At 47.3% G+C, this 72,089-nt stretch overlaps 1 long non-coding RNA gene across 3 annotated transcripts; it reads left to right on the top strand.

Annotated features, from left to right (window-relative positions):
• The first annotated feature begins 17,044 nt into the window (after positions 1-17,044).
• LOC131914263 (uncharacterized) lies at positions 17,045-54,396 on the top strand. Of its 3 annotated transcripts, XR_009380102.1 has the most exons (5): positions 17,045-17,226; positions 32,941-33,033; positions 35,318-35,379; positions 36,460-36,624; positions 54,190-54,396. It is a non-coding gene; the product is annotated as an uncharacterized LOC131914263 (long non-coding RNA). The 3 variants fall into 3 exon arrangements; XR_009380101.1 differs by lacking the exon at positions 36,460-36,624; XR_009380100.1 differs by lacking the exons at positions 35,318-35,379; positions 36,460-36,624.
• Positions 54,397-72,089: the final 17,693 nt, after the last annotated feature.

Here is a 72,089-nt window from a genome sequence, read left to right as displayed (position 1 = left end):
CCTGAGCACCTGCTCGAGTGGGACAGCTAAAGAACACAGAAGAACCAAAAGTCACAAACAGGCCTTGTTATTGCCAATGCTCAGAGAAAATAGTAAACATTAAACATGCTTGTCCTTGACACAAGGTGGCACACGCCTTTACTCTCAGGACCAGAGGGATAGAGGCAGGTGGATCTCTGCAAGTTTGAGGCCAGCCTAGACTGCACCATGACATCGGTCTCAAAAAAAAAAAAAAAAAAAAAACACAGAACAGGATGAACAAAAAGAAAAGTTTGCCCTTGGGCTGGGGTAGATGGCTTGTCTAGCATGCAAAAGATCCTGGGTTTTGCTCCTTCGGCATAGCAATTGCAAACAAATATAAACAAACAACCAAACAAGCAAATAAATAAATGTCAGCAATCAAAATAGTGCAAATTTAAGTTTAAACAATGAAAAAAGTTGCCATCAGATCGGCAAACAATCTTTTAAAAAAGTGCCGACAGCCAGTGCTTGCCTGGCTGACAAGATAGCTCCAGTTGTCTTGTGTTCCTGCTGGGAATGGAAGGAGGGAGCTGTGAAAGCCCTGCATGAGTAAAGTCCTGAGTGGGTGTGCGCTGTTGACAGGGGCACGGCCATGTTAAGGACCTCAGAGCCTTGGGCCCCTGGATGCCCCTGGGGTGAGGTTCAGAGGCATGACAAAACCTTCCTCAGGGGACTGCCAGTGTGTGCAGACTACATCCAGCATAGCTTTCTCCCACTGAATATTTACAGACTGAAGACTGCGCCCCGACATCTACAGAGACTATCTAAACCTGTCTCCTTGATTCAGCTCTAAACCATAAACCCTGTCTCCTTGTTCAGCTGTATGTAACAACCCCGCCTCCTCCTTCAGCTGTATGCAATAACCCTGCCTCTCTGTTGAACTTGCTATAATAAACACACTGAGCTTCTGTAGTTTCTCCAGCAGAGAACCCAGACACCTGATCCCAGCTTGCTCCACCCTCCTGCCCCCCTCCAGCATGCCTGTGCAAGTGTGCCTGTGTGCCTGTGTGCATGCGTATGCGTGTGCGTGTGCGTGTGTGTGTGTGTGTGTGTGTGTGTTCGTGTGTTCCCTGGAGCCATGTATGGATACCGAAGAGGACAATCCTTTCTTTTTGAAATATTTACTTTTTAAAAAATTTAAATTCATTTAAAAATTGGAACAGAGTCATGTGAGGGAATGATGGAACACAGGATGCTTCTGAATTTACATTTTTCAGAAGACAAGGTGATGGTACTTCCTGCCAAGCCCTGGACTGGGACCTGGGTAGAGAGTATGGAGCAAAAGTCAGTCCTGGCCCTTGAATAACATACCATTTAGAAAAAGAAATTGAAAATACAGCAAAATATTCATGAAATGTGAAGAGCTTGAAAAGAGAGAAAATGGGAATTGGATGGGAAACAGTGGTCAGAGAAAGCTTTTCCCAGGCGGTAGCACTGAACAGAGTCAGGAGGAAGTACAAAGGACCCAGCCACAGGAAGAGGGGGATGTGGTTCTGGAATATGAAACAGCATGTGCCAAGGTCCTGTGGCAAGAGATCTGTAGGTGAACTGAGCAGAAGCCAGGGCGGACACAGAAGAGGAGGGGAACATATGGGCAGCAGCTGGAGGACTGGAAGGGTGGGTGGGCTGTCAGGGGATGCTGTTCCATGGGTGCTGGCTAGTCATGGGCCAGGGGAGCCCCACGGGGTCACTATTGTCTTCTGCTGACTTCGTGAATTCATGGCAAGCATTTTATATATACTATGGCCACTACTGTTCAGAGGTCACTGAGGCTGCTATGATAGTGTTCAGGGGCAAGCACGGAGAAATCAGGAAGAACAATTAGGGACTTAGAGAAGCAATGACTATGAGAAATGACAGTGGCAGAGGCCAGGGCTTTAGCAAGGGGCTGTGTACACAGACCTTACACAGGTGTGAGCCACTTGGACTAGCTACACGGCTCTGGGAGGTGACGGGACACACACAGAGAAGCTTGTGTACACATATGCTCTTGAGGGCTCTGTCACAGAGACAAAAAGCTCCAAACAACATCAATATTGACAATGAGAAGGCAAGCCATGTTCACGGCCACACAGCTCAGAGAAGTACTGCTTTAGAAAACAGATATTTAAGGATGTGGGGGCAAGTTTATATTGTATCTAGAGTGATAAAATCAGATAGAAAACCGAAATGGTGTTGATGTGTGTGCCCATGTGTGTGTGTGTGTGTGTGTGTGTGTGTGTGTGTGTGTGTGTGTATTCATGTGCATGTGTGTGGAAGCCAGGGGTCAACCTCAGGTCTGGCTCCTCAGGAACCATCAGCTCTGCTTTTGTTTGTTTATTTTTTTGAGACAGGGTCTCAGGTAACTCAGGCTGACCTCGAACTCACTACCTAGCCAAGGATGACTTTAAACTTGTGGCCCTCCTGCTCTTGCCCCACTAGGGGTTACAGGTGTACACCACCACATCCCCCTTACTGTTCCTAGGAATCAATGCCAGCCCTAAGCAAGCACTCTACTGAGTTGTATCCCTAGCCCCACCTATTATTTCGAGAGAGTCTCTAATTGGGACCTGAGGCTCACCCATTAGGCTAGCTGGCCAGCCAGCTGGCTCCAGGGATCTGACTGTCTTTGCTTCTCCAGTTGCTGGGATTATAACCACAAGGCACCATGCCTCTGTGCATATGTGGAGTGTGTGTGTGTGTGTGTGTGTGTGTGTGTGTGTGTGTGTGTATGTGTGTGCATGTGTCTGTGTGTGCACGTACTAGGGTTGTCAGACCTCCATGCTTGGGTGGCAAGCACTTTACTGACAGAGCTAACTTCTTAGCCTCACCATGCTATTTGAAGAAAAAGCTAATGTTTTTTCTTTCTATCTAAAATAAACACCGAAATGTCACTGGTAACTCTTGGGGTGACCTACGTGCCATTTAATTTTTCTCTGCATTTCAGCATTTTCCAAATGTCTTATAATAGGCACCATTTTACAATGGAGAAAAAACAAAACAACAAAAAAAAAAGAACCATTTAAAAACAGTAAGTAAATCATTCTTAAGATGGGAGAGGTAGGAGTGCAAGTGGAAAAGAGACACGGGTGGCGGAGAGGGAAGAGTGGGGCGCAGCAAGCTCCACACGAGCCTCTCCAGCCAAGGGACCTGAGCGCTGACCCCTCTTAGCCCAGACCCTTCTGCCCTGCAAGGTGCATCCCGAGGCTCGCTCGGTTCTCTCACGCCTGTCAATCTTCTCTTTGCGTGCGTTCCCTGGGCCTCGATAATAAGGCATGCATTAGGGTTGGGATGTGGCTCAAGCGTTTCTCTGGGTGGTGATGCTGCAGTTGGAGGTTGTGGAACCATCAGACATTGAGCCTCCCTGGAGGAACTGGTGGCTGTGGGTATAGGCCCTAAGATTTACATCCTGGTCCTGGGGATGTTTCCTACCCACTCTGCTTCCTGATCTGCCCAGATGTGGAGACGCTTCCATAGCCATAGCTGCGAGACCGCCATCACCATGCTTTCCTGTCAGAGTGGACTGTGTCCTCTTGAACCTCAAGCCACAATAAACTTCTTCCATTTTATTTGCATTGGTCAGTGATTTTTATCACAACGAGAAAAAATACCTAACCCTGTGTGTTGGAGTTTGAATGTGAAGCGTCCTTCTGAAAGACTCATGTGTGGAGGCTTAGCCACCAACTTTAGAGGTAACCAGATCATGTGTGCCGCCATGAGCTCATCCACCGATGACTTCAGAGCTGAAGGGCTTGGCTGGAGGAAGGTAACTGGGAACATGTCTTTGAAGATGGTGTCTTGTTGTTGGATTCTTCCTGTGTCTCCCTCTACGTCATGTCCTCTGTGCTGTGAGCAGCTTCCCCCCATCATTACGCTTCTGCCTTCCGTAGCCTCAAAGCAATGGTGCCAGCTGACTGTTGAAAAACCTCTGAGAGTGTGAGCCAAAGTCAGTCTTCTCTAAGTCACTTCCTTCAGGCTCAACACAGTGACAGACATTAGTGACAACAAGGTGTTGTAGCCTATTTTACACTGCCACAACAGAATACTACAGACTGGACAATTTTAAGGGCGAAAAAATCATCTTTTTAAACCATGCTGGAAGTTGAGAAGTTCAAGGTTGAGGAACCTGCCTCTGGCAAGGGCCTCTGTGCAGCTCCATCCCATGACAGAAAGCAGAAGTTCTAGAGGGCATGATGTGAAAGAGTAAGAGATCAAACTCATAGCTATAGCCTTTGTACGAGCAGTGTTAATCTGTTTATGAGAGCAGAGCCCTCGTGGCATGGTCAATTCTTAAAGGTCTTAACACTGTTGCAGTAAGGATTCCGCTCCTGGCACACGGCTTTGGGGAACCCTGGCCTCTGGGTTAGGCACAGGCCTGTGGCAATCTCCTGGGGACTGAGATATGTGGATACCCAGGCTCTGTGGCATCTCTTCCCACCCCAGGGTTCTCTCTGATCCTTCTCCTGTCTTTGAATGCTCATCCTTCTTCAGCAGAGGGCCTGAGTGTGGCTCCTAGAAGCAGAGGGTCTGTCTAGACTATGTGGGTTGGACTCTGGGCTCCAGCACATCTCTCCTTGATTCAGTGATCTCAGCTGTGAAATGGGCCACTCTCAGTACCTGCCTGTAGTTGGGGAGACCCCAGAGTGCCAGCCATGTATTATTGGTGTGGCTACCATGGTCTCAACTTTTGTTTCCTGTCAGCATAGCTTCTCTCCCCAGCCAGAGGACATGAGCATTAGACTACGTCACTCCTAAGGCAACTCTGTACCATGGTGTAGGCGAATTTTTAAATGGTCTTAGTAAATAAAAAACACAGAGCCAAATATAGGGGTGAAAGCCTTAGAGACCAGGGAACTAGTGAGAGCCACCAACCAAACTTACCTCACCAGCTCTGCAGCTCCCAAAAGTAAGCTACTTCCTGTCTTACCCACGCCTTTATTGCCTTGCTGTTCTGCCCTTTCATTGGCTTTTAACCCAGCTACCTCACTTCCTTGTCAATGCATGTCTGTACAGACATCCAGGTCTCTATGGTTGGTACTGGGATTAAAGGCGTATGTCATCACGTTTGGCTCTGTTCCCTAGTATGGCCTTGAACACACAAGGAGACCCTGCCTTGTAAGTGATCAGATTAAGGGCGTGTGCTATCACTGCCTGACTTTTGTGTTAATGGCTTGCTATTTCCTCTGATCTCCAGGCAAACTTTATTAACAACATACAAATAAAATATCACCACATTTTAGCAAAAATAAAATACCACCACACCATGGCCTCCAAGGAAATCTTCCAGTGGATCATGAGTCTAGGAACTTCTTGCTGCTCCAGTATGCTAAGGCCCAGAACAGATGTATGACCAGGAGTCTGATAAAGGGTCTTTAGAGAGAGGAATGTAATATAAGGTTGGAAAATAGAACATAGCTTTGGCCACAGGTTCCAGAGAGCGATAGAAAAGTAGCCAGACTGGCTAGGGAGACCAGAGAGTCCATGAATGGGGATGGCACAGCACTGTGTGCATGAGTGTACATGCAGGGGTGTGTGTGTGTGTGTGTGTGTGTGTGTGTGTGTGTGTGCAGTTCCAGTTTTAGCGGGGCAGACAAAGGAACCCAGGACCTCTCCTCTGAGATGGTTCATTTAGATAAGGTAGTACGGTAAGGATAAGGTCAGGACTATTATTTGGGGCTTAAAGACAATAAAATGCTTTCATTTTTCATACATGAGGTCACAGCACAAAAGAAAAACCTCTCTTCCTCCCAGTGTGTGTGGAACTTTTTCTGCCAGACCCCATTTGAAGTCTGCTGTTCCCCCAGAAGCCCTCTCTCTCACCCTTCCTGTGGGCTGTCATCAGGCCATGCTCCAAGCCCAAGCTGGCTGGGGTGGTCCTCTTTGAGACTTGGTTTCCTCGCCTACAGATCAAAAAGGCTGAGGGTAACTGTGGTTCTTGGAGTGCAGAGGGACTTGTGGGAGCTGGCAGGCCAGTGAGGGCAGCAGTCAACCCTGCCAGTGTGGCAAGAAGCTGCAGTCTGCAGGGTGTTCTGATACACCCTTTCTGTATGAACACTGTCACAATTCCAGGAACTATCACCGGCCCCCTTGACAAATGGAGAAATGGAGGCTTATTGGGCAGTGAATGAGTCACGTGAAGATGTCTTGTGGGCACCTGGGAGTTGTTGACAGCTACCTTACTTGGGTGTGGGAGTAGGGAACCCAGCCGCACATCCTCACAGGAACCTCTGGAAGGTGCCCTGGCCTCTCTGATCTCTGGCTCTAGCTCTTTTGGCTCTGGGAAATCTCAGGGTTCAGAACTGCACACTGTGTTTTCTCTAGGTCAAGGACCGAAGCATTAAATCCCCACAGGGCTGGGGGGTCATTAAGTGGAGTGGGAAGTGACCAGGCCAGTGCAAACACATCCGCTGCCAGAGCGACAGCAGCGGCTGCTCCTGTAGAGCCCAGACTGCTCTGGAAGCAGCTGCTTCTTGGCTCCGGCCAGTCGGCGGCGGCGGCGGCCCTGGAGTTGGGGCTCAGTGTGGTCAGGGGCTCTGGTCTTTTAAGAGAAGCTAAAAATTTCTTGATTTCTAAGACATCAGTCCAAACCTATTTGTTCTCAGCAGCACTTTGAAACAACATGTGGACAAATAAATAGAATAAACCGTGAGAGGCCTCATCCTTGCCAAGGTCCAGGCAAGCTGGGGTGAAAGTCGCCCATGCCATAGTTGTGGGATGCAACATTGGTTCCTCAGTGAGGTCATGGCTCTCTAGAGTAAGATGGAGGCTTCCCAGAGCTCCTCTCCTCCCCGCTGCCTCCCCACCACCTCCCCAATACACTTCAGCATATCCAAGCGTGGGGTGGGTGTAGGTGGGAATGAGCTCCAACTTCAGACGTCTCTGAGTTGTTTTCTGACTGGACTTTGAACAGCAGTGTGAGATGTCACCGTATTAGGGACAGCAGCCCCTCGTGAATATCCTTTGTCCCCAAATGTCTCCAAGAAGATGGGAGAGCTAGTAGCTGGACAAGGGTATGTCCACTGCATTTAAATATGAGCAACAAGCAGGAACCAGTTGTCATGAGCCAGAGAGAGACAGTAAAATCGACAGGCAAGATAGTCACGTGACTTCCAGTTCTGAGTTATCAGACACTGGCTACAAAACAGGTGTTTCCCGTGCCCAAAGACACAAGTAAACAAACAAAAAATTCCAGCTTGAAAACTTCATCATGGAAACAGAAACTAAAAACACATGATAGCTTTTAAAAGAGGAGTTCCAGGGGCCCAGAGGCATGGCTCAGCAGTTAAAGAGTCCCTACTACCCCATCAGGGCACCAGAGTCTGGATTCCAGCGCCCCACACCACGCAGCTCATAAATGCCTGTAACTTCACCTCTAAGGGATATAAGTTTCTCTTCTGACTTCACCTCTAAGGGATATAAATTTCTCTTCTGACCTCCACACACACACACACACACACACACACACACACACACACACACGTACGCACGCATGCACGCACGCACACACGCACGCACGCACGCATGCACAAACACATAAATGAAAATTTAAACATTTTAAAATGGGCCAGAGAGATGGCTCAAGTGATTAAGAATGTTTGCTTTCTTCCGGTGGACACCAGTTCAGTACCCATAACTCACATCAGGAAGTTCACAACGGCCTGTAACTCCAGCTCCCAGGCATCTGCCCTCTGCTGATCCCTAAGGGCACCTGCACACATGTATATATTCACACACACACACACACACACACACACACATACACACACACACACACAAGTAAATCTTTAAAAAGGCATTACAAAGAGGCGGAGAGGTGTCTCAGCAGTTAAGAACGCTGGCTGCTCTTGCTCCTGGGTTCAGTTCCCAGCTCCCACTTGGTAGCTCACCATCATCCTTAACTATTCTAGGGGATCTGATAACCTCTTCTGATCTCCTTGGACACCGATCATACATGTGGCACACACAGGCAAGCAAAACACTTGCACACATAAAATAGAATAAATAAATCTATGCCTGGGAGTGGGACTCTAGAACTAAAGTATGTTTGCTGAAATTAAGAACGTAATGAACTGGTTTAATAACAGATTAGACACAGTCACAGAGGAAATTACTGAACTGGAATGCAGATTGAAGGAAACTGTTCAGAGTGCTGTCCTGAGATAAAATGACATAAAGTACAGAAATGAGAAGACAGGACAGACACAAAGAGGCTTGGTTTGCATTTCACTGAAGTCTCAGAGGAAAGGAGGAAAGAGGAGAGATAGAACAGGGTAGGAGAGATATTTGAATTTTCTGTTGTAGAGGGAAGATGTTGGTCTACAAGTCACAAAGCTCCAAAAGTGGGTTGTTCCAGACACAGGAGGGATCAATCACACACTGGCTCAGAGGGTCAGAAAGCAGGCTGAAAATCCTGATAATCTAAATGGGCTTTGCAGAGTATACAAGAACCAGACCTACCCAGTGTTTATATTTTATTCATAAAAGCTAATGTGCCAGCGGGGGGCTGCCTCACCCTGCTATAGGAAAAGGCAAAGGTTTTTGTGTGATGGTGTGAGCTGCAGAGAAGCCCTTTGTGAGCCTTGTGTGAGCATAGCAGCCCTCTGGAGCCCACATATGAGGAGACAGTGAGCACCCTCCCTGATGGGGAGCTAGGACTGTCCTTGTTGTCCTACTGAGATGTTAGGAAGGTTTGGGATATTTGAGCTTTGCGCAGACATGGCCACTGGCTTCCCTTTTGGTGCTCAGCCTTTGCAGCTCTCAGACGCCGTTGGGGACGTAATGAAGATCTCTACTGAGAGAGTGTCTAGGCAAACAACTTTCTCCATGAAATTCTCTGGGTGGAGAGGGTCTACTGGGTTTCTGTATGAGAAAGACAGCTCTTGCACTGAGCTGTGTGTGGTAAAGAGCCTCCGAGAAGTTGCTTGGTGAGGAATGGGACTCCTGGGGTCTTTAGGAGGAACTCCAGTGAGTGGAGGGTCCATGGAGGGAAACCCTTCTAATGAAGGAACCCCACCCCTGGGGCAGGGGGTCAATACTAGCTGTTATTAGTAACCAAATCAGTAGGAAACAGTGATTGTTCCTGACCTGACAGGATGATGCTTTAGTGGGCTGCTGGTTGCTGGGGCCGTGTTCCCGTCTCTTCCACACCCTCAGGTCTCCAGAGCCACCCAGGGCCTGGGAAAGCCCTGACTTGACAGCGTGCCTCAGACTGGCTTGTCCTTCCAGTAATCCTAGAGGCCTTGGGGGCCCAGACAGAAGCTGACTGGGTTTGATGACATTGATTCTGCTCTGGGATTTTCCTCTCCCCCACCTCTTCTGTGTTCCTCCTCCATCTTGCCTTCCCCCTCAGCTTCAGGGAGAGTACAGCGAGGAGGTGGAGACACAGGCACCACACACCGAACTCTCATTTTCTTCAAGAAAAAATTATGATTATTAAAGATTTAATCTTTGGGTCTAAAAATATCGCAGTGCAAATGTTTCCGATCTCTCTCTCTCTCTCTCTCTCTCTCTCTCTCTCTCTCTCTCTCTCTCTCTCTCTCTCTCCATCTCTCTGTCCTCAATTGGCATTGCTGATCATCGCACTGCAGATAGATGTGGAAGGCACTGGACTCTTCATCACCTGAGAGGAGAAACGGGATGAAGGGAAGTGCGGCTGAAAGGAGGGAGGTGGAAGCATGTGGCATCTAGAGCTCACTCTGGCCAGTGTGCCCGGTGGGTGGGGTGGTGAGGTGTCCTCCGCCTGTGCTGCAGAGAGGCAAGCTGTTTCCCGGCACACTGAGCTATAAGGTACACTTCCTCCTAGGGAATGTTTGGTTTGGAGTTTATTGATTCCATTTGCTGAAGTATTTTCCTTAAATATTTTTTGAGTCTAATGCACACCGTATGCGCCCGTAATGGCTCTAGCTAGCCTTGTTTTTCTGCAGAAGCAATAAAGCAATTTGGATGAGATGAAATTGAACTGAGAGGCATGGGGAGAGGGTGGCTGGAGATGCGAGCCAGAGGGGAATGGGCTCCAGATGAAAGAGTAGGAGGTAGGGAGGGGCAGCGTGCCAGAGCAAAAGAGCCTTGTGGGTATAGAGGGATGGAGAGAAGGGAGGAAAAGAAGGCAGGCAAGGGAGGAGAGAGGAAAACACAGAAGCATGGAGGGAGGGAGGGAGGGAGGGAGAACAGAAAGAAGGAAAGAAAGAAAGAAAGAAAGAAAGAAAGAAAGAAAGAAAGAAAGAAAGAAAGAGAAAGGAAGAAGGAAGGAAGGAAGGAAGGAAGGAAGCAGGCAGGCAGACAAATGACTATAGTACAGCCACTAACAAGTTTATGTGACCTGGGCTCATACGTGGGTTAAGTCTGGGAGTGACCTTCAGTTGTGGTTGGAATGTGGAATGTTCCAACACTTAGTTCCCAGCTGGACGGTACTAGTTTGGAAGGTAGCAGACCTGTTATGGGGGATAAAGGGGCAGACCCTTGCTTCAGGAAGTGGGCCACTGGGGGCAGACCCTAAGTTTTACTGTACTTCTTGGTTTTCTCTTAGTTTCCTGTCCTGCCAAGATGTGAGGAGTTCTAGTTGCCTCCCTGCCACCAGTCACCACACCTTCTCCATGATGGGCTCTAACCCCTTAAACTGGGAGCACACGTATGCTCCTCTCCCCTTAAATCATTTCTTGTTGGGTACTTGATCATAGCAATGAGAATAGCAATTAATACACTTCTCTTTTCTCACCTAAGCTTTTATGAAGGAGGCAAGATAGGCTCCCATGTTAGAGAACATGTGTCCACATCCCTGTCTCTCAATGTGCAACAGGCATGTTTTATGAGCAGGACAACTCCTAGGTTGGTCCCCAGCTGGCATGAAACAATCCCAGAATTCCTATCCCTCTTTGTCCCAGCTCCAGTGATTGGTTAAGGAGAAGGCATATAGCCTAGGACCAAGCCGGTTAGTGCCTAGGATTTGTCCATGGCCTTTGGTTCAAGAGCTACCTTGTGATGTAAGCTGGTCCAATTAGGGAAGGACCGGCTCAGTCTGAGAGAGATTTTTGTTCAAAGTTGTGGAAAGCCCTCTGGTTGTGAAAAAGGAAGCATAGAGCCCAGAGCTGCTTGCATGGGGGAGGCAGCATGGGAATGAGGCCGATCTATGAGGGCAGAGCAGAGAGAATCACAAAAGATGGAGTTGCATCTTCCTGACATTTTCCTGACAGCAGAAACGTCTAGATCAAACTTGCCCTGAAACCCACATTTCCTCTGAACATTCCAATTACATGAGTCAATAGTTCACGTTACTATTTTTTTTCTTTTCAGTTTCATACTCATATATAATGAGTTTTGGTTGTTTTCACACACACCCCACTATCTTCTCTCAATCCCCCCACTCTCTTTCACCCTTTCTTCCCAGGAGATCCCTTGCTACTTTCCTGACTTTGTGTGTATGTGCATGTGGCCCACTGAGTTTAGCCAGGGTTATTTGCAAGAACATGGTTGAGGGTGATTTAATGGAATACGAGCATCTCAACAGTGAAGAAAATGGACCCCGCCCCCTTTCTCTGGAACCGTCAACTGTCAGTAGTCCCCCAGGAGGGGGTGGGACTTTATAAGACCCTCCCCCATCTATGACGCAATGTTGATGTGCCCTATCTTGTGTAAGTTCTATATAGGTAACCCTAGCTGCTTGTGAACTGTGTGTTCACAAGTTCAATGACCACAGTATGTCCAGAAGACAGCCTTTCACAGCCTTCTTCTTCATCTTCTGGTCTATTTTTTTCTGCTTCCTCTTCTACAATGTTCCCTGAACCATTGAGTGAATATAGATGTTCTGTTTAGGGACAGGTACTCAATAGTCATTTATTAGCACTTCGACAAACTAGTGTCTTCATTAACCACTCCCTACTGTAAAAAACAAACAAACAAACAAAAAACAAAACTAACCAAGAAAGCAAGCAAACAAATAAACAAGTAAACTCCAAACTTGTCTGACCAAGGCTAAGAGCAACACTCATCTATGGTACAAACTTAAGCGTTTAGAAGACAGTTTGACACCAAATCCCTCTGGCAAAACAACAGTGGCTGAGTCTTAGAGTCTCTGACTTCCTCAGTCACAGGCTCTTCATCAAGTTTACGGAACTGGGCACAAGTTCTCTCCTGTGGAGCAAGCCTCAAATCTAATCAGGAAGTGATGGTTTACTCCTCTGATAACCATGCCACTACTGCCTCACTAAGCACCTCTGGTCTGCCAGGTTGTTACTGTAGTATGCAGGGCTCCCAGCTGGGTAAAACTCATAATGACTTTTTGCCATGAGCAACCCATGTAACACTTTCTGGCACTCTAAAAGCTAGCCAGCAGGGAGGAAGTTTCCAGGTCAGTTCCAGCTTGATTTATCTATGTCCTGCCACCAAAGTGTATGATGTCTTTAGAAACAAGATCTTATTAGCTACCTCTAGTAGGTAGCCAAGGTGCTTAAGGATTTTGAGTTAGGTTTTTCTGTTCTATATATAGTCAGTGGTATTCTTTACATTTAAGATCTCTGTCCTTTCAATTAGAGGTCTCATGAAAACGCTCTCGGAATGTGTCTACAGGCCATGGTAGACGTGGTTCCAGGTGGAAAGATTGTTCTCCTGGAAGCTCAGTTCTGTCCCGAGGGCGCAGATATGGGCGGTAGGAGGGATGGAGAGAGGTGCAAAGGCCAGCAAATAAGCATCCTGGATGGTCACTCTATGTGGCTGTGCAAGCTCTTTCCTGATCAGCCCTTTTCAACTCCAAGTGCTGACCCCTGAGCCCGTACCCAAGACTGGCCTCTCAGATCTATCACCTACTGCAGCAGAAACAGTGTTGGCCCCTCTGACCACACCCATCCTCTCCCTCTGCACATCTTCTCAGGATCCTCTCACCCATTACTACTGCTACTACTACTAGTGCTGCTGCTGCTATTTTGAGACAGGGTCACGTGTCTCATTTGGAACTCCTTATGTGGTTATAGCCGACCTTGAGCCATCAATCGATTCTCTTGCCTCTGCTTTCCAAGTATTGGGATTACAGGCCTGTGCCACCTTGCCCTGCTTGGTTGGGGTCTTCTCAATTTTGTCCATTGGTCCTAGCCCAGCCTCAAGTGCCAGCCTCAGTAACACCCATAAAACATCCTGGATTTTGATTTAACTTTCCAATGTCTTTTATCCCGCCGAGGCTCATCAGAGAGCTGCCGGAACTAAGGGTGGGAGGTGTGGCCAGGGGTGAGGGGTTGGGGATATGGCCAGAGAATACGTAGCTTGAAAATACTCGATAACCTGCGTGTCCTTGCTGGACATCAAACTACCAAGCGCAAAGTTAACGAACTGCTCTTGACTAGTAAAATTATATAGTGGATGAAAAGAGACAGCAGTGTGAGGGGCCAAGGGCTAAAAGACACACGGAGAACTTGCACTCTAATTGATGAGCCCTGTTTCCTGCGCGACTTTCTAGGGGCCCTTGCACCTTTTCTGTGGCTCTTTCCGGGTCTCCTCTTCTGCAGCAGTTATTTATATATTAATCTGACTTGCTGGCTGGGTCAGGGAACCACTTCCTGCCAGAGCTGATAGGTGGCCCAGGGAAGTGGGAGGAGCCTGAGGGAGACAGATAGGCGGGACTAAGGAGATGGGCAGCCTCTGAGATCCACCTAAGTGGGGCTCACCTTTGCAGAGTGCTGGTGGGGTTATTGAGAAGTCCGGCTCTGAAGGCTGACACCTTCACCTTCTTTTATACTCAGGGAAGCATAAAAGAAAGTGTATGGCTGTGGAACAAAAAAAAGGTCATGGTCTGCGTTTTTGAAGACTGCTGTGGAAACATGGTCCTGTCAGGCTAATTTGTAGATAAAATGCATCTCCACCTTGATGAGGCAGCACTGTGAATGACCAAGCTGGGAGTCTGAGCACAGAGCACAGCTAGTGAGGAGACACACAAGTCAACCTTTGGCCCAGACTGGGGAGCTTTTCTGATTGGATGGCGATGTCCTTCTTCCGTGTCACCACCACTGGGGTCAAGTTCAGAATAGAGTGAGTGAGAGCTTGGTGTGCCCTAGTGTCTTAGTTAGGGTTTCTGTTCCTGTGAAGAGACACCATGACCACGGCAACACTTAGAAAGGAAACCATTTAATTGGGGCTGGCTCACAGTTCAAAGGTTTAGTCCATTATCAACATGGCAGGAAGCATGGCGGCATGCAGACAGACATGGTGCCAGAGAGGGAGCTGAGAGTTCTACATCTTGATCTGCAGACAACAGGAAGTAAACTGTCACAGTGGGAGTGGCTTGAGCATATGAGACCTGAAAGCCCACCTCCACAGTGACACACTTCCTCTAACAAGGCCACACCCCCTAATAGTGCCACTCCCTATGAGCCAAGCATTCAAACACTTGAATTTATGGGGACCATTCCTATTCAATCCCCATACCTGGGGCTTCTGAAACCCGGGTGTACTGGGCCTGGGACGTGCTTTCTGAGCATGGCCAGTGGCTAGAACAAGCCTGCAGTTTGATGTGGCCCAGGATTAGACCTGGTGCAGACCTGGCTAGGGAAGGTGTAGAGGGGTCTGAATCAGGGTTTCTAGTGTGGTGGTATTGTGTTCCCTGAAATATTGTGCACTCTAATAAACTTATCTGGGGTCAGAGAACAGAACAGCCACTAGACAGACATAGAGACCAGAAAATGGTGGCACTCACACCTTTAATCCTATCACTTGGGAGGCAGAGATCCATTCGGATCTCTGTGAGTTTAAAGCCACACTGGAAACAGCCAGGCATGGTGACTCACGCCTTTAATCCCAGGAAGTGAGGGCAGAAAGCAGAAAGGTATATAAGGCATGAAAACCAGGAACCAGGCTGGTTAAGCTTTTGGCTGGTTAAGCTTTTAGGCTTTTAGCATCAGTTCACCTGAGATTCATTCCAGATAAGGACACAGGGTTTCCAGTCTGAGGAAATAGGATCAGCTGAGGAACTGGCAAGGTGAGGTGGCTGTGGCTTGCTCTGCTTCTCTGATCTTCCAGCATTCACCCCAATACCTGGCCCCAGGTTTGTTTTTATTAATAAGACCTTCTAAAAATCCGTGCTACACTCTAGTCTAGCTCTCGTGCCTGCACCAGATACACTGGGGTCTGGATGGTCCCTTGTGGCCCCAGGCAGGGATGTACATATACTAGAAGTGCCCTGGGGTCAGAACAAGGCAGTTGTATGACTGGAGGTGGTGGCAGTGTCAGGGGCTTCATCTGGTGGTGCTACTGGGACCCCAGGAAAGGTCAGGTAGGGCTAGAAGATGCCAGGTTGGACACCCAGGAACAGGTGGTGTGTGGCTATTTCCTGGAGGCTAACAATTTACCCAGAGAGTTGCATCAGGCTTAGAGGCCCAGGCCTTCCCAAGGTCATCCAAGGAAGGAAAATGGAAGAAATAGCTCCAATAGGGACTTTGCTTGGGGACAGGGAGTGTCCCTCTGGAATCTTCTATAGGAGGAAGGCTGCAGCTCTGTTCCTGGGGTACGAGTATGGCTGTTATGAGGGAAGACAAGGTTTCCTGTTTACTGATAATGCAGTAAACACCCATTCTAGTTGAGCTCTGCAGGCATGGAGAGCCTGGGTGGGGGTGATGAGCTATAAAACATGATTTTATCTTACCCATTGGAGATATGGGGTGTAAAGGTTCCCGTACTATGGTAGTTATGTCTTTGATGAAGTCTGTGCTATGGGAGTATATGTATTTGGAGATCTGGCCTGGTTTGTGAGATCAGGGAAGGCTCCCCAGAGGAGGTAATATTTAGGTGGAATCCGAGACATGGGCAGATATTAGTGGGATGTCAGAGAGGACAGTGTTCTCTCAGGATGTGTGTGTAGGGGGTGACTTTAGCTTACTCATCCTATATGAAGACTCCTCCAGAGTTCCTCAGAGTGGGCTGTCCTCTCTCTTGGCCAGGCTTCTTGACAGTTTGTTCTCCCTGGGGATTGGTCCTTTGGTCTCTCAGCAAGCAACAGCCCTGCCCTTTAGATGATAAAGGTTTCCAGACCTTTCTCATCTGAGCAGGGGTGAATGGGGATTTGTGGCCCCAAACCTCTCTGGCCCATATGCCCTGCTGTTTGGTCAGGAGCTAGGACATGATGCTGGATACTCAATGGCCCAGAAAGGAGGCAATCATGTACCTTCTATCCGAGCACACACAGAGGAAATCCATTAGCAGCTGCACATGCTCGCCAACCTCAATTAGCTGGAGCAAGAGCAAAAGGACAGGGTGGGCAAGAAGCGCTGCAGCCCAGCATGGGGGGCACACTTCTTTCAGTGTTCTGGGGTCCTTGCAAAGGCTAATGTTGATGCAGCAGAGAACTGTGGGTAAAGGACAAATAGCATGTTAGGGGACCAAGGAGAAGGCAGGCAGATATTCACTTCCTCCTCATTCTTGCTTTGAAAGTAAATGATCCAGATTGGAATCAAAACCACAGGAGCGGAAGTTCTCTTTCATTGAATGTCTCTGGGCTTCTACAGGGTAAGGCAGATGAACTCCAGTCAACAGGCGGGGTAGAACTGACTTGCTTAGGCTGGCTCACAGGTGGGATAGAGAGTTCTGAAGCCTGACTTGGCCTCTTGCAGCTAGGATGGCCCTGGTCATGAGCTTGACCACAAGCCTATGGGGCTCTTAGGGGATAGTGCCATGTGGATGCTTTCTGTTGTGGATATGGAGCTGAGGCCATGGCCCAGGCTCTCCTGGGAACACAGGCAGCACTGTATACGGTGTGACGGATTCCTTGTCCCTCTTGCCCACCGGAGCCCAGCAAGGGGTGGAGTTTCTACGTCATGACTATATAAGAAAGGCATTGAGCAGAATCAGCTAGAATCTCAAAAGTCACCTCATGACCAGAATCCCAAAATCACCTCGTGACCCTGAGCCATGGCTTGAGGTGAGCCAGACAAAGAATGAACAGTCATGAAGAAAGACCAATGAGCCTGTGAGCCAGTGTTTGGGGGGGTCCTGGTTTGGCTGATGACGGTTGGCTGGCACGTAGAACAATGACAGATTCCAGAATTCACTGAACATCACAATGTCTCCCCAGATGCATGTAAATCCAGTTTCTACCCCAGTGCTGCTGGCCACATGAGAAAGGATCCTGGCCCATCTGCTCTGAAATGAACGAGGTGAGAGGCCGCAGCCTCCCACCCACCCCATGAAGATTCCAGAGGCAATCCACACACACTAGATCAGGCTCGCTCCTGCCCCCAGTGTCCACTATTGGGGGTGAGTTTCTGGCTACTGCTGACAACCTGGATAAGCCCCTGCTGCCTTGGGGCCAATTCATAGCCTCAGTTGCCTTAAATCTGGTCCAAAGTGGACCTTTTTAGAATTATTTGGGATCAGCTGTGTGCAGCATGGAGGCTGCTGGCACCTCCCATCACCCCTGTAGCCCCATTGTTGATGGGGTTTTGATTTCTGGGTGTCTTCTTTCTTCTGGTGGTGTAGATTTGCCCCGTCTCTTTCCTCCTGTGCTCAGGACATGATTCCTAGCTGGGCATGGCAGCATACACCTATCATCCCAGCCCTGGGGAAGTGAAGAATGAGGAACTTAAGGTCAGTCTGGGCTGGGCTAGATAGCAAGTTTAAGACCAACCTGGACTACAGAGGGAGACTCTGTCTAAATAAACAAACAACACATCTAAAACCAACCAAACAAGAACAAAAAAACAAACAAAAAATCCAAACCACTAACAAAATAACCCATCTCAACCAAACTGAAGAAAAAACCCACAATTCCTTTCTCAGGTAATATTTGATTCTAGTGCCTAGATGCCCTTGATCTGACAACAAATGTTTCTTAGTAGGTACTCTTAGACCTCTGTCACCGTGTTCCAACTCAAAGGTTCACATTGCCCCAACTCAAAGGTTTAAATTGGTCCAAGCACCTCTCAAGGATACTTCTTTGTCACCCTACCAATCAGACATTTTATTTTAAGAGAGAGTTTCATGTACTCCACACCGGCCTTAGCTCCCTATGTATTCAAGGATGACCTTGAACATCTACTGCTCTTGAGTGCAGAGATTATAGGACTGTTCCATTGCACTTCGTTACGTGGTGCTGGGGATTGGAGCCAAGACTTGCTGTGTACTATGCAAGGGCTCTAGCAATGGAGCCACACCTGAGCAAGCAACCATTCTTGAGAGCTAGCAGCTGAACTGGAGAGACACAAGGATTTCTCAGACCCGGGCATTCGGAATATCTTGGAGAAAGGTGGAACTGTTTTGACTGAGAGTTCAGAGTCGGTTCCCTCTGCCCCCCTCATTTTATTGACCCAGAGGTGGTGAATGACCTACTTAAGTCACAGAGGTGGTGAAGGACAGTGCCCGGATTTAGACCTGTTTTCTTTGCATCTTAATGCAGCAAATTCCTGCAGAGAAGTGTGATGTCAGAGGCACTAAGAGGCGCCCTAGCTGCTGAATCTCTGCTTCTCTGGTCTTAGAAACTCATGTCTTTTCTCTTTCCTTCCCATGCTAGCCTCTCCTAACCCCTCTGTCCACTGGATGCTTAGGGTTTCACAGAGTGTTAGGCTCATGTCAAGGACCTCCCTGGATCTGAGCCAAGACAAGCAGCTGCTGGGACAGCCATCTCAGCTGGCACCCGAAGATGGCAGAAATGTAGCACCTGGAAAGAACCATGCTTTGTGTCCCTCTTGTGGCTGAGGGTATGGCTCAAGGAGAGGGTGGGCAGCTGCCTGGGGTCCAGGTTCAAGCAGCAATGGCTGATCCCCCAGCTACCTTTTAGAATGGTGGCCTAAGACACCTCTGTGTCAAAGGGCCTTAAAGGGTGAGTATGGCACACTTTGGGGACTAATCTAAGCTGCTCAGAACCTACGGGTAAGGCATACATATCACCTATAGCTGCTCTCTCTCTCTCTCACACACACACCCCATCCCCAGGAGCCATTGATGTCACTTTCAAGTTTGTGTAGAATTAGTAAATGCAAATTTTAGTGAAGGCTAAACTGTGAGCCAGGCTAGGGTTGCAATCCTTTCTATACATCTGAGGATCCATTTCGGAATCCCTACTGTGTGCTCTGGCCTTGGCTTCTCAGCTGCTCCACCTTCCTCTTGTCCAGCTCAACTTCCCGTGTAGTCCCCATGTCCCCACCACACACCCTTGGCACCATTGTTCATCTGCCCATACTGAGGTCCTTAGCAACCACTTTCTTCTGGGATGCAGTGACGACTTTAGACTCTATCTTTTCCAGTCTCTGGCAGGCAGCATTTGATGCTTAAATACCTCTGTGATACTTAGCTTTAATTGTCAACTTAAACACAACCTAGAATCATTGAGAAGAGAGTCTCAGGGAAGAATTGTCTAGATCAGGTTGGTCTGTGGGTATTCCTGTGGGGAATTGTCTTTACTGTCTGAACTGATATGGGAAGATTCAACCTAAAGTGGGTAACACCATTCCCCAGTTGGAGCCTTGGACTATGTAAGGGTGGAGAAAGCTAGCTGGTCACAAAGCGTGCATATATTTAGTCTCTCTTTGCCCTGTCCCCTCAGAAAGGGTCTTACTTGGAACTCACTATGTAGATCAGGCTGGCCTTGAACTCAGAGGTCTACCTGCCTCTGCCTCCCAAGTGCTAGGATTAAAGGCATGTGCCACCACGCCCTGCTCTCTCTCTCTCTCTCTCTCTCTCTCTCTCTCTCTCTCTGTTCTTGACTTCAGAAGTCTCAAGCTCCTGCCTCGGTGACATCCCAGCAGTGATGGACTGTAACCTAGAACTGTGGGCTAAATTAAAGCCTTCCTCCTCTGAGTTGCTTTCCGTTGGGGTCTTTTAGATAGATATGAGACTAGAACACATCCCTTCCGAAACTCCCTTTGCCCTTGATTTGTTCCTGAAGGTGGCTCTCATTCTCTTTCTTCTCTGCTAGCCAGCTCTCTCTTCATGATTGCACATTCTCTCTATAGCTTGGTGCTAGAGAGTCCAAGCACTGAGGACCCACCTCATGTCAATTTGTTCCCTTATTTCTTTATTCATTTGGCAGATACTGTGGGCACCTAGTACCAGCAGGATGTAGTCCCTGTGGTATCATGATGGAGAGATCTCAGCTTACAAGCAGAGAGAGAGGGAGGGAGGGAGACAGAGACATAGAGAGATGGACGGACAGACAGAGACACAGAGAGATACAGAGAGACACAGAGAGAGCACTCAGCACACAATAAACAGGTTTTCAGAGACATCAGACATCCAGCAAGGAAGCACTGTGTTGAAGGGTAGCCCGTGACATTGAAAAGCAGGGCGGTCAGGGGAGCTTCTGCAAGAAGGTGACTTCCATGCCCTAAGAGTCAAACCTTAGGAGGCTTTTTGGCACCGGAATTTTGACTCAGAGATTAGTACAGCCCAAGGCTGTAAGGCTGAAGAAGCAGAGGGAGCCGGAGAGAACAGAAGCAAGAAGATGGGACATGGGAGAGGTTTATGCAGAGTCAACCACCTGGGCCAGGAGCTGACTTCTTGTTCTGATGTAACTAGGATCTCCTAGGGACTGTTATACCCCACAAAGACATGGTCTGTGCACTCAAGCTTTGGTGGGGGAGATGGTCAGGAGGATGCAGGGTGGATAAGCATAGGACCAGGATGCTTTTGCAGCGTGGGAACTACAGAGGCCTGGGAGGAAAGGTGGACAGGTCCAACTGTGTCTTGGTTGTGAGGAGTGGAATGTAAAGGAAAATCAAGGTCAGGGAACACTTCTGGATCTTCTTCATGCAACAGAACTCATGGCTGACTACATGTACAGCAGGGCACAGAGCTGTCCCTGGAGAGCTACACACGGATGCTCCAACCTGCTTTTGTAATGCCCCAAGGTTGAAGTGCCTCCAGCCTGTGCCTGGCCCTTGCTGCACTCCTGAGCTTTAGATATGCTCCTCTGGCCACCTCCTGGATGTCTGTAAGTGAGTTAGTCAACCTGAAAATCAGCCCTGGATGATCCTTCCTTCCTCCTTCCCTGTGCCGCACCCCGAGTCCTACAGTGCCATTGGTTCAAGCTCCTAAGTTCTGGCCCCTTCATGGTCCTCTCCCACTCTTATCAAGCCATCGTCTGCTCCACAGACCCACTCAACTTTTCTTCAGAAAACAAATCGAACCATGTAACATTCCTTCTCAAATTCTTTAATTACTCCTTTTATGCTTCCGACAAATTGAATTCCCTTGGCATTCCTGCCTCTGCCTGGCTCTCCCTCCTTCTTTCTGATCACATCTGGATACCACCCTACCCCACCAAGCACAGCTCATTGTAGTCCTGTAAGCAAACCACCCTAAGTGCCTCAGACCTGCACTGACTCATGGTCTTTCCTGGTTCCTCCAAGGTCACACACTTCAGGAGCAGGTTCTCCTGGGACCTTCCTTAACTCTCTCCACTCTGTCCAAGGGGAACTGCTGGACAAGCTGGCACTCCCAAGTCACACTCAAGGACCACGCTCAACGTTCCCCATTTCCCCATGTCTGTGAATGGCTCCCCGACACATCTGGTGCCCAAAGTCAAAACGCCTCCCATGGCGTCCCCAGGGTTTCTCAGTCCGTCCCCAGGGTTTCTCAGTCCGTCCCCAGGGTTTCTCAGTCCGTCCCCAGGGTTTCTCAGTCCCACCATTCAGCCAGCCACCAAGTCCAATCAGTTCCAACTCCTAAAAATGCCCCAGGTCAGTCCTGTTTCTATTTCCTCCAATACTGAAAAACGTCCTTGGAAGGGCTCTCCTGAGTGTCACCGTGCGGTTGTTTGTGGAGTCTTGAGCTGTCTGCCTGCTCTCCTCCAGACAGTAGGGTCAGCATGGCAGGGCTGGCTGGGGAACCACACGTCTCCAGTGCCTATCGAACCATTGCTCCCCTCCCCCACTCAAGGCGTCCATCTTTCAGTCCTCCAGAATACTCTTTCCTTCCCCCATGTCCCCACCTCTTACCCACCCACCTGACCCTCATCCCTCAGATTCCTTGCCATATGTCAACTCCTCCAGGAGTCCTCAATCCCGAATCACACACCCAGAAGAGTAATTGTGTGATCCACCCGAGGAGTGTGAGCACACACTTTTCTAATTGTCTGCTAATGTCTGCTGCCTCTTAGAGCTATGAGGCCCATGCGAGTTGGGCACTAGGGCAGTACCCACTGCACTAGGCAGTACCTGCTCTCTGTGTCCAGAGCTCAGCAGGAGCTTCTGGGAATGAATGCAGGGGGGCTAGGACTGGAAAGCTGTGACATTGTTCCAAAGGTTCTCCACCTTTCTGGGACCTCTTTAGTGTATCACGTAGGTCCCTTTGTGGGAACTGATTCTGAAGTGTCCTGGTGACACAGAAATGAGGGACTGTAACACAGAAGTGGTGGGCATACGTAGTTCAGAGGTGGCTCAAAGTAGATCTGAGACCTTTCTCCTCCTGAGTCATGTGCTCATTCACCCTCCCTCTCTCTGTGTAGGTTATTATTGTATGTCAGCATATGTTATATACATGTGTCAATAACCTCATGCTTATCTTAGGGTCTAAATTCCCAGAAAGAAGGAACTGGGCCTGTGAAAGACTCTGCGGGAGCTGGGGGTCTAGATACTTAAGGGAAGTGGGCAAGGGCTCCATATCTAGCTCTCTGTGGCACTCAGAGTCCCTTTGGTGTGGAAGGTGGGAGAGAATGTAGGCTACCCTGGCAGGAGCTCAGGAGGATTAATCCCTCCTGGAAGGACCCTGCCCCTTTTTGTTGTCCGCTTTGGGAACAAGTACAGATGTGCTCCAGATGTTACCTCTTTTCCCAGAGTTCTGGTGTTGGAGGAGACCTTGAAAATTGTGACTCAGTTTCCCTTTTGGAGCTGGGATTCTTCCAGTGTGTTTCTTTGCTGATTTCACGGTCAGAATTGTGAGAGATGTTGAACACAACATTGCTATCTGGTCTGGACTTCCTACATCGAAGAACAGCTCTGAAGGAATCATCTCCTGTCTTGAGCCCATTCTATCTCCTAGTTACTGTTTCCTGGGCTCCGCCCACAGAATACCAGGCCCAACAGTTCTCCCAGGGGTGAAATAGCTCTCTAGAATCATCCAGGCTCTTCCAGTGACTGGGCTCAGACCTCAATCTAACTCTTCTTTGAAAGACTGAGTAGGGATTATCAGTAGGGCTGACAAGGGATGGCAGGTCCCCATATAGATCTTTCACCTCATTGTCCTTCCTCCCATGGCAGAGCCTTCCTCCTGAGTGCCTTCTGGGTCCCCCACATCTGTTATTCGGCTATGACTTACCTAAATGCATGTCACCCAGAGGACAGGAACATTTGATTGCTGAAGAAAATGCCTTTTTTTTTTCTTTTAAACATTTCAAAAAGTGAGTCATGATTGGCCTAAAAATAGCCTGTGGAAATCAGAAGAAACAAACACATACAAAAATGATACTAAAAATCCAGAATGCCTAATTATAGGAGAAAGGAAGTGCTTCAGCGGAATTGGGATTCCAGTGATGTTTTCCTATTTTCTTTGAATCAAACATTGTGTGAGGGAGTGAAATAGAGTTTCATTGTTAATAAATTTCCCAACCCAGGGACTCAAAGTCTCCCTGCCACACTATTTACAGCCTCCCTGGGCATCCCCGAGTCTTTGGTACTTGGACGCACTCCCTCTCTGCCTTTCCCTGGGCGGCCTCTGTACACCACCATAAAGCTCACGCCACAGTGATCGATCAGGCAGCCTGTCACCGTTGCTCAGTCCAGACACTGAGCAAGCACCTTGGGTGAAGAAGGCTCCATAGAGGGCAGTGAAAAAAGATTATTGAGTAGATGGTTCATGGGCCTGTAGGAAAAAAAAAAAGGAGTAATCCTTAAGAGTTATCCTGGGTTCACCAAGTGCAAGTTCAAATGAAACAAATTCCTCCCTCCAGCTGATGGATTTCTTCGCTTCTAGACAGACAGTACACCACGAATGTGGCAAATCTGGGTTTCGACAGGTGTTTTGTGAAGACTATGATATCATCCTCTGGGACAAGGTGGAGATTTGTGGGGAAGACAGTAATGGAGTTAGATGAATTAGCAGACAAAATGCCATGTGAGCCAACCATGTAGGGAGCTGCCGGGAGGCGGAGGACACAGTTTTGGGCTAAATTAATCAAAGTGCGAAGAGGGGAGGTGATCGTGAGCTTCCGCTAAGCTTGGCAGTGGTTGGACCACATCTGGAGCCTTGTATTTCATTCCAGGAGGTTGAGTGCGGATGTTGACAAATGGTGTGGCGGTTGGAGGAGGGAAATGGGATGGCCCAAGGTCACCATACCATGCCGTGTGGGCGTGGCTGAGATTGCTAAGGAATGCAAACCTAGGAGACAGAATAGCTAAGTGGATCCTGACAGCTTTTTTTCAAATATTTAAAGGTCTCCTGTGGAAGATTGAACGGAAATACTAGTAGCATGTTAGAAATGCAATGCTTGATAGTGGGGCCGATTTCGGTGTGAGCCATAGTAACCAGTAAAAAGAAGGGCAAGTTGGGAGCCCTGTGGGGCCAGCTGCCTTCTGCCTGTGAGGTTTCCTCCCCTTAGAAGAACTGAGTACAGAGATCTGCTCTTTTCTGCTCATCATAAATGAGCCCGGTCCTGTGCTGAGCCTGAAGGGGGATACAGGGACACAATCCAGGACCCTCGCCTTAAGAAGCTCTTATCAGAGTCAGAGATTTGGACCCCTGAATAGATGCATGGCTTCTACTGCCTAAGAGGGACAGCATGGGACTGCAGAGTCTGCTCACTGCAGGATAAGGAGCTGTGTGACTCTGCAGGGTAAATGATGGCTGATTTCTGTGCTCCACAGCACTCTGTGTCAGACATGAGTTATTTAGTTTGTTTTTTTGATACGGTCTAACGTATATCAGGTTCAAATTTGCAATGTAGCTGAGAATGACCTTGAACTTAAGATCTACCTGTCCCTACCTCCCGAGAGCAGGGATTCTAGGTGTGAGCCATTGCACCTCGATTATATGGTGCTAGAGATGGAATCCAGGGCCTCATGAATGCCAGGCAAGTCCTCTACCAGCCATATCTCCAGCTCGATAGGAATCTCCACAGCACCACTCTTGACCTTTACAGTGACCACTAATTAATGGAAGCACATTTCTGCCCCAACACCTGGGCAGGGTGGTGGAGTGGTTCTGATCCAGTGGTCACTGAAGAGAGTCCTAACAGAGGGGAGCAATACAGAGGCCCTTCACAGAAATTTCAATTTACTGTGGCAAGGAGGAGGATGGACAAGGAGGAGGATGTGGCAAGGAGTATCTTACTTGGTTCAGGCTGAGGGGCATACAGACCATAATAACTTATTTCTTGATGTTCTGGAGGCCGGGGAGTCAAAGTTCAAGGGGCTGCCAGAATCTATGTTTGATGAGGGTTTATGGTTCAGAGACAATGGCTTCTTGTTGTGTTCTCACGGGCTGACAGGAGGAGATATTTCCCTGGGATCCTTTTTGTGAGGGCACTAGTTCTGTTTGTAAGGGCTCCATCCTCGTGACCTAAGAACCTGTCACAGGCTCTATTTCCTAATGCCATCCCCTGGGGTGGGTTCCAACATAGAAAGAGGGGGCTGCAGACCTTCTTCATGTTGCAGAGAGCAGCTGCACAGAGCTGGAGGAGAAAGAGTGGCAGGCATACTCAGGGCAGAGGGATCAAAGCCTGCTCCCGGGAGTCATCGGAAAGCCCAAATTGTCCCGAGTCTTAACATGGAGGATAAAGGGGGAGAAATGTTAAAGATGACGTAATGTATAAAGTTTACCATTGGAGTGGGGTGTGTGACTTACCTGGAATCTTAGCATTAGTAAAACAAAGGCAAGGTGAGACTCATCATGGGCGAGGCCAACTTGGGCTACACAAAGACGTCCAGGTAAGCCAGAGCTACAGAGTGAGACCCTATCAAAATAAAACAACAAATAAAAAACCCAGAAAAACAAACAACAACAAAGATGAAAACCGCTTCCTATCACACTGCAGACGGGCTCTGCTTTTTGAGAGCAGGACAATGAACGGTCACAGAGTGTGACCTTGACCTAGACTGTAAACACTGATCAAGCTACCAGGGAGCTGGTGCGGAGACCATTACTGTTCACAGACTCCCTGGAGGAGGAAGCAGTTCTTCTCTCGCTATGAGCCTAGGGGAGTGGGGCCCCTGGAGGACCTGCCTGAGCTGACTGGGTTGCTGCCCAAGCTAGCTCTGCCATTGAGGCCCTTTCTACATTAGTACTGCTCACACTCCACTGACTCCTTCTCTCCCTTCCCCTCCCTCCCTCCCTCCCTCCCTCCCTCTCCCCTCACTTTTTTCTCTTCCTCCTCTGCGTCTCTCTTCTTCTCTCTCCTCTCTCTCCCTCTTTCCTTCTTCTCCAACTCCTTCCCCTTCCCCCTCCAGGCAACACCATCAGCAAAATAATGAGGCTGCCCCACTGACAGTGCGCGTGCCATCGGGGTGTAGAATGAAGACAGATGACTGTAGCTAAGAGACAATTTGAAAAGGGATAAATACAGGCAACAAGTTATTCACTACAGCAATTTGTAAAGAGCGTTAAGAACCTGCAGATGGGTTGTTTCACATCATCTCCTTTTCCATTTGCAGCCCGACAGGCCCGGGTAAACGACAGTGATGGATGGCTTGGAGCAAGGCCCCTTAATCTACCACTCTGCCATTGATTAGTTTGGCTCGCACTGCACCCCCGGGTGGTAGATGTGACCTGTCTCCCGGAATCCAGAGAGCCTAAGCTGGGCTTTTGGACCTGGAGAAGAGTGCTTCAAGAGGGAATGGGGTAGAGGTGGGGACGGGAAGCATAAGGGTCTCCTAGGGCTTGGCATTGGGGACGCAGTGACTACCACAGCCCAGCAGGAGGATTCTGGGGGCATGGGAGTTAGTTTATAGGTGAGGAGATGAGGATAGAGAAAAGGAGCAGAGGCTGAGAATCAAGAGTTAGTCCCAGCCCCAGCTTCCATGAGTGGGCCCGTCCCCTCCATCGTGACTGGTACAGTGGTTATGATCAAGGGTTCTTCTACAGTGTGTACTTGACTTTATCCCCAGTGTTGGGCTAAATGCCTTGCTCCAGATGCATCAGGAAGGGGTGTTCCTCCATAGCAGGAGGAAGGTAGGAAGAGCAACCTCACCCCCAAGCCCTGGTTTTAGCAGGTGACAGTCAGCTGGGAGGTCTGACCTCAAGCTGAGTTTAGGACCTCTCAAGGGCTAAGAGCAGAGACAAAGGCCTGAAGATGGCATGGGGGTAGGGAGGGCACAGCCGGCAGGCTGCTGCAGAGGGAATGGAGGATGACAATGCATCACAGAGTACATGAGGAGAAAACACAGCATTCCTCTCAGGCCCTGAGAAATGAGAGAGAGAAGACGTTGGAGAAGAGGGGGCACTGTATTGGAGAAACCGATTTCTTTGAGTGGAGTGTGGGGAACACTGTCTTGTTACTCCTCCGAGGGTGGTGGTAGTGGTGCGGAGCTGGCTGAGTGCTCTGGGCAGTGGCAGGAACCTTGCTAGCTTTGGCATCTGGGGCTTTCAAAGAGGAAATGAGGAAAGTTGCAGCAGCCTGTGCTGGGAACGTGTTCTGCTCTTTACAGAGAGCCTCACTGACTGTGATCCCGCTCCATCATTTAAAAAACTCCGGAGGGGGAAGAAAGATAAGACTTCTTGTGCCCACTTTAAGGTTTAACAAATAGAGGTTCAGAGTGGTCAAGTAACTTGGTTGAGGTTGTATAGCTCGTAAGTAGCAAAGCTACCTGGCTATGAGACTCCTGTCCTTAGAGAACAGTGGGGCTAATGAAGTGCAGATTAAACAAATTTCCAACAAACCCTAGCCTGCGTTGTAATCTTTAGAACAAAATGTGCTCTTGTAAAAACCAGGCAATCACTGCCTGCTGGTCCATGAGTCTGAGAGCCCCTGAAATGCCCCAGTTGTGCCAGAAAGAGGATGAGAATACAGATCAGGACCGGTTTCCTTAGAAACAGGCTGAACACTGAGTGAGACGACCATCCCGGGGTCTGGCATCTTTACTAAGTGTTCTCCATCTGAAGCCTTCCTATTTTCACCATCTAGCACAGAACCATCCACCTCCTGGAAGTCCTCCCAGACTGCCACAGTGAACTGAGGACTTCCCCATATACTCACAGCTGTACCATGAATGGAACACCTATTCACACCTGCCAGATGTTCCTGTATCTGGCTAACAAATGCGATGACCTTGTGCCTATGTTAGAGAGAGCTGGTATCAAGGTCTTTGCAACCTCACTGAGGCAATGACCCTGCCGGTCAAGTCAAGACTACCAAGTTGAACCCTCTCTGGGTAACTAAGCTATCGTCTGCCCGGGGACACTCACCTTTGCCCTTTGAGGGTTTGTGGTTCTGAAACTGCACATTTCAGGGCTGATGGCAGTGAAGAATGATGCCCTCCCCAGTTAGCAGTTCCCAGGCCTGGCTGTCTATCAGAAACACCATGGAGTCTGTAAACTGCAGAAATACATGCTGAATCAGAACAGGGGGAAATGGCTTTGGCTTTGGGAGCTTTCTATTCTATCTAAATTCTGCATCCAATTTTGATGTTCAGCCAGGGCTAGGCAACAATGACCTCCAAGGAGAATTGCAGCAGCTCTTACTAATTGAGTCCTATACATTAGGGCACTGTGCCATATGATGTTTTGCTGAATACATCTTGGTAGCTGTCTCAGTTTGGGGTCCAAAGGAAATGACTCCAAAGTAGAGAACTATGGACAGTGAACACCTGTAAGGGAGACAGGGAGGTGAAGTTGGGCAGGGGAGATCTTTAAGGGCCCTTGAGGTGGCTGACAGAGGCAGAGGAGTGAGCCTCTGTCCTTCCTCCCCCATGGACCAGACTGGCTACATACTGCCCTGGAAGATGGTACCTATCTTGATGGAGGGTGCCTGTCATAGGGAAGGGTGGTTCTTTGCTCCCAAGGGCATGTGTGAAGAAGAACTGAGCTGGGTGCCAGAAGTTGGTAGTGCCCAGGCAGTTGGAGGAGTAGCCTGATTTCTGGAGGGTTCTAGGCAGCCCACCACAGAGAATGCAGTAAAGGGACAGAGGGAGAGCCAAGCCTAGGTTTACAGAAATAACTTTCTTCAGAGACTGGATGGGCCATGGCAGCGATATTAAGACATGCCAGGTCTGCTGGCCCATCTCTGTAATCTCAGCACTTGGAAAGCAGAGGAAGGAAAGTCACAAGTTTGAGACCAGCTTGGGCTACATAACATGTGAAAGTTTTGTTCCAATATTAAATTTGCTGTAATAGAATATAAAGTATGCACCCTTTTGTCTTAATCCATACATCGGAAACATGGTTTATTCTCATTCTTTAGAGTAACATGCTTTAACATCTGGGCAGCTGTTAGGCCATGTCCAAGAGCATTTGAAGGGTCTTCTGAAGAAGATGATGCCTCTGTTTCTAACTGACGAGGGGACTAGGGTGGTCTCGTTTGCTCTAGGACACCTCCATGCACCCTGACATGAGGACAGCTGTACAGACCAACAGGATTGTCATCCATGTGCCTTTGTTTCCAAGGATGAGGACACGTTATCTATCACCCTGGTCTTTCCCTGTGAAGGGACCAGAGATGGCTGGGTCTCATTCTGAGATAGTGTGTGTGTGTGTGTGTGTGTGTGTGTGTGTGTGTGTGTGTGTGACTGTGTGTTCATCTTTGCTTTAGGCTTTCAAAAGTGACACAGGGAGGGAATCAAGTGTGAGCATCGTGTGGCCTCAGCTTCCAAGGTGCAGGGACAATACTAAATATATGTGTGGCTGGTGGAAGCAAGGCTGGGGAGGGAACAGAGCTCTCCCTGGGGGAAGCAGCTCTGAGGAAGCCACGGCAGAAAGAACTGGGCCTAGAGGTGCCATGGGCAGGGTGAGGAATTCTTTGGTTGCAGGACCACTGTTGGGAATGTCTGTGCCAGTCTGTGCACATATGTATCCACCCAACCACCCTTATCTTCTCCATTTTTTACTCCTTCACTTGAACTGGCCCAGACTGAGGAGTGTGAAGGTGGGGAATCAGATCCGTCTCTGTCACCTGGCATCATCCTTGCCACCCATATCTGCCTGGCATCAGTAGAATGAATGGGTTTCCTTATTTATCCAACCAGTTCCTGTTCATTCAGCTGGCTGTCTCTTGTTCACTCTTCAGGAAGCATCCGAGGCTCCTCACAGTTCACTGGAGGTCCCAAAGGCATTGAAACCAGGGACATTGGCCTCTTGGGGATTAAAAGTCAGTTGTGGAGTTAAGATTCCAACACATAGAAGTGTTTGAATTAGCCCCAGACTGTGGGGTTCAGGGATAGAATGAAGAGTCCAGCCTGTCTAAGAACCAGATCTAGAGAAGGTACTGTGAGCTGGCCTGGCAATGGTCCTTTAATGAAGCTATGAGGGGGGATGTGAGTAGGGGTGTGGGGGTGGGGGTGGATGGAGCTTCTCAGGCCAAGAACAATCAGTAAAGGGGTCTAGGGTCATACTTTTTTGTCGGGACTGCCAGTCCACAAATAATGACACTGAAACTTATTATTAATTATGAATGCTCAGTCTCAGCTTAGGCTTGTCCCCAACTAGCTCTTATAACTTAAATTAACCCATTTATATTAATCTATGTTCTGTCACATGGCGTTACCTCATCTCTGTATTGCCCGTCTTGCTTCCTCTGAGTCTGGCTGGTGACTCTGCCTTTCTCCTTCTCAGAGTTCTCTCTCTGCCCAGAAGTCCCGCGTATACCTCCTGCCCAGCTATTGACTGTTCAGCTTTTTAATTACACCAATCACAGCAATACATCTTTACACAGTGAGCAAATATCCCACAACATTCCCCTCTTTTTGTCTAAATAAAAAGGAAAGGATTTTTTAACTCCAGTACAGTAAAATTATACACAATAAAAACAATTACCAAGTAAGAATTACATTCACAATGCCCAGTCCACTTGTGTTTGGCAAATTTGTAGAAATTACTCTATTATCTATCCTATCTTGATGGGTCCAAAGTTTTATATCTAAACCATTTTGTGTCATAACTTGTATTACCAACCTAAAAATATCCTTTTAGACCTTAGAACATTTTTTCAGATTGATAACTTAAGCTCTTATGTCTCTCAACCTTATACACTTTGCATCTCTTTTTTAATTTCTTTTTGAATTTGGTAACAAAGAAAACAATATAACTATAACCCCATCAGAGACCCAAGAAGGTTATAGTATTACCTGAATAAACAGGAAGTGCAGAGCAAACAGCTTCCAAAACTATAGAATTGACAGAGAGAGACATCTGGCTGCCTGGACAGTCACTCAAGGTTCCTCTGCAACGTTGGGGCACCCATCTTTGGCCTACAGGCCTAGAATATCTGACAGACTTTTCTGTGAAGCAGGAATTTTGAAGGCCTGTCCTACCTTGTCTTGGCAAAGTTTGGCAGTTGTTTTCTTTTGTGTTCTCATTGTTCAATTTGGAAAGCATACCATCAGCAGTCAAGGCAAGGGCAGTTTCTTGCCCAGTGACTAACTTTTGCCACAAAGAAGGCAAACTTCATATGGAGGTTCTTTGATGTCCATCATCTCCTCTGAAGTAGACTGGTGCTGCCAGTAGCTGACGTGTGTCACTGTCATGAAAAGCCTTATGTTACTAAAACAACTTAAGTGCAATATTCTATAGATCTCTGAAATGTTTGAAGACCACCTGTCTATCTCTGTTTGACTTTGAAAACATACCTAACATTACTACAAGTTTGATTATTGCAGATGACTAATTACTATATTTCTTAATTATCCTAAATAGTTTGTAATAATAACTTTCAAGGACTAGAAATTTACATTACATTGTTAAATGAGCTACATAGATACAATATCTTAACCAAGAGTAGAAACATATATACAGTATAACAAAAACAACCTTAAATTTGTATCAATATACAAAAATACCTTAAACAAGAGTAGAAACATATATACAGTATAACAAAAGTAACCTTAAATTTGTATCAATATACAAATTCCATACCAATGTAAAATATTTAAGACTAGTAGAGGCTTTTTTTAGTTTAAAAGTAGATTCAATAATTACCCTTGTAGCCTATCATTCCTATATTCTCCCTTTTTCTTTTCAGAAAGAGATCCTTGAATCTAACCTCCCTTGCTTAGTTTCCTCCCTTACCATGACCAGTAACAATTTGCAACCAACCCCTAACAGTTGACAAATATCCATAACCCACTGAATGATCAAAAACCACATACCCCACCTCCTGGAAATGTGGGTGTTGTATTCTTAAAATTACTTCTTGTTGTCTTGAGACAATTTTTAGGGAACCCTGAGAAAATTGAGATAACAGTCAAATCCTGGGAAAACTAGCTGTAACATTTGTTGTCTAGTCTCTGTGCAGTGGGAAAGTTCAGGGCTTATCTGAAGTCCTGGCTAGAGTAGTCTGTGAGGCTGGACCCTCTCAGCTAGCAGCTTTGAAGTTGTCCTGATCAATTTGTAGTTCAAAACTGATTTTTGGGTGGTGTTTGTCAACTTAATGGTATTTCTACAATCCAGGTGGAATCATCGTTGTGGAGCCCCCATTATCCTTTTGGAGACTTCAGAGTTCGATATTAGCAGTGGTCATGGTTCACTGCAGAAAACATAAACATTTTAAACGTTATATGCAGCAGATCTCAGAGAGCTTAAAGGACCACAATTTGTTAAGTACATACGGGTACACAAACTTAATTCCTAGTTACCTGCTTCATACTCAAGCCTGAAATAATGTATAAGAAGCTAGATGAAGCCTATTTCTAAAATTAGTTAGTGCTCTATATGACTATTAATATCTCAACAGAAAGTTTAAATATGTATATATATATATATATATAAATCTTATAAATTTAGAGATATTCATATCTTAAGAAAAATTTTAAAGAGTCAAAATAAAACCAAAGGATTATGAGATTAGTGGCAATAGAATAATCCATTAATTTTGCTTTCTCTTCTATCCCATACCAGGTGGCTCTTTTGATATGAGATAGAGATTTTGGGTTTTCCTTTAACGAGCATGCTTGGGTTTAGAGAAAGAGAGAGCCACGCTCCAACTCCAAAGTCAGCTTTAATTTTTAATTGAATTGGGACTACAATAAGACCATTTGCCTTATATGTCTGTAGAGAACAGCAGAAACAAACATTTGGGAAGATTTTTGAAATTTTATCTTGTTGTAAATGTGCTATACCATTAGGCCAATTTACTTTTTTTTCCTTGGGACATTTTCTCTGGATGATTTGTCCTTCAAATATCTCATTTGTCCAGTAGTCTTCAGATTCCTTAGTTGGATGCTATTATTCTGAAAAGATGTAAACAAAACCCTACCCCAACCCTAGATTTCCCTTTTTGGCTGGTTATATCTGATCAAATGAAAGGCATTTGTTAGTCTTATAAGTTGGTTTAGATTGAATGGCCACACTGTTTGATGAACTATTGCCTCTGTTAATCAAGAGGTCTCTCTTGTTCTAATCTAATTTTTATCTATCTTGATGGTATCCATAGCTTTTCTTCTCCTGTGGGAACAAAAGCAAAACCTCTTCCCCAATGTAACACATGTACTGATTTCCATTCTGAGGTCTTTAAAGTATATAGGCTGATTTAATTCAGCAGTTTTTTTCTACTATCCAATGTCTCTCCATAGCTGTTAATCCTTTCTCATTAGCATTTAAAAAAATTTGAAGTTAATAAAGCATTGTGTAATCTATCTCTAGAGGTCTTTATTACCTATTTCTGTTTATTAAGCATATCTTTTAAAGTGCAATTAGATCTTTTATAACTGTTTGTCCTGTGGGATTGTATAGTAACTTGTAGTATGCTTTATGTTATAATATGCAAAAAAACCTATTTCATTTTACTAGAGACATTATCCTGGAACGTTGTCATTCTTAATTTGTATAAGTATTCCCATAATGGCCATAACTTCTAATATATGTGTAATTACAGAATCAGCCTTTCCAAAACACAAAGCATTTGCCCATTGAAATCCTGAATATGTATCTATGAAATCCTGAATATGTATCTATGATATGGTAAACATATTTAAATTTTCTAAATGCTGCAAAATAAAACACAACCATTTGCCAAATTTAATTTCTTTGAGTACCTTTTGGGTTACTTCCTGTACATAATGGAGTTTGGTTATACAAAGAACAAGTCCGACAGTTCCTTATAATTTCCTTGGCATGTTACCAAGTGATAGAAAAATCTTTCTTCAAACCTTTGCTATTAACATGGTGTTTTTTAATAAAATTCTGAGGCTTCTACCACATTTCCTACCAATAGCTGATCTATTTCTTCTTTACCTTGTGCTAGAGAGCCTGGTAGACCCATATGGGATCTAATAATGTGTTATATATAAGGGGTTATTTCTATTTCTGATTATTTCTTGTAATTGAATAAACAACAAAGTTAATTCTGAATCATGTAGAATAAGTTCAGTGGTTTCACTGTGTAAAACAACTCTTTCTGCATATTGAGAGTCAGTAACTATATTAAGAGGTTCTGGAAAACCTAATAATACCATAAGAATAGCATATAATTCTGACTTTTGAATGGAGTCATCATAAAGGCATTAAGCCACTTTATTTAAATTTCCTGACTTATAGCCTGCATTTCTTGATTTATTTGCACCAGTATAAAATGTAAGGGCTCCAGAAATTGGTGCCCCCCATACAATGTGAGGAAGAATCCAATTAGTTCTTTTTATAAACTGAAGTCTCTTGCTTTGGGGATATTTGTTTCTAATCTCTCCCAAGAAATTACTGCAAGTTCTTTGCCAATGTTCATTTTCTGACCTTAATGAGGCAATTTCAGCATTGGTAAAAGGTACCACAATTTCTGTTGAGTCTATTCTTGCTAATTGACATCTCAATTTTCCTTTCAGAATCAATAATAAACCTTTTCCACATATGTCTTTAATTTTTTTATTCTGTTTGTGTAGTAAAAATATCTATTCTAAGATATTATCTTCTCTCGGCATAAGAATTCCTGTGGGAGAATTGTAGAAGGTAAAATAACCAGAATGCAATCAAGTTCTAGATCCAAATGATCCACATGTGCATCCTGTAATTTCGTTTCTACCAAATTCAACTCTCTCAGCCTCAGCTGATAATTTTCTTGGACTATTTAAGTCCTTATCACCTTGTAAGGCTTGAAATAAATTACTTAGTTCTTGAGTTGTTAATCCAGTTGTGGCCCATAGCCAGTTAATATCTCCCAGCAATTTGAAAACTATTAAGAGTTCATAATTGATCTCTCCTGATTTGTACTTCCTGTGGTTGAATTTTTGTAAACTTACCTTATATCTTAGGTAATTAATAGAATCTCCTCTTTGTATTTTTTCAGAAGCAATTTGTAATCTGCAAGAAGGCAAAATATTCTTTACTTCTTCAAACATTTTTTCTAAGGTATCTGCATCTGAATCAGCTAGTAAGATATCATCCATATAATGGTAAATTATAGACTGAGGAAACTGTTTATAAATTTCCAATGGTTGTTATTCAAAATATTGACACAAAGTAGGGCTGTTTAACATCCCTTATGGAAGAATTTCCTATTGCTATTTTTTAACAGACTGGGAAATATTAGTAGTAGTCACTGTGAAGGCAAATTTTTCTCTATCCTGTTTTTGTAAAGCTTTAGTAGAACAGTAATCTTTTAAATTAATCACTGTAGCATGAATCTTAAAAGTTCTTATTAATAAAATCAAACCTGAAGCCAGTTATTGGGGTCATTGCTGGTAGATCAGAGAGACAGAACAAGCCACAGCTATCTCACCTTGCCAATTCCTCAGCTGGTCTTGTTTCCTCAGACTGGAAGCTTCTGTGTCCTCATCCCAATGGCTCTCAGCTGAATTGCTGCTCGAATGCCTAAATGCTTAACCAGACAAATGCTTCTAGTTTCTGGTCCTCATGCCTTATAAACCTTTCTGCTTTCTAACACCACTCCCTGGGATTAAAGGCTGTTTTCTGGGATTAAAGGCGTGAGTCACCATGCCTGGCTGTTTCCAATGCAGCCTTGAACTCAGAGATCCAGAGGGATTTCTGTCTCTGGAATGCTAGGATTAAAGGCGTGTGCTAACATTTTCTAGCCTAAGTATCTTGTGGCTTTTCTGTTCTCTGACCTCAGATAAGTTTATTAAGGTACACAATATTTTGGGGAACACAATACCACCACAAATCACTACAATAGACCATCCTTTAGGTAATAAAGAAGGCAATAGGGCCAGGCAGTGGTGGCACATACCTTTAATCCTAGCACTTGGGAGGCAGAGGCAGGAGGATCTCAGTGAGTTCCAGGCCAGCCTGGTCTACAAAGTAAGTTCCAAGATAGCCAGGACTATTGCACAGAGAAGCCCTGTTTTGACAAAAAAAAAAAAAAAAAAAAAAGAAAAGAAAAAAAGAGAGGGAATTCTAGGCTGTAAGATCCCATTGGCTGAATCACCTTATTTATGGCACTCAAATCTGTTAACATTCTCCATTTTCCAGATTTCTCTTTAATGACAAATATAGCAAAGTTCCAAGGACTGGTTGATTGTTCAATATATTAAGCATTTATCTGCTCCTGTACAAGCTGTTCCAGTGCTTATAATTTTTCTGATGTCAAAGGCCATTGTTCCATCCCAATAGATTTGTCAGTTAACCATTTTAAAGGTAAGGCTGTTGGTACCTTTGAAAGATCAGCAGCTATTGTGCCCCGTTTATGTACAACCTGAATGGTTGGTGACTGCTTTTGATAATACCTTTTACCATTTTTCTCAGTAGCATATGTTAGTTTATGGTTTGTTTCTGAGAATAGAGGAATGTTAATCTGTGTTTTTCATTTCAGCAACAAATCATATCTCCATAAATTCATTTCTATGTTAGCCACATATGGTTTCAATTTTCCTATCTGTCCTTCTGTCCCTATACACTTGACACATCTTGCACTTTGTTTTACCTGATATAAAGTTTCAATCCCTAGAAGCTAACATTTACCTTCTGAAGAGGCCAATTTAGATACCAAGATTTTGGTAAAATTATTGTTACATCTGCCCCTGTATCTACCAAATCCTCAATTTCAATTCCATCTATTTGTATTTTTAGCTTTGGTCTCTGATCATTTACAGCAGTTTGCCAAAATACTTGTTTTGTGGTCTTGCTTAAAATTTTCATTTTATCTAGTGAAGCTGTTATGTCATCCAGAGCAGTATGGCTTTTAACAATAGGCATTAAGTCTTTTAATTTCTCTGTGGTGGGTTTTCCCCAATGCTGACAGGGAACAATTGAGCCAAATTTGATAATGGGGCTGTGAGAGGCCCCCTAAGGCATTTCTTGATGGCAAAGGCTTACCTTGTCTATCCCTTATTGATCCTATTTATTAGTTCAAAGCTGGCCTTTGCCACACCTTCTGCATACTCCAGAAGACTGGGGCCTTCTGTTTAAATTATTTCTAGAAAAAAAAACATTGTTTCTAGGAATACCATGCCTGCAGTTCATTTTCAGATGATCTGGTTTACCACAATTAAAACATCTAACCTTTTGATTTTTCTTGAAATTTTTAGAAATCACTTCTATCCAAGTTTGAGATCGTAAGTGTGAGATCCAGTATCAGATATATTTCTAATCAATTCATCTGTTGGTACTGATCTTGCCTTTAAAGGCCTAATCACCTTTTTGAATTCTGAGTTCTCACTTTAAAAAGCCAAAGATTCACTTAATATTTGTCTAACTTCTGGATCTGATATGATTCTATTTATAGCTGAAGTCAATCTTTGTAAAAAAATCAGTGAAGGCTTCTTTTGGGCCATGTATAATTTTAGTAAATGACTCAGTCCTCTTTCCTGATTTTTCAATGCTGGTCCCAAGCATTAAAAGGTGCTATATGGCACAGGGCCCAGGTGTGATTATCAAATCTAAACTGTCTTTGCAAATCAGCATACTAGCCTTCATCAAGAAGCTGATCTTGGGAAATTTCCACAACTCTAGCCCTACTTTGTTGTTCTATGACCCTAGCTTCTGCTCTCCATTATGTTTTTCATTGTAACTGAGGACCAGCTTCCAATATTGCTGTAGCTAAATCTTTCCAGTCTTATGGAATAATTCTGTTCCGAGTTGCCCATGAATTTAGCATCTACTTCACAAAAGATGAATGAATACCATATGAAACAATTGCTTCCTTAAATCTCCTCAAATCTAGCATATCCAAAGGATTTCTGTTAACTTCTTTATAGCCTTGGGGCTGCCTATCATCTGGTGGCTATTCTTGAAGGGTAATTGGATAAATTAAGGTTGAGTTTCTAATAACCTTGGGATGCTCCTCTTCGGTTTCATATTGCAATGGTGCAGTAGGTTCTGCTCTAAACTCCTCTGTCTCTGTGTGAATATTTTTCTTAGTTTTATTAGTAGGTCTTTCTAAGGATTGCACCTCATCAGTCACTTTTTCACATTTGGCACAGTTATCAAACCACTATTTTAAGGACAAAACATGGCTGGAGAAAATGGTTCTTTAGGGGCATACCTTTGAAGGCTTATCTGGTCCTAGGCCCTTCCTATTATTTCCCTGCTTCTGGATGCCATGAGGTGAGCAGTTTCTGTCATATGCTCCTTCTACCATGATGTCCTGCCTCACCTCAGGCCCAAAGCAATGGATCCAGCTGAACTTGAATCATTTCTCTCAGGTATGGCACAGTGGCACAAAGCTGACGACTATTCCTGGCCAAGCCTGCAAAACCTTCTCTGGGTCTCACACCTTTCCCAGGGTGTGAGCCCTGGTCCTGTTCAAACAAGGGGCTTTACTGTCTCCTCCACCTTCTCTGGAGGCTGGGTCAGCAACCCCTAAAAGTGGCAGCCCCCAACAGCCTCTACCACAGTGATTCTCAACTTTCCTGATGCTGCAACCCCTTAATACAGTTCCTCATGTTGTGGTGATCCCAACCATACAATTATTTTTGTTGCTGCTTCATAGTTGTAATTTTGCTACTGTTATAAATTGTAATGTAAATATCTGATATACAGGATATCTGATATGTGACCCCTGTAAAAGTGGTATTTGACCCCCAAAGGGATCATGACCCACAGATTGAGAACTGTTGCTCTAGGGAGATCGCTACTGCCCCTTGTAAATGAAAGAGCCAGCTGGAGTTTGAGCTCCAACACCAGGCTCTTGGTAATAAATGTGCCCAGGGCTCTTCTTTACCCTGTGTCTATACGGGTTTTCCAGGATGCATAAATGAGATATTCAGAAAGTTCCAGAGCATTCAACAACAAGTATCTATGTAGGAAGGATGGCTGTATTTTTCCTTCTACATTAGCACCAGCCCTTCCCTATGGCCATTCCTCTTCTTTCTAATCCCAGCCTTTGGCTAAGATTGATATTTCTAGTGAGCACTAATGTCATCCAGTCTCCTGAGGCCTCAGGACCATTGCTTTTCTCTATGACATGTATTTATTCATGTGTGTATATGTGGGGCCACTCGCACACCACAACACACAAGCCACTGTGAGCATGCCATGGTTTGTTTGTGGATGTCAGAAGACGACCTTCCACAGTTCTCTCCTTCCACCATGTGAGAGCCAACTCAGGTTGTCAGTTAAATGCATTCACCCACCAAGGCCACCCTGGACCACTTTTCTATATTCTCTTGCTGAAAACAGTCGGCCACTGTGGCATCCCTCTAGAGTGTCCCTTGGACACAGCCCGAGGGAGTGGTGGAGAACCTTATCATAGGTGAGACCCCTGATGAGGAGGGCAGAGGAAGGGAAAAGATTTTGGGACACACCACTCTGACTAGTTTCAGCAGTTCTGAAGGTCATTTTTCCCCCTTTCCACCAAAGAATTTAATTAGGCTTCTGAGAAGCAGTTAGATTTAGGAGCGGAACATTTTTAGCTCCCCTGCAGGGAGGGCTCATGAATATTAAAGGCCAAGGATGGAGGCAAGAAGCAGGAGAGGGCCAGCTCATACCCTGCCTGGTTCCCTGGGGACTAGGCACGTGGGCACAGGATGAGGGCATCTGGGGTCCCTGGGTGGGGGATCCACTACAGCTGCAGTCCCATCAGCCCTACATCCCTGAAAGTCACTGTTCATCAACTGGGCATCATCCCGCTCCACAGTGTGGCTGGGGCACAGGCAACAGCAGAGGGGCCAGCCCGGAGCAGGGCACTGGAGACCCACTTCTCAATCTCCTTTCTTGTTCTCGCCTCTCTTCCAAATGGGGCCCAGCTTGACCACCTTCTAGAGCAGGGGCTGAGGGGCCAAGATGGCACAGAAAGGGCACAAAGATGAGCCTTAATCTGCCCTGCGGGGAGACAGACAGGCCTTCCAGAGTCCACTGGCAGGTTAAGTGCACAGGCCAGAACATGCCGTAGACAGGGCTGGATTCTTGGGTCTGAGGAATGTGAGCAGACAGGGAATGGCAGATTAAAATGACACAGGGCTGGTAGCTGGCCATTGTGGGGGCCGGCTTTCTTGCCACCTCAGGACCCTCCTTGGGTAGCTCAGCAGTTGATAGCAAGCAGACCACTCCTGCAACAATCCTACAAAGCACAAATCTCCCCAGACATTCTCCTTCCCATCAGCCCACAGGAGCCTCACTCATAGCATCTCCAAGAAAGGGGTGCAACAGGGGCGCCCTTCTGCTTCCGTTTTGCAAGTGGGAAAAGGAGACTGTGGGCATCAGCCCAGGTCCATATTTTGCCGGCAGTCGTGGAATTTGTCAATAGGAACATTGGGTCTAGAAGGCAGGTCCCAGGTACCAGGCTGACTCAGTACATCCTTGTTTTAGGTAGTACTGTGACTGGTAAAACAGGGGTGTACTGAGCCAGGTTCTGGGGTGTGTCAGAAGGAATTTGAAGTGTTGAGATCAGTCTGTACCCTGCTTTAACTTACATATTAGATGACACATTGGTTCGTTATTCAATAAATTTCGACACTGTGGAAAGACAAGGTTGTGTCTATCCGTGCTTGTGGCCTAGGGTGCTCATGTGGTAAAGACTAGCTAGCCTGTTATCTACACCTTTGTCAGCTCAATCTATTATGAAATATGGTCATGTTTGGCACCTAGGGCTGCAGGGGGACCCCAGGACCCTCATGAGTACCCAAATCTCTGAATACTCATGTTCCTTATATAAAATGGTTTATTGGGCCTGTGAGATGACTTAGTGGAGAGAGACACTTGCTACTAAGTTAGGAGGCTTGAGTTTGAGCCCCGGAACTCACAGGATGGAAGGAAAGAACCAGTTCCTTCAAGTTGCCCCTCACTTTCACGTGCATGCTGTGGCATGTACAATCACATATACATAAGCACAGACACATACAAAAACCAAATAAATGTAAAAAAAAAAAAACTATTAAAGTAGTATAATGTTTGTGTAGAATCTTTGGGCTTCTTCCTACATAGTTTAAAACATCTGTTACTTGTAACACCTAATACAGTAGATGGTGGACTGCGGTGTAGCCCAGTGGTAGAGTACTTTCCTATCACGTGCAGGGTCTTGAGTCTGATCTCCAGTTGAAACAGAGTACCAGTGGTTGCTAGACTCTATTATTTAGAAAATAACCATGGAGAGGGAAAGTCTGTGCATGTCCCCTATAGACAGTTTCTCAAATATTTTCGGTCTTTGGTTAGTTTAATACATGTCTAGGTACCCACTAAGGGCTGGGCACCACACCATACTTGTTTGCTGGTGTACCATGCCCAGGGCCAGTGTGGTATATGGAGCAAGGGTCAGGGTGGCTGTGAATGGCAGGGCTGCGAGCTGGAGCCGGCCTCGCTGAAGGCGGACCTTCCTTCTGTTCTTGCTCATTTGCCTACAGAAGCCTTCTGATTCCCGGAGCCCTAGCCCAACACAGCCTGGCAGGGCTCACAGCAGAGAACTGTGAAAGAGACCGCTAGCTTTCTGGAAGCTGCTATCACTTCGGCTCCTCATAGTGACCAGCCTGAAAACATCTGTCTGGCCACCGAGCCACTGGGTTGAACCATTGATTGGTGTGTGCAAGAAGTCACCAAACAGGCTGGAGGGCTTGCTGCCACTCGGCTACCGTGGCCAGGGACTCCGATGTGTCGTCTAACTGACTCCATGTCGCTTTTAGGAAACAGAGATTGCACTGAGGCTGTGGGTTGCACTATTTATGAATGCCAGAGGGTCTTTTGTACTCTCTCATTGGCTTATTGAAGACTTGTTTTCTGACCATGAGCAGGACCCACTCTCTTTCTGAGCCTGCTTTCTCTTGGGGACAGGATGGCACTGACTTCAAAGCACCTGGAGCTTTCCCACCCAGTCTTGGGGTTGTTTTTGTTGGTGTTTGCTTGTTTTTCTCAGCAGGGACAATATTCCAAGCACCTTTACATTTTGAGTGCAAGTCCTAAGGGACACAAGGGGGACAGAAGCTCTGTCCAAGTCCATATTGAGGTCCCACTTCTATCCTCTGGGTGACTTGTTGCCCTCCAGATTGTGGAATCTGCTCCTGAGTCAGCAGGGGGCAGGTAGGGGTGCCCATGCTGAGTGGGGATCTGGGTGGGACGAAAATGCCCACATCTTCACTCTGCAAGCACTAGACAGACCATTTCTGCCTGCCGCTGGGAAGCTTCCTAGGGCCTCCTCCACCCTCTCCCCCTCCACCCTCCAGCTCACCATCTGCACTCCCTGGCCATCCATCCATCTTGCCTATCCGAGGGCCTGCAGCACATGCTCCCAAACTTGTCAGCTTGAAATTAAAGACTTGTTCTGCGAGCCAGGTCCTCTCCGGAGACGCTGCACTTTGATTATCCCCTTGGAAGGAGCGGAATGGCTGATTTGGTTAGTGGTGTTCCGGGTAGAGGCAGGGGAGGTGGAGCGGGGAGAGGCCAAGGACGGCAGGAAGCCTTGCCTATCAGGAGAGGAACACCTGGCTGAGCTGAGGAAGCTCCGTGCCAGGTTCTTCCAGGAGAAAACTGACCCCTGGTTTGGATTTTGTGTGCCTGCTTGGAGGGGCTCTTGCTAGCTGGTTAGAATGGACTGCCTCGGTGGGCCTAAAGAAGGAGCCAGAGGCTGAGGTGATGGCGCCGTCGGTAAAGTCTTTGCCATGCAAGTTCGAGGAACTAATTTTGATCCCCAGAGCACGTATTTTTAAGAAAAGCTGACGTGGTTGTGCATGTTGTAATCCCAGCACTAAGAAGGCAGAGAAGTGGATCCCTGGGGCTGGCTGGTCAGCCAGCCTAACCTAATCTGTGAGCGGCACCTCAACGGGAGACTGAGTTTTTAAAACACAAGGTAGACGGCACCCACTGAATGACAGCTGAGATTGTCCTCAATCCTCTACACTCACATGCCTGTGTGCCCAGACACGCACCTGCACAGAAACACACACACACACACACACACACACACACACACACACACACACACAAAAGGGCGGGGGAGGGGAACATCTCTGAAGGAGGCTCAGTGCTCTGAGGAGGCTAATCTCCTCAGCCTTGCCATGTCTTCCCATCTCTGTTCCATTTTGGTTCAATCACGAGCCACCTCCTCTCTTGAACATGTTGGTCACAGTCCTAAGAGGTAGCTGTAGTACAAAGGAGCATGACCAAAGGTACTGTGCATGTGGGTGTGTGATTTGTGTGCCTGTGGGCGCTTGACCTTGTAACCCACTCTACACGTCATGTATGTCATACCCCAACCCCACAAGGGCTCTGTGGTTTTACTATAGATTCAACTTTTCCCTTCAAATTTAGCTTCAAACCTGATTTGAAAAGAAAGCTCAGTCAGTAAAGTGATTGTTACCCCAGCATGAGGGCCTATGTTTGATCCCTAGAACAAAAAAAAAATCAGGCATGGGAAGCATACTTGTAATTCCAGTACTGGGGAGGCAGAGACAGGCAGATCCCTGGGGATTGCTGGCCCAGCCAGTGTAGCTTAATTGGCAAGTTCCAGTGAGAAACCTTGTCTTTTGAAAAAGGATGGCATTTGAGGAACACCGCCCAGTGCCAACTTTTGGACTCTGTGTGCGTATATGCTTCTACTCCTAACCCTGAGGCTCCCTGTGTTAAACTTGACCAAACTATGGGGAGATAAAAAGTAGTGTTTGGAAGGGGTCAGTATCTGCAGAAAGGTTGGAAAATGAGCACATCTGAAACCAGGAGAGAGAAAAATATTTGGATCAAATTGATATAAACCTCTCTTTAAAACACCCTACCAGCTCTTAAAGGTATAATTAACATACAAAAAGCGACATGTTTGAAGTGTTCCCACTGATGAGTTTTGACATATAGACTTACAACTGTATAGAGACACAGACACACACCTGGGAGACCATCACCTCAGTGAAGACTGTGACAAGTGCAAGGCCCCAGAAGGTCCTCCCCTCCCCCCACCAGCCTGAGCAACTGTTGATCACTGAGATAGGTTGGTGTCTGGACTTTTTGTATAAATGAATCATGCATGCTATATGGGCTCTTGGAAGACAGAGAGGTTTCTCATAGCAAAAAACATAACAGCTTCGTGTCGCTTGTTCAAAGTGCTCATTCCTAAGTCCTCCCTGTCCTGCCCCCACCTCTTTCACGCGTGCGTGCATGCGCGCATGCGCACGCACATACACACACACACACACACACACACACACACACACGCATGCACGTGCACATGCACGCATGCACACACAGGCATCACATACACACAACGCATGCACACACACTCGCACGCACATGCACACACATGCACACGTACGCGCGCACTCACACACACACACGCGCGCACACACACACACACACACACACACACACACACAAGCACACCCCATGCTCTGCTGTGACCACTCTCCTGGGATTCTCTACTTTGTTCAGTCCCCTCCCCATTTTGTCTCATTTTAATGCAGAGCAGGCCAGCTATCTTTTTGTTTCCTTGACTTCTCCGAATTCATATCCTTAGAGAGTTATCAAGGTAATTTCTCGAACAAAAGACGGTTCCTTCTCTGAGATCAATTCCAGCGCCAGCTGTTAGGATACGTTTTTCTATCCTCTGAGGCATGTGTGTGAGTGTGTGTTATGTAAGTGTGCATTTGCACACACAGTGTCTGAGACCGTGTAAGATTACGTAGTGTACGTGTTCTTCTGGGAGTATAATTGTGGGTAGGGGGAAGCGGACTGACTATGACTATTTCATTTATTTTATACATTTACGGATGTCTACTTACATCAGAAGTAGCTAGTTAACTGCTTTCCTATACTGTCTCATTTAATCCTCACAGTAAACACGTGACACTGGGATAACAATTCACTTTAACAAGTGGGAAAGCACAATTTAGGCTAAATAAGTCAGCCACAGATACACTAATGCAGCCACACATCGGAAAGCTGGGCTGAACCTGGAAACTTTGGGGCACCAAACTCAGTATTCATTTTTCTGTACGTGGAATGAGAAGTGGCTTAACTCCTCATTACCAGTGGACTGGGAGTAGCTGCCTGCAGAGCCACATTGAGGCAGCAAGTGTGCTCACTAAGGAATATCAGGATTGATTATTAATGTCTGCCATGGGCAGGGGTTGGTGGGGGTAACGCGTACATGTCCTTCTTGGCTTGTACCATGCTCTCCACTCTTGCCTCTCAGTGTCCTATTCTCTCTAAGGCAGCAAGAGAAGTCCTTCCAGCATGTCATGGATCTTGCCACTCTCAAGTCCCCAGTGGCTTCCCTTCCTGCTAGGTCTGAAGTCTTACTCCTGTCCCGGAGGGTTTCCAGGCCGAGCCTCTCCCCCCTCTCAGCTTGCTAGCTCTACCCAGTCTTCTTTCCTCTAGCCATTCTGACTGCCTTTCTGCAGTGTGCACACACCCAGTTCAGAGCCCTGAAGGCTTCACTTGCCTTGATTCTGGACTCTCATAACTGTCTCAGGCCCTGACTTCTTTCACAGGACTTAGCATGAGGTTACAATATGCTGGGCCAAAGCCCCATGGAAGCTGGGAGTCCTTCTTCATCTACCTGTGAATCTAGTATAATGCCAGGCACAGAGAGAATACCAAATATCTACAGCAGGAGCATGTTCAAAGTACTTGATTACTGGCGTGTATTTTAGAACAAACCTCCTCAAATTGTTTATGAGACCAGAGGGAAATACAACTAATCAGCAGAGAGACTGAACATCTGGGTGACCTTGGGCTAGCCATTTAATCAGCTTGGACTTTGGTCTCCTTGTTTGCAAAATAAGACCCACTGTTCGACCTACATACATCACAAGACAGAAGATGTGCTCTGTCCCCAGGCGGGATCATCACTGGGCAAACACTGGGAGTGTGACTGGGTGTGGAAGGCAAGGGTCACTTTCTGATGATCATGCCTTTGTTCTTGATCCCAAGAGTGCCATCTGTGCCCCTCCCTGTCCTGGCTAGAACCAAGGATTGGCATGGCATTTTCTAAGCCCCGGGGAGTATGCGTCTGATGTCCTCTGTTTAGTCCTAGCTCCATCGAGCATTCCTTCCTGTTGCCTGAGTGTGAGAGGGGGTGCTCTGGGCATGACTCTGGGGGCCATGGCGCTTTCACAGCACAGACACCAAGTGCTGTACATTAAACAGTGCTGGCAGGGAGAAGAGGATGCTAGGAGGGGGGCCACCCTTTCTTGGGTGGCATCAGATCCTAGAGTTGCAGCCTGGGGCTTCTTAAGAAGCAGAGCCGCTGAGTGGAGACACAGTCCCTCTCCTCCCAAGGTCACTTCTCTGACCCTCTCTCCTTTATGAGAGAAAGTGAATTTTAGACCGGGGATAGTCTCACAACACTACATTAGGCAGGCCGGAAGCCAAGGGCCTGGGAACAACTTTCTTTTCAAATGACCTCATCTTGGAGCCATAGTGTCTCAGCTAAGCAGTAACTCCAGCAAATGGCCTAGGAAGGCAGAGCAACTTAGGGAGCATTATCACAGAACCCCATTCCACTCTTGATGGCCGTGATGGCGCTGTTCTGCTGACCTCGGTGTGTCTGCCAGAGCTTGTACTGATGCTTGTACTGTAGCCTGAGACTAGGTGGTCACATAAGCTTCCACCTGGATGTGCAACTTCACACCAGTCCTCACCTCACTGGGGTCGGTCTCAAACCTGTCTGATGGCCAAGGGGGGACTAGAAGCAGAGGTCCCAGGATTCTGTCTGGCTTTGGAAACCAAAGTTCATCCATTCCCTATGCATGGCTTTCTTAGCTGCATTTGTACCATGTGGGATCCTTAGCTTCTTCCAGTCTCTGCTTCTCAATGTAGGCCAGGCTAAACTCAACTCAACAGCAACCTCCCACCCCCATCACCATGGCTACACATAGTCCCAGAGCCACTCTTGCTATGCCCAGCCATAGTACTCTGTGCAGTGGGAAGACTCCACTTTTCAGAGGATGAAATTGAGCTGCAGAGATGTGATGTTGGACGTGACCAGGATTCCCCACCCCACAAAGCAAGCCTTTTGTCCCGTCCAGGTCCCCACTGTGAGGCCGAACTATGCATCGATGATCCACACTGATTGCAGACAATGGTGGAGACAGTCCAGACTGAGGGACAGTCCTTCCCCAGACACTTTTGAAAACAAGGCCAGCAGTGACCTTGGACATTTCCAGGACCATTGGCCTAGGCTCCATGTGTTTCCAGAGACACAGGTGCGATGATGATGGGAGATGTCAAAGAACAAACTTCCGGGAAGCCCTGCTGTCCCTTTAGAAGGGCAAAGGGCTAGCAAGACAAGCTGGATGCTGGACAGCAGTGTGGACAAACCTGAGCAAGGAAAAACAATGCATTGGTCAGGGTGGCTGTAAAGCAAAGAAACAAGAGGATCCATAAGGAGGCAGGTGTTGAGCACGGTGCCAGGGAACACGCGCAGCTTAGGCGTGTGCTGTTGAGAATGGTTCTGTTGGGGAGACTGGGCGTAGAAGAGAAGCAGTGAGCTTTCTTTCTACTGTGAGACGAAGGGGGTGCCTTTTTGTTCTGAAAGGGCCCACGACCGGAAAAGAGCATCTTCTCCTGAGGAGCTGAGGTGGAGCCTTCGTGTACCCAGAACTCCCCTGTCACAAGACAAACAGACTTCATCACTTAAAGGCTGACGCAAAGTCTGTGATGGTTCTGTTAGCTTTGGTCAGCTGGACACAAACTACAGCCACCTGGGAAGAGGGGAGTCAGCTTAGGAAATGGTCCCCATCAGACTGGCCTGTAGGCATGTCTGTAAGGCATGTCTGTAAGGCATTGTCTTGAGTGTTAATGGAGGTGGGAGGGCCCAGGTCACTGTGGGTAGGGCCACCCCTGGGGTAGGCGGTCCTGGGAGCTTTAAGAAGGATAGTTGAACTTAAGCCTGAGAGCTAACCACTAAGCAGCTTCTCTCCATGGTTCCTGCCTCTGCTCATGTTTGAGTTCCTGCCCTGACTTCCCCCAAGGATTGGGAGCCAAATAATCCTTGACCTCAGGAAGTTGCTTTTGGTTGTGGTGTTTATCACAGGAATAGAGAACTGATTGGAACAGTGACCGACCAACCAGGAGGCAAGGGACATGCTGGACGATTTCTTTCTAAGGGAGCCTTGAAACTAAGAACCAAACTTACTAGTCTACAAGAGTCTCCTTCTGAGAGCAAGGGGGTCAAAATAATGAGGTTTGTCTTCTCTGCCTGGTGGAAACCATAGGAACTTAATGGCATGCAGGGTGCAAACCGAGGACCAGCCCGTGTGTGCCTTCAAGTTTGGTATTCCAGTGGGTGGCACAGTGGCCCAAGCCATCCCTTAGGGTTCCAGCTAGACCAGGAATCAGTGGGCAGAGCCTCTTTAAGGTGAGTTCCCCAGGAAGAGCCACTGGCCTTTGGAGGACATGTCTGGGGAAGGTAGCTGGGTGTTGGCAGAGGCAGGCACCCATATGCCATTGGCTGTAGATCTGGAGAAGGGCATCCATCCACCAGACAGCGCTGCTGGCTCATCTGTATCCATCGACATCCTTCGGCGTGGGATTTATCTTCATTAGAGACCTAGTGAGACTTTCCCCAGACGAGGTCTGAGGGGCAATGTCACCTTCATTCTCTCTCACCCTGGAGCGGCAGCAGTGGGCAGGTGTTTGGCTGAGACCCTGGGGACATTTGAGTCCTTGTCCCTCACTAAGAGAAAAGGTCTTGACAAAGGCATTCCCAGGCCAAGGGGATCTGGCTTCAGTGTCCAGCCTGAAGCTTTCTTGGACTGGACAAGGAAACCCCAGTAGAACCCAGGGACCAGCCACTCCTCAGCCTGGGCTCTGCATGGGAGGTTCTGGAAACATTAGTGCCACTTACGTGTTGATGGCTTGGTCCCCAGACTGTGATGTAATTGAGAGGTGGTAAACCTGTAAGAGACGGGGCCCAGTGGGAGTAAGTTAGATCGTTGGGTTGTGGCCGTAGAGATGACACTAGGTCACCAGCCTCCTTTTGTCTATAAGACGGGTGCTCTTTCCAGTCTTACTGGAAGCCTTCTTCCTGATGCCTTCCCACGCATTTCATCATCCCCGATGTGGAACCTCATGCCTGATTCTAGTAGTACAGAGACCTGGGACTGAATGCCACCCTTTTTAGCCTCAGCTTCATTGTCTGCTACACGGGATGCATGTCCCGTGATGCCCTGCCTGCCCTTGTGAGGGCAGCCACTTCTTCTGCCCAGGGACCCCCCTCCCCCCGTTCCAGTACCTAGAGGAACCCACAGTTCTCTTACATATGTCTTCTACCTTCTGGGGCCCCTGGCTGGGAGAAAGAGATTCACTAGCTTCTGTAGCCACCCACAGAGGTCCCAGGGACTGGGAGCAGGCACAGGTGTGGTGACTGTGCCCTGAAGTACTCCAGGGATCCCAGATTCCAACCCCTCTATCTTCAAGGCGGGGGGCGGGGGGAGACTCCCTGATAACTACAAGTTCGCCTCCATGCATGGAACACCAAGGCCTCCAGACAACTGCAACACACTTCCAGGAAGACTCCACTGGGCAGAGGCTCAGTGAGGTTGCAGAGGCTGTGGATGGGGGATGAAAGAAGTGTCAGGACAATGGAAGGAGACTGGAAATAGTGGAGGCAGACCCCAGGCCTGAGGGTCTTGTTCCAGAAATAGAGCTAGGGGACTGGCTGGATTTTGACTTTAGGGACTGAGGGATCAAGTTCTTTCTTAGTACCTCCATCTAACGCTGTCTGCCACAGGCTCTTGGAACCTACAAAGGACTCAGAACTGGTCACTCTTGCCTCTGGCTGCAGGATCCAGCCCCAAACAACGCCAGCCTCTGTATGAGCTGTTAGTTTCTGCAGGTGCCCTGGAGCAGAGCTCCTAGTGGGCTCCCAGGCCCTGGCTCAAGTCCACATCTGTGACTCAGCACATTCATGTCTACCAGAGCCTACTGCAGGAGAACATTTGTGGTGACTCAGAGACTTGGTTCAGTTCTGCCCTTCATTTTCCTCAGTCTCTACTCTGTGAAGGAGATCCAGCATGAGGGAGCCAGAGAAGCAGAGAAGGACCATGAAGAGTTGTGGGAGGTCAATGAAGAGAAGACTTAAGTCAGCTTCAAGTTAGTGTGGCTTGGCATGAATGGATTGCTCGATGAGATCAGAACTGGGCTTTGACGAACGAATAGGAGTTTTCTAGGTGAAAGGTGGAATGAGAGATGGGGAAGGGCACAACCATCAGGGAGAACACTGTTGAGCTTGGGGATGTCCACAGGAACAGTCCTGTGCAGCTGGAGTGTGAAGTCCCTGGTTTGGAGAGTTGAGGCTAAGGATGAGGCAGAGTGAAGCAAGGCTGCTAAGGGCCTTATGTAACCACTGAGCATCACTCTCTGAGTGTAGGGACTGAGAGGGCTTGTGGAGAGTTTCTATGTAGTGGCCCCGACTCTACTTCAGCACAAGCAAGCCTGTCCCTAGCCTCTGCCTTCCTGTTCCTTCCTTTTGCCCATTCGTAATAACCTCCCCAACTCGCCTGTCTGAGCAGGGCCGCCGGACCTCAGTGCAGAGTTAATACACAGCCCCCATCTCGGTGCAGCGGCTGCCCAGGAGGGAGGCAGCCGCAACAAGAGAGGAAATTACAGATAAGAGTGGAGAAATGGCCACAGCAAGATGAAGGGAAGGCAGGAGCTGGCGGAAAACAAACCAAGGTGTCAAGACAGAATCAATAACCATCACAGCGAAGAGGAGAAGATGGGATTCATTACAGAGAGTAAAACAGACATTACCCACCTGCCCACGCGGCTCGCTGCGCAAGTGGAAGAACTTCCAGTTCCACTCGACAAGTGCTGACGGTGGAAATACTTGACAACCGCGACTCGGGGAGAGGGGGCGTGGAGGATGGCGGGAGACAGAGATGGGGATGAGTGGAGTCCAGGAGGAATGGTGAAGCTTTGAGAAGCACCAGGGGGCCGGAAGGGCACACAGACCAACAGATGACGACGACGTAAGCTGGAGTCGTAATTTACTTCAGTCTGGGATTCTCCTGCTGGCTGTGTGAAGGGACACTGACTTCTTGTTCCCGGAGAGCTGGGACGAACCTAGGGTTGTTGGGAAGTGAGAGGAAAGGAAGACAGAGACACAGGATAATGCTGGCTGAATGCTGAACAGATGAGAACTTAGGTCTTCATGGAGGGGGCTGAGTGCTGAGCAGGCCCCAGTTGGCCACCCTATCTGAACGTGGAGGAAGAAGGGTCGGAAACCAGCAAGCCCTAGATGTAACCCAGGCACCCAGGGTCCTCCTTTGCTAGCCGTCCTCAGGCACGGGGAGCCTTCCTCTTACTCAGGTGGAGAAACAGACTCAGTCCACTGAACAGTGGAGGGGAGGCTCTGTCAAGTCCCAGGAAGGGGGCTTGAACTCATGACGGCATCCTTTACAGGATATTGAAGAGGGGACTATCCTGTGTGATGGAGGGGCACAGGCAGCTTAGGACCAGAGGGCTTCGGCATCAGGGGCAGGACTCTTTGGGCAGGGGCTCAAGACCAGCACGTTCGCAGGATCCTCCTGGAAGCTGGCCTTGGTGCTGGTGCCAGTAGAGGGTACGAGAGAGCTGACAGAGGAGGGGCATCCAGACCTCCCCGGCGCTCTCACGTTTGGAAAAAGATGAGGCTCCACAGTTGGGGAGAGCCATGTGTCTCCCCATCTTCAGCTGCTGGTATCATGACGTGCCTTGCATGCCTCTTGAGTACTTGGTGCTTGGTTGTATTTGAGCCATGCAACAACTACTGTGCCCTGTTTAAAGAGGAGATGGTGCACAGAGAGCTGAAGAAACTGGCCTAAGGTCACTCAGTTTTGAAGGAGATGAACCAGGATGTGAACATAGCACCAGGGTATGAACCCAGGCAGCCTAGGCCTGGCATGAAGCCTTAGTCCGCTCCTCCTGTTGGCTTTGATTAAGGAAGACTCTGGGCTCTTTAGACTTCCCATTCGCAGATGGCTGCAGATGGTCTTACGGGGCTACTGAATCCTTCCCCAGCGTCTGTAGAGCTCGGCTTCCTGCACACCAGCTCTCCCACCCCAGGCCCCAGGTCTCCCCTTCCCTGAGCATTTCCTCATTCTCAGGAAGGAGGTTGCTGGGGGCTGGGACGGTAGAGAAAGGACCAAGGGCAGCAGCTCAGTGGTTCCTGGAGCTACTGTCTTCTCAGCCTCTGGGTCATCTGCATTTGGCCCAGTCCCTCCTCCTGGCCCATGTGGACCCAGCATCCAGCCTCAGCCTGATCTTTCTCCCCTCCTCCTGGCTTCGTCTTGCTTCCTGGTCAGTCTGTTCCTCTTGGTACCCACCCTTCTTCTGTGCAGTCTCTACGCTGTTTCATCTGGGGGCCAAGGGCTTCCAAGACGGTCCATCAGCATGGAGCCCATGCCCACAAAGCTATTTAGTGTTCATGGAGTGACATCCACACCAATCAGCATTCTTGGCCTTTGGAGGGAAGAAAGGAATAATGGGCTGGGGAGACACAAGAAGGAATTCAGTCAAAGATAATAACGGTAAAAGTCTGGTTTGAAACAATGATCAGTCAAATATCACTATTTTGGGCTCCATTAACAGGATGGAATGCAATAGCTGTGTTCCTTTATGCCTCCCCCGCCCCAACAACAGATGCTCAAGCACAGGCTCACCCTGACACCCTCCCAGACAGCAGCAGGTCCAAACCAGCTCCTCCCCATCCTCCTTCTAGGGATCCTGGATTTCAGGAGGGGTTGGGGACAGCATGGGCCTGGCTGCCGCGTAGGGCCTCTGCTCCTGCCCTTCCTGTCTGGACCACTCCTCCTCTCCTTCCCCAAATGCTGTCAGTGAGCAGCATCACCTCAGCTTGTCCCACCAGCCAGTCCCTCGGTCCTCCCCTCTCCCCCATCGAATCAGTTTATCACAGCTTCCTCCCTGCCTGTAAGGACTGTGGGAACAGGGATTTCTCTTTCATACTTAGTGTGCCCCTGAACCTCATGTAGAGCCAAGTGCATTGTGGGCACTCCAAATACATTTGTTAAACAAAATGGATATTCTTTTTGTCTTGGATCATAAATTTTATGAACTGTGGGATAGTTTTTGTAAGCTTTATTTGGTTTTAAACATTATTATTTTTCAGAAATTTTTTTTGTGCCCTTTTCCCTTCCCCTTCCCCTCCCCCCTTCCCTTCCCCTCCCTCCCTTACTCCCTCCCTCCCTCCCTTCCTTTTTTCTTTCTTGAAATAAGGTCTTATTATTCAGCCCAGACTAGCCTCAAACTTTCTATCCTCTTACCTCAGCTTCCCTAGTGCTGGGATCACAGATATGTGCTGCCACCACCACATCCTTTTATGTTTTTGAATGTCTACTTCACCTTCTACCTCTTGCTCCTGTCTTTGCTAGTTATGATAATATAAAAGGTAGCAAAGATTGGGACATTTTCAAATATCCAGTACTAGGGATTAGAGGAAACCAGAGTCACAAGACAGCATAGCTGAGATGATTCCATTTTTGTAAACAAAATCTGTAGGTACAGACAAAGGTATTTATCCCTCAGCATTCGGCAAATTGTTTTTTTTTTTTTTTTCCAGAAACATGAGTCTGGACATTAGTAGCTGACAGGTGAACAGACAGCTTTGGAATCAGTTATTCCAAGGAACAACAAAGTTATCAGGTTTCTTAACTGACGATCTCTCCAAGGCTGTAAATTCATTTACAATGAATATTACAATAAATATTCATTACCATGGATATCTGAAGCCTCAGGAAGATGAGGACTATATAATAATTTGAAAAATGTGACCAGGTTTCTGTTGCTATTAGCATTCTTAATTTACAGCTCGAGGGACCAAAGTTCTTTCGTGTTCTTGTTTTACAGCTCAAGGGACTGACGTGCTGGAACTTTCTTTGGGAAGTCATAAAAATGCACACATATACACAGAGAAGAATCTGGAAGAGTGGATCTCAAGGTGCTCGGAGTAGCTGTGAGTGGGTGGGTTCCTCATTTTTGCCCATGTACTTTCTGTAATGTTCATTTAGACAGTAAAATTACTAGATAAAAAAATAAAACAAAGCTATGAAAGAAGCTCTAAAGATTTGAAAAACATTCAATTTGGGGTCCTTCCCCCCCTTTAAAACATTTATAATTTATCTTAACTTGTTCTACTTGGGTTTTTTTTGGCAATGTTTTCTATCATTTTTTTTGTTTTGAAAATTAGCTTAAAACTAATTAGATGAAAGATTTCAATCAACAGCTTGCGGTTGGGCTTTAAAAAAAACCCAAAAAACAAAAAACAAAAGCAGTTCATCATTCTAACTAGTTATCTCTGAACCAAATAGAGCAGGGAGTTGGGAGGAAGGCTTGGGAGCAGAGGTGAGAGAGAGAATGGGAACAGATGAGGCAGAGAGAGAGAGGAAACAGAGAGACCAGAGCAGGGGAAGCAGAAGGAACTGGGGGGATCGTGGAATCAGAGGGAAGGGGGACAAGGTATGAGACTCTTGTCATATCGAGGGCAGAGTCACTGGTGGCTAGAACATTTGCCCTTAAAGAGTAAGTACCTAGGGGTCCTGGGTGGTCCTTCACCAGACAGGGACACAGTGGATGGAGGATCCAGAACAGCTCCCCACCCCCACCCCCCGGTTAGGCTGAGATGGGCAGAGCGAGCTGGGAGCGGAGTGGGGAGGGTTGGAGTGGGTAGGGAGGGCTAGGTAGGGAGGGCTGGGCTCCACATCTTGTCCCAAAGCTGCATCGGCATCCCAGGTAACACAGCAGCTGTAAACACAGATTGTCATAAATAGACAAAAGGGATCTGAGGAAGAAACACAGAAATGCTCTTATTCACCAGCTTCACCTAAGATTGAGGGGTAGGTGTCAGTTGCCGGCACCAGGGAACACACATTGGCACTTCGATGTGAGCAACTAATGGAGCTTATTCAGGGCTTAAAGCTGCCCAGTCTCCACCCCAGGGCACTGCCTGTGTCAGAAACCATGACAGTGGCCTCAGAAGGCCACTTGACCTGCACAAACTGCTGGTGACCAGTGGTCAGCCTGGTCTTTGTTCCCTGTGGGCTCCTGAGTCTCCCTCCCCTCATCACAGGGTCTCTGCCTGGTGTGGAGATGAGCAACCCACTGTGCTAACCTCTGGTTAATATTCCCTGCTTCTGCTGGAGTGCCTGGAGTGTGTGTGTGTGTGTGTGTGTGTGTGTGTGTGTGTGTGTGTGTGTGTGTGGTGACACAGAGGCCTGTAATTGCTTGGGTCTGTCCCCTGAGGGCCTGGAGAGGATGGGCAGTTGTTAATGATAATGAGCTACAGAGTTGCCCATGGATCACCCTGGGTCCAGGATCTTCAGCTCCTACCACCCACCTGCTGCCCCTCACTCCGTGCCCTGTGCTGGGCAGAAGGGAGCAGGGCATGGCAATGGAACCTCTGTTCAGCTGGGCTGTCCGACTGCACCTTTATGAGCCCTCTGTGTGCTGCTGCTGACCGTTTGAGGTACCAGTCCAGCAGGGAAGGCAGAAATTTAACAAACACACAGAGAGCTAAATCTGTGGCCAGGAATGAAGTGTGGTAGAGGGGAGGGAGAGGAGGAAGGGAAGGGAAAGGAGGGAGAGGAGGGAGAGGGGCAGAGGCTGTGTGTGAGCTGCAGAGCTGGGCATGGGAGGTGATAGCCTTCTGGAGCACTGAGGGAGAGAACCAGTGAAAGAAGTCACTCTTGTCTCGTCTCGTCTCTTCTCTCTTCTCTTCTCGTGTGTGTGTGTGTGTGTGTGTGTGTGTGTGTGTGTGTGTGTTTGTGTGTGCACATGTGTGTGTGCACACACATGCATGCGTGCACTGTGTCTTCCTGCAGTGTGGCCTACTGCAGGAAGTAGGTAAGTGTCCTCTTACCCCAGCTCCATGCCCTGGGTTCCTCCTTCACAAGATATTAGGTATAGTACCCACATGACAGGGTTACTGGGATTCAAGGACAGCATCCAGATATTGGTGAAGAACAGATTCTCAGTAAATGCTAACCAGGACTGCCTCATGGATACCACATGATCTGTCAGAATGCACCGCAATGACGCCCAGATGAGAAACTGCTTTACAGAAAGCTGGCTTGAGGTGCCCACTCCTGCACCTTGCCAGGCTCTACCCCATCTTTGCCAGGGATGAGCCATCCACTCACTGTACATACCCCAGGGGGCAAGGAGGACAACAGAAATTCTTAATGTTCCAAGATGTGACACGGGAGATGGGCTCATTGCCTACCTTCCCATCTTGCCCTGCGTTGGCATAGACGGCAGCGCGTGACAGATGGTAGTGGCATGAGTGACGACTTCAATTTGAACTCTTTTCGATAATGCAGGTCTGGAAAGCCACATACTTTAAAACTGTCCCTGGATCATAGATCAGCTGGAAGAGGCCCAGTCTAGCTCAGTTAATAAGCTCTGGAAACATCATCCATCACAGGGGACCCCTCCTTAGGGCTCCCAGTGTCGAACGCTGGCAGAGATGAATGGACAGGCCACTACTCTGGGCAGGGCTTTTCAGGCTGTTTGTACCTCCCCGCCTCCTTGAGCCTGAACTTGGACCTGGCCGAGCTGAACACCCCTAGGGTGGAGCTGAACACCCCTAGGGTGGAGCTGAACACCCCTAGGGTGGAGCTGAACACCCCTAGGGTGGAGGCAGGAGGCAGATGGGTAGGTGGGAGCGATGAAGTGTCACTTTGAGGGAGGAGGTTGGTGTCTTTCTTGGCCGTGTCTAAAAGACTCTACTCCTCTCTGACTTCCCGGGGCCTCTGAGGTGGAGGAACTTGAACTCTGCTGCAGGAGCCCTGTAGGGATCTACTTGATGCAGCTGGCACACAGGCGAGCTGAGTCCTGTGGGAAACACAGTGGCTCCAGAGATGCCAGCTCCTGTGATTCCTGCTGGGTGGGAGCTGCCAGCTGCTGAAAGCCAAGCTTTGGAGCGTTCTGTCCCGCAGAATCCTCCCCTGGAAGCTGCCTGGACAGCAATGATGTCCCCTTTGATGGCAGCATCCTGAGGCCTGTGGGTTTATCATTCCTGCTGTCTCCCATACCCAGCCCTTCAGCCAGCCACTTGAGGACCCCAGCCACACACCCAGCCCCCTAGACTGTCACTCACTGTTCTGCCTCAGCCCAGCCTACTCATCCTGTCAGAGGCCTCTTTGAAACACACCATCCTGATTAGATTCCTTTTGACACAAATCCATTTCCAGTGGCTCCCCATCACACAGAGAATGAAGACCAAGATTCCTAGTGTTCAAGCCCAAATAACCGGGCAGGGTATTGACTCTCTAGCCTAAAACCCTTGTTCAGGCCAACTGGGTCTTCTCCTTGTTCTCTACCCTCTGTGTATTTCAGCTTTTGTTCATAATAGTATGAACTTCTCTTCTCTTCTCCACCTCTTCAAAACCCTCTCCCCTCTGTGGTTCCCAGCTGAACTCTTGCCTCCCCCATGAAGCCGTCTTCGACCACTTCAATACAGCCCCTATTTCTAGGGCTCCGGTCACATGCACGACAGCTGAACTATCCCCGGCACTCGGCATGTTGTGTTGCTGGTGTCATGTTACCAGGTTCCTGCAGGACTTGGAAGATTTCTTCCTACCTCCCTCCTCTTCGGATGCATGGCTTGCTTCTGTATTTCCTACTCCGCACACATTTTCACATGTCCAGGTGTCTCTCAGGCGTTGAAGTGACTCTCCTGGAGCCTGTTGAGTCTTGGGAAGTTAACAGAGTTAAATAAAATCCAGGAGGCAAGGACCATACTGTCCTTGTGTTCTCAGGTCCTTGTACCACACTTGGCACAGATAGGACAGAAGATATTGGCTGAGTCAGATTGCTGTGAACTTCATCTTTTCCTCTTCAGTGTCATCCGCTGCTTTCTGACTTGTGTTATAAATGGTATTCTCACTCTGCAGCCTGCTCAGAGTGTTGTCTCCCCAGCAACATCTCGCAGGGTACCTGCTGTAAATGCCAAACATTTCGATGATCCTGGAAGAAGCCTTGAGCCATCTTGGGAGTCTGTCTGCAAAGGGAACCCACAGCAGGAATGCAAAGTGGGACATGCCACCTGGGCAGAGTTCAACAGCCCCTGAAGAAACATATATACCACAAGCTTTCTGTCCATTCTTACACTCATGGGTGTGTGGGTAGCATCCACAGCCTGGCTCTTGGGAATGATGCTGAAATGGACTATTGTTCAGCCTTAACAAGAGACAGAAGTGTAGCATGAATCTTAAAAGGCCTTATTAATAAAATCAAACCTGAAGCCAGGTATTGGGGTGAACGCTGGAAGATCAGAGAAGCAGAACAAGCCACAGCTACCTCACCTTGCCAATTCCCCAGCTGATCCTGTTTCCTCAGACTGGAAGCCTCTGAGTCCTCATCCAGAATGAATCTCAGCTGAACTGTTGCTCACAAACCTAAAAGCTTAACCAGCCTAGTTCCTGGTTTTCACGCCTTATATAGCTTTCTGCTTTCTGCCATCACTTCCTGAGATTAAGGGCATGAGTCACCATGCCTGGCTGTTTCCAGTATGGCTTTGAACTTACAGAGATCCAGATGGATCTCTGCCTTCGGAATGCTAGGATTAAAGGTGTGACTGCCACCATTTTCTGACCTTTATATCTAGTGGCTGTTCTGTTCTCTGACCCCAGATAAATTTATTAGGATGCACAATATTTTGGGGAACACAATATCACCACACAGAAGTCCTGTCCTGTGGGAAAACATGGGTGAACTTTGAGAACACTGTGCTAAGTGAATAAGCCAGTCACTGAAAGATGAGCACTACATGGCCCCACTTGGATGAGGTATCTCCAGTAGTCAAACTCACAGGAAATGGAAATGGACAGAATGGTGGGTTCCAAGGGCTCAGGGAGGAGGGAATGAGAAGCTGCTGTCCAATGGATTTAGATTTTGTCACATATGGTTCAAATTCTAGAGGCCCACTGTACACCATTGTGCTTATCACTGGCAATGCATTGTGTACTCAAAAAATATTAAGACAATATATCTCATGCTATGTGTAGGGATTTCTGTCACAATAAAAACATAGCAGCATCTATAAAGGAATTAAAAACACACCTGTCTGTTTTTAAAAACCTAGGCCCTCGGCCCCATCCTACCTTGTACCTTCCTCGCCCCAGGACCATCTGCAGGCTGGCAGCTCTGTGTCCTGTTAAGAGCCCTAAGCTGCAGCTCTCTGCCTCTGCACCTGTGCAATGTTTGCAAAATGACTGCACCCCTTCCCCCGAGGTTCTTTATCTTCGAAACGGAGTGCATGGAGCTAGCAGCCCTGGCTTCATCGCAGGGCTTCTGTGATGTGACTCTGATGAGCTCACTCTTGAAGAAAGTGCTTCATAAACGCAGGTTGTTATTATGATTCTGGTGGAATTTCTGGCCAGATGGAGACTGGGGTCAGAAGCAGTAGAACCTCTCTCATTCACTCGGTTTAAATTAGTAGCAATTGAGATAGTTCTACAAAGTAATTGGGAACGTGGGCTGCCTGGGGGCTGTATTTAGGAATGGATTCAGCTGAAGTACCCAAAATAGCAGTGGCTTCTGTAGATGGGAGTTTACACTGCTCTCATATGAACATCTGGAAGCAGCAGGGAATGTTGAAGAGAGAAGCGATGGCCCACACACTCTTCAGGGATTCATAGTTCTGCCAATCAACTATTCCGGAATCTCCATGGTACCTCTCTGTCCTCGGTGTTCAAGATGGCTACCATCACCAGGATACATAGTTTGGCCACGTTTGCCCCTGAGATGAGAAACTGGTAATATTACTCATTTCTGAAATCTCTGACCTAAAATTTAAGGCATCCTTGTTCCACATGGCTTCTGGAAGAAATGGCCAAGTAAGAAAGGGCAAAGCTTTCGACAGCCAGAAAGCCTGCTCCACATATCTGCTTGCATGCCCTTGGCCAGAACTTGGTTCCATAGGCACACCTAGCTGCAAGGGATGCAGACGGTTTAGGCAGATTTTACTGTCTGGTGATCATGCATGCTTATGACAGTTCTATTGCTTTGGAAGGAGAAAAAGAATAAACACTAAAAGAAAACCAGGAACTGCCATGGGAGTAAAGGGAGGTGGGGAAGGAGGAGAGATTGGCCAAGATTCTCATGTCTTTCTGTTGGATCTCCAAGCCCTTTATTACTGTATTTCTTTGAGCCAAAGGCTTGCAGAGAAGGTGACAGTTGAGATACATAGCGCTTGGAAGTTCTTGTCAGCCCTTCCATTCCCACAGGCTAAGCAGCCACCTGGATGCCTCACATTTGAGGATAGAGACTTCAGAAATGAGCAACTGCACCAGTTTCTTGCTTCAGAGGCAAAAGTGGCCAAGTTGTGTTTCCTGTTAAAGTGGGAAATAGTTTTAGGTGATAAGTATTGTTTGCATACCTAACTCTAGCTGTCTATCTATCCACTGGGACACCTTCACTGACTCAGGAGTCATGCAGCAAGTGCCTGAAAGTGATAGTGTCAAACACTTGCCCCGCATCATCATCTGTGTTTTATAAAAGAAGAAACAGAGGCACCCGAGACACTAAGTCACTTGCTCAAGTCATACATTCGGTTGGTAACTGCCAGCTGTGAAGTCGGCATCTTTCCATCATTGCTCACATTCATATCATCTGCACTGAGTGCTCCTTCTGTGCCTGGGTGTCTCTCATCAAGCATGGCTCCCTATATTCCCTCTCTGTGTCTCTCTAAGGCTCCAAACACTAGGTCTTTTCTACAGCTCTGCATTCTTCAACATTCTTCTTAAGTTTCCCTTCCTCCAGAAAGGCTCCCTTCACTGATCCACTTGGACTGGCCAGTGTCAGTCTCTCCTCTGTCCCCTTCAACACAGTGGATTTGTCCAGCTGCTGCTGGTTGGATCAGGCTATCTTCCTAGACAATTGATTATGTACCCATTGTAAGAGTGTGTGAGATGCCAACATTGTGCTGATGATGCAGAACTCCACTTCCAGCATGAGGCTGAGACCCAGGCCCATTTGTCCTTTTTGACTGCCTCCTCCTGGATGTCCATTGTCATCACATGCTTGGCTTTTCTGTTGTTACTTGTGACAGGGTCTCACCTAGCCCAGGCTGACCTTGACATTTTGTCATGCCTCCACTTTTCAAGCACAGGAACTTGGCATCCCTGAGACATCTCACAACTAAACCTATTTGAACTTGCCTCCTGTTTCTAGGCCAGAGGTGTCGCTGGCTCCTTGGCTTTTGAATCAGAGACTCAGTCCTTCTTCTTTCTGTCTCCAACTCAGTAGTCCCAAGTGCTTCCACCTCTGAAAAGGTTCTCAACCTGTGGATCTCCACCCCTTGGGGTGAAACAACCCTTTCACAGAGGTTGCCTAAGACCATTGGAAAACTCAGATATTTACATTACAGTAACAAAATTACGAAGTAGCAGTAAAAATAATTCTATGGTTGGGGGGTCACTACAACATGAGGAACTGTATTAAAGGATCACAGTGTTAGGAAGGTTGAGAACCACTGGGCTAGGGCTTCTGGCTGAGCAAGGGTTTGGGTAGGGCTGGTGAAGAAGGGCCAGTGGTCAGCCAGTGAGTAGGGCTGGGCCACAAAGAAGTTTGATTATGGCAGGTTAGAGGTGAGAACAAACCCCACTGGAGTGTATCTGGAGACCCAGTAAGGCGTGTAGGGAGGAAATGAGTTGGACACTGCAGTCTTGCTAAAAGCCCTCCTGTGCCCCTTTACCACAGGATCACTCTACCCTTGGGGTTGCGAAGGTGGCAGGGTGTGTCAGGAGAAAGGGCTGTCTTAGCCCAGGCTGGGGATACTGGAAAAGTCTGGATTGAATAAAACTCAGAACCTAGTGGGAAGCAAAGGCCAAAATGAAAGGAGGGAGTCAAACAGATTCTGGGCATCAAAAGTGCCCAAAGCAAATATGGGAGCTGGATCTGGAACATTCCTGTGGGCTCATGTTTTCAGTTGTTCTGGGAGGCTGTGGAACTTTTTGGAAGAGGAGGGCCTGGCTGGTGAGTCGGTCACTAGGAGTGAGCCTTGAAAGATTATGGCCCAGCCCCTGGCTCTGCATCACTGCCCTCTGTTGCCTGCTCCTCCATGATGTAAGAGCTCCCACCATAGGCTCTGCTCCATGAAATCTGCCATGCCTCTCCTGCCATGATGGACTGAGACCCTCTGAAACTGTGGGCTGAAATAAACCTTTGCCCCCATGTGAGGAGGTAAGGAAGCCCCGAGTGAATGGTTAAAAAGCCTGTGAGGGTTTCAGTGAATGTGTGTTATTGATAAGGACCAATACCTCAGACCCATGAGGATGGGCAAACCCTTCCTCTGGTCAGTGTGCAGATGTTGGCAGTGTGTAAACAACTGCGGCTTCCTATTGGATGACTTGTAGCTGGAAGTTTTCCTGTGTCCCACAGTCGCTCAGTCCCAAATAAATATACAGAGGCTTATTATTAATTACAAACTGTTTGGTCTATGGCTCAGGCTTATTGCTAGCTAGCTCTAACATCTTGAATTAACCCATTTATATTAATCTATATTTTGCCACATGGCCATGTCATTTCCAGTCTGCTGGCATCTTGCTCCTTGGGTGGCTGGATGTCATCTCTCTTGACTCTGACTTTCTTTCTCCCTATATTCAGTTTGGCTTTCCCACCTAGCTATATTCTGCCCTGCCATAGGACAAAGCAGCTTTATTCATCAACCAATAAAAGCAACACATATTCACAGTGTACAGAAGGGCATCCCACATCATTTCCCCTTTTCTGTCTAATCAAAAAGGAAGGTTTTAACTTCAACATAGTAAAATTACATATAACGAAACAGTTATCAAACAAGAATTACAGTTAGAATATTTAGTCTACTTGTATTTTACAAAATTAAAGAAAATACCCTATCATCTATTCTAACTTTGTGAGTCTAAAGTTTAATATTTAATTTATCTTTTATCATAACTAAGGAAAACTATAATTATGACTATCTAATCTTCAACTCCATCAAAGACCCCAGAAGGATATAATGTTATCTGAGTAAACAAGAAGTGCATTGTAAGCAACTTCCAAAACTCTAGAAATGACAGAGACATCTGGCTGCATGGACAGACACCCACAGTTCTTTTGTAACATTGGAGCATCTGTCTTTAGCCTACAGGCCTAGAGTATCTGGCAGACTTTTTAGTGAAGCAGGAAATTTGAAGGACTGTCCTGCTTATTTTGGCAAATTTCATCAGTCACTTTCCTCTGTGTCCTGCAGAATGTCTGGCAGTTTCTTCTGTGAAGCAGGAACCCTGAAAGACTGTCCCACCTTGTTTTGGCAAAGTTCAGCAGTTGCTTTCCTGTGGGTCCTGCATGTCCAGTTTATACAACATACAGTCAAACAGTCAAGGCAAAAGCAGTTTCTTGCCAAATGGCCAATCTTGCCACAATGAAAACAAACTCCATAAGGAGTTTCTTTGATGCTAATAATCCTCTTTGAAGTAATTGGTGCTGCCAGGAGCAGACGTGTCTCACTGTGGAGAAAAGTCTAAGTTCTCAAAACATTTAAATGTCATATTCTCTAGGTCTATGAAGTGTTTGAAGACTACCTATTCTTCTGACATGTATTTCTGTGTATCTAGAAAACCTAACTAACATGACTATAAATATGACAAGCATGGGTGACTATTAACCTGTAATTCTTATCAATCTAAATAACTTAAAGACTAAGGCTTCACATTTATAAAAATAAACAATCTGTAAATAGAAGTACAGTGTAGGGACAATGACCTTGAAGTTGTGACAATATACAAAAATATCTTGATCAGAGGTAGAAATGTATAGTGCAATATGACAACAATATCTTTAATATGTATAAATATACAAAATATCCTAAACAGAGGTAAAATATACATACAGTATGACAAATATAATTTTACATTTGAATCAATATACAAAATATTTCAAACATGAGTAGGAACATATGTACAACATGACAAATATAGTTGTGTATTTGTATCAATATACAAATTATCTTAAACAGGAATAGAAAAATAATTTTATATTTATATCAATATATAAGAATCCATACCAAAACCAATTATCTAAAGCTGATAGTTACTGATGTAGTTTACAAGTAGATATACTATTATACCTTATTACTCATCAACCAATAAAAACAACACATATTCACAGAATACAGAAGGACATCCCACATCAGACTGCTTCCTTCAGAGACATCTCCTCTAACTAGCCAACTCCTCCTTCCTGTGCCTTACATAACAAACTGGCTGAGGTTCCTGGTTGTTTTGTAGTAACTGGTACCCTCCATCAGGGTGAGCACAGGCCACCCAGTCCCAGCTTCTCTGTACCTGTGTCTGCATGTCTGCCTTTTATTTTCTGATCACTAGTCAGGTTCCCAGGACAAAGTCATGCTGGCCACAGCTCTCCCCCGAGTTCTTCTCTGTTGGGTACTTTATCACAACAATATAAAATTAACCAATGCTACAGTCGCTTCTGTTTGTCCAACTGTTCCCAGCTATGTTTTCGCTTCTTCCAGAAGCCTTGCCCACTTCTCTGAGTAGGTTAAGTCCATCTGTCACAGCCACCAGGTGCACAGCTCACCTTTTTAGTACTTATAATCTACATTTAACATTTGGAAGCTGTTATTTACACAATTGACTACTAGATGAGTGCTTGTCTCCTTGTTTAGACTGAAAAAGCTACATGAGGGCAGGGGCCACTTCTGTCTTGTTTTAGCTGTAAGGAAAGAATGAGCGGATTAAATAAATGAATTAACAAGGATCAGGAATCCCAGAGGTAAAGGAAGACTAGCACAGAGTGATTGAGGGCAGGAATGAGCATCTGGGACACTTGTTCAGCACTGGGCTCCACACACATCTGAACACAGGTGAGGGTGGGGGGAGCCTGGGGAGATGGTCCAATGAGTAAACTGCTTCCCTTTCAGGTACTAGGAATTTATTTTGATCCCCAGAATCCACATAAAAAATCTGAATGTGGTGGCACTTACTTGTGATTCCAGATTTGGGAGAGAAGGGTAGATCCTTGGGGCCTACTGGTCAGCTAGCCTGGTCTGATCAACAAGCTCCAGGCCAATGAGAGACCTTATCTCAAAACACAAGGTGGCTGGATCCTGGGAAATGACACCTCTGGCCTACACACACACACACACACACACACACACACACACACACACACACACACACGGACACGGACACAGACATGGACACGGACACACATGCACCTGCACACACATGAACACACACATAAAGACTGGGTTCTCTGTGTCAGTCAAGATGCTGTGCATGTGCGGAGACTGGAGAAGTTTCACGGGGACTCTTGGCATTTGTGACCTTTCACACCTAACTCCTATCCCTCAATCCTATCAACAGCTCCCTTCATCTCTGTCTCTATCCTGTATCCCTGAAGCTGCTTGTGCCTCTTAGGTGTTTATTATTTCATATCCCTGAGATGTTATTAATGTTCTTCCTTCTTTACCTTATGTGCTTACCTGTGGGGGAATTTTTGCTTATTTCCCAAAACTAGATGTCACTTTCTCTGGTGGCCTTTCATAATGTCCCCGGGACGTTTCCCTCCTCCTCTTGTTCTATGCAGCATAGGAAGGAAGTTCATAAACTACCTAGTTCATAGCCAGGCTCCACCCTTCACTGTGCCACTAGCAACTGCCACAGCACTTAGCACACAGCAGATGCCTAGAAATGAGTGAATGGGTGAGTTCATGAATGACTGCTGCACGAATTCTAATTCATCTTAATAAAAACCCAGAGCCAGATAGTGGGGTAAGTGCTGAAAGGTCAGAGAGACAAAGGAACAAGCCACTAGAGAAACTTCTCGCCACTACCGAATCCTTAGGCCGAATAGAAGATGAGATCCTGTCTCCATGAATCCTCAGACTGCAAGCCTCTGAGTCCTCCACCGAAAAGGCCTTGAGTCCTCAGCCAGACTCTCAGTTCCTGTCTCCTCACGGTGTATATGCCTTTCTTCACCCAGCCATATCTCTTCCTTCCTAGTGCTGGGATTAACGGCATGCGTGCTTCCCAAATACTGGTAACAAAGGCATGAGATCTCAAGTGCTGGGATTAAAGGCATGTGACTCCCAAGTACTGGGATTAAAGGTGTGTGCCACCACTGCCCGGCTCTGTTTCTCTCCTAGACTGAATCAATCTCATGTAGTCCAGGGTGGCTTTGAACTCACAGAGATCCAGATAGACCTCTGCCTCCCAAGTGCTAGGATTAAAGGTGTGTGCCACCACTGCCTGGCCTCTGTGTTTAATCTAGTGGCTGGCTCTGTCCTCTGATCCCCAGGCAAGCGTTATTTGATGCACGCTATATCACCACAAATGACTGTTGTTTTAAAAGTGTGTCATTGCAGGAAGAGGAAATGATTACTTTAGCTCATGGCTTCAGAGTTTAATATCGTGGCCTCTTGGCTTAAGTGCTTTGGGTCTGTGTGGGGTGCGCAGCACATCATAGCAGGGGACATAGGCAGTAGAGACTACCTCACCTTATAGCTGAAACTTTGATAAAAGAGAAAGGAAAGAGACCCACATCCCATAATCCCTCTGAAGAGCACATCTTGGTGACCTCAAGCCTCCCACTAGGCCCCACCCCTAAAAAGCGACACCATTGCTTAGGAGCACCATGCTGGGAACCTGGAGGAGAACATTACAGATCAGACCACAGCATCGTGTGCCCCAGGGTTCTAAAGCAGCATGGCTGCTGTCCAGCCTGTCCCATCCCCCACGTGTGCTCACAGCTGTCACACCATGGGTCCCGGTTTTCTCTTGAAAATTGCGGCCACTTCAGAAAGAGTACAGTAGCTAACGATGTCAGGTGTTTGGACCCCTAGGGGAAGCAGTAATAAGGTTCCAAGGGCTTCTGACAATGTCTGAAATAGTCCCGAGGAAATTGTACTGTCATCTGCGCCCAGGCTACACAGATGAACTAAAGCATCATCTTTCTCTGCTTTTAAACCGGGATTGTGTCCACTCAGCAGCATGCTACCAGTGGTTAGCTCATGCTAGTTGGGAGCTAAGATTGGCTGTGGATGAAATCATAGGGTTGTGGAAGGAAAAACAATAAAAGGGATCCTGGGAAGTTAAGAGTCTGGAACACCTACAGTGGGGAAAGAGCTCTGGGCTTGGAATTTAGGTGATGCAAGAATCAGCATTGCACTGAGTGGTTCTGGGTGCCAGACCCCCTACTGAAAGGCAACAACCATATCGTTCCCAAGGATCACGTGTAGCAAACGTATTTCTCTTGGGGCTGGGGAGATGGCTCAGCTGGCAAGAGCATTTGCTGCACAAGTGTGAGAATCTGAGTTCAAATCCCCAATACCCACCTTAAAAGTTGAATGTGACACAGTGAGTGCAACTGTTATCCAAGTGTCATGAGGGGCAGAGACAGGAGGATTGCTGCAGTGCCAGCCTGGCTCCAGGTTCAGTGAGACACCCTGTCTCAAGAAAACAGGTGGAGAGTGATAGATCAAGACATCAGATGCCCTCCTCTGGCCTCTACTATGTGTGTGCACAAACACACACCTGCACAACACACACACACACACACACACACACACACACACACACACACACCCCACATCCCTCATATGCACTCATGCACATGTGTACACAGAAAGTGTTTCCCAAAGGTAAACAAGTGAGGAACAGGTTTCCACCCAGTCTGGGAAGTCACCATGGACAGACAGGCAGACATGGAAAGAGAGAATGTGTTCAGGAAAGTGGAGACTGCCTCTTGCAGTTAGAGTCTGGAGTAGAAAGAAGAGTGGGGTTGGAGTACAGGGCATATAGGTAAAAGTAGGCAGGTACCCTGATGGCCAAGGGCTGTGAAAGCAGGGCTGAGCAATAGAGACCGTGCTACTCAAAATTTGAGACAAAGGCAGGAGAATCAGGAGTTCAGGGCTGGGCTACATAGTGAAAAAAGCAAAAGGGGATTAGGGGAGATAAATCCCAAATCACTGTTGATACTCACAGAGGAAGAGACTGTAAGATGTGGATCTCAATGCCTAGGACCCCATCAGTATCTACCCCCAATCTCTTTTGGTGATTGTAGCCTTCAGCCTGTCCTCTGAAGGATGCCTTTGGGGCAGCTTCCTTCCTGTGGAGTACCCTGGAATCTGCTTGAGGTGAACACAAGTTCTTACTAGGACAATGCTCACAGTGACTGACTGTGTGACTGGGACCAGATAGGGCCACCATGGTGATGAGGAGGAAGGCTAAACTGTATGGAAACCCCCAAATGGATAGGGGACTGTCTTAGTTAGGGTTTTTATTACTGTGAAGAGACACCATGACTACAGCAACTCTTATAAAGAAAACATTTAATTGGGGGCTTGCTTACAGTTTCAGAGGTTCAGTCCATTATCATCATGATGGGGAGCATGGCAGTGTGTAGGCAGATGTAGTGCTGGAGTGGTAGCTGAGAGTCCTACATCTTGCAGGCAACAGGAAGTCAACTGAAACATTGGGCAGTATCCTGAGCATAGAAAACCTCAAAACCCTCCCCTACAGTGACACACTTCCTCCAACAAGGCCATACCCACTTCAACAAAGCCACACCTCCTAATAGTGCCCCTCTCTATGAGATTATCGGGGCCAATTACGTTCAAACTCCCACAGGGACCAAGGCCTAGCACAGGATGGCACCTCAGTGCCACCACTTCTGCCACCAACCTACCTCTATCAAGACTTCTCTTGAAACACTGGGTCTTGGTGTTAGTCAACTTTCTGCTGCTATGACGAAGACCCAAGACACTCATTTTTAGGGAGGAAAGATTTATTTCGGCTCACAGTTTCAAAGATTTTTGTCTCTGGTCACTTGGACTTGTCACTTTGGACTTAGGGTGGCACTGTTGGTCATGGTGGGAGCACAGGGTTCACCTCGTGGTGGTCGGGAAGCAACAAGACAAAGGCTGGATGGAGCTGGGTCCCACCATCCCCTTGGAGAGCACACCTTCAGTGACTTGAGACCAAGTCTCAACCTCTGTGAGTTCCTGCTGGGATCAGCCACCGCCAGGGGCAGGCTTTTGCTTCCTGCTTGAGCTCTTTGGCCTCCCTGGTTGGTAAATTGTTTTTTCTACTTGTCTTCTCTGGCAGCCTGGTAAGATAACTTCCTAGCACAGCTACCTCCAGCTTTGTGGCTGAACCTGAGCACCGATTCACCCAGGATGCACCAGTGCATCCCATGTCCAAAGCTGATCTCCAGTTGGATTCTGGCCTGCTATGTACCAGCCCGTGTCCCTGTGTCTCCCTGCACGTCCTCTCAGTGCCAACAGCGATAAAGATGACAAAGTTCAGGGCATTGTATTGGGCGGCACATGTGAGTTCTCTCTCCAGGAGTTTCCTTGGTGTGAGCAGGGTTACTTATGATCGTGACTGCTGGTCCCTCTAGGCTCCCTGCAGAGGTGAGCCCTCTTTTCCACCTTGGTGTAAAGTCTTCAGAACTGCTGGCTTTCACTGAAAGTCTACATTGTCTTTGAATGGAACCAGCTCTCTCCTCACCTTCTAAGGCCACCTGCCTCTCTCTGCCCTGCCTCTCCTGGCCAGAGCTCCCAGCCTCCATCAAACTCTCTGAGAGGGTCTCTGGAAGTCCTCTGTCTCTGTAATAGGGGCAGAAAGCAGTCCCCAACTATCCACAGACACTTCAGAGGGGCCCACCAGAGGCCTTTTCCATCTCTTGGTGCCTGCTGATACCCTTGAGGAGGAAGATGCACAAGGGGCTACAGTGTTAGAGTCGCACATTTCCCTTTAATCTACAAAATAGCTTTAGGTTGTTGTTGCCCAGCTCTGCAACACAGGAGATAAGCCGAGGGTGGTGCTGCATACCTATTATTCAGCACTTGGAGGTGGAAGCAGGCAGATCCCGAGTTCAAGGCCAGCCTTAGCTACATAGCAAATCAGAGACCTTCACAGGGACTGGATTATAATTTTAAAAAGCTTGCTATTGTCACAGAACTGGAGTTCCAGTGCTGGAGAGGCAGAAAGAAGTGAATCCCTGGGACTCCCTAGCCAACCAGCCTAGCCCAAGCTAGACCAGTGAGAGACCTCGCCCCTAAAAACCAAAAACACAAAACCAAGATGAATAATAGGGTGGATGTCTCCTGTGGCACAACACTTGAGGGTGACGTCTGACCTCCACACACATGAACATACACATGCACCCACACGCGCCTCTACACAACTGGGTCTCTGCACACAGGGAGCAAACCTCCTAGTCCCAGAGGAGGCTTTATGTGTTTGAAGGGAGCCGGCTCCAGCCTTTAGTCCTTGACACCCAAGCCATTTCCACACCAACCTTTTCCTCGAAATCCTGAACTACTGTAAAGGAAAGTTAGTCTAACTCCAGGCTCTTTGCATTCTGTTTAGAGACAGATAAAAACACGCTCATTATCCCATCTGCGGCCGCTCGTACAGGAGAAAAGTGCCTGTGTATTACGCAAGGCAATCCACCCAAACCTTTCCAGTTCTATTTAAAAAGTGTGAAGGTAATTTACCAGGCTGCGCCTGTCAGCGTTTGAAAAGCAGAAAGCCTTCTTTTATCTTGTTTTATTTACAGGTGAAACCCCAGAAGAGGCAAGAAACTTCCAGTGCAAGGACTAGGAGGAGCCCTGGGGAGACAAAGCAGCCACCAGACACTCTCTAGCTCGCTAAATACAGATAGGACACGGTCACCCGTCCCTGAAAGGGGCAGACAGTAGTCCTGCGGTCCTGTGGTTGGGCCCCGCCCACAGAGGTCGCTCTAGCAACCACACTCTTAACCACCTGCTTAACACACCAGCTAGGTTTACACTTGCCGACTTAGGTTCAGGTGGAGAGACGGGAGTTGGTTTTTTTTGTTTGGCTTGTTTGCTCTAGGAATGGACCCTAGGGTCATGTGTCTTCTAGGTGTTGTGCCACTCAGTTAAGTCCCCAGGTCTAATTTATACAGTTACTCTTCTAACTCCCACAACGATGCGACTTTCCTAAAAGGTCCTTCAAAGACCAGGAAAGGATCAGTAGAGGGAATTGGGGGAGGGGTGGGGTGGGGCAGAAATAGAGCTGCTTTCTGCTTGTACCCTCTGCCACACAGCCCCACTGGCTGATTACGAGGGTGTGTGCCTCCCGTGTGCTCCCAGGAAATGAAGTAGCGTGCTACAGCAACGCCTGAGGAGGTGGCCTCCGTGCCACAGTCCCCCACGTGTGGCCTAACTCAGTTCAGTGTGACAGGGAAGGGGCCTTCTTATATCTCTCTAATCAAGACGCAGCACATTTCTGCCCTCATTAGAAGATAAGTCAGATGTGAGAGAGCTGAGAGAGAGAGAGGGCACAGCTATTAGGCTGCTCCTTTTTTAGTGGCCTCCGCCTGGGGTCTTCTCCCAGCATGCTGTGGCCGGATCAGGCAGAGGGACGGGGCCCTTGGAAGATTAGTCTTTGAGTTGTGACTTTTTTCTTTCATTATTTATTTTACTTTGAATGTTCATTAAAAATTTGTATTTCCAATGTCCACAATTCCAGACATGGTGATTGCCTTTCCATTTGCATTTGGAAAGACCCCCAACTCCTTCAAAAGCCAAAATAAATTATCTGTCATTGAATCACAGCATATTTCTCAAATGGGCCACAGAAATGGAGAATTTGCAGTATTTATTCCTCCGGGTGAATTTAACTCCTTCCTGGCCACTCCTGTGTTTAGTATTCTTCTGTGATGAGGAGGCTTTGGGGTAGAGGGTAAAGGAGAGAAAGATAAGGGATTGGGGATGGTGTTGGGGGTGCTCA

This window comes from Peromyscus eremicus, chromosome 7 (genome assembly GCF_949786415.1).
Source record: "Peromyscus eremicus chromosome 7, PerEre_H2_v1, whole genome shotgun sequence".
Lineage (NCBI taxonomy): Eukaryota > Metazoa > Chordata > Mammalia > Rodentia > Cricetidae > Peromyscus > Peromyscus eremicus.
This window is presented reverse-complemented; position numbering and strand designations above follow the sequence as displayed.